The following is a 72,089-nucleotide window of genomic DNA, read 5'->3' as shown; positions in this document are numbered from 1 at the left end:
CACAGAGAACATTAAATTCCCATCTGTAGATCAGAGCACAATCTTCCCCAGCCTCAGTGTCAGACTTCACAGAATTATTGAACCTTGGAGCCAGAAAGAACTGCAGAAGCCTCTTGTTCAAGTCATTTTTGAGTGAGAAGCTCCATTCCAACATGCCCAATATATGACTACACAGTCTCTACTTGAAGACATCAATTGACAGGGAACTCACTACCTCCAGAAGTAGACAATTCTACTTTGAATTATTGGAATTATTTTCTTCTTCCTTCCTTGCTTTCTTGCTTCCTTGCTTCCTTGCTTCCTTCCTTCCTTCCTTCCTTCCTTCCTTCCTTCCTTCCTTCCTTCCTTCCTTCCTTCCTTCCCTTCTTCTCCTTCTCCTCCTTCTCCTTCTCTTCTTCTTCTTCTTCTTCTTCTTCTTCTTCTTCTTCTTCTTCTTCTTCTTCTTCTTCTGCCTTCCAGACTCTGAGACTAATTCTCCAATCCCAATGCCATGATGCTTTTTGCTACCTTTTTAGAGGTAGGAAACCTGGGACTCACAAAGCATCTGGGGCAAGTGATAGGATTGGAATCAGAACCCAGACTTTCTGACTCAAAATCTGGTTTTGTTTCCATGACACCACAGATTCAATGCCTGCTTTTGAAGGACATTGTAGACAGGATTTGTGTTCAGGTCTAGTTTGACTAAATGCCTTTTGAGGTTCCTTCTGACTCTGAAATTCTCTGATTTGTGATGTGCAAACACAGAACCCTGACATCTTGGTAACATTAAGAAAAGGGAATCAGCGGGAGGAGAAAGACCCTGGGTCAGATGTGGAGATGCTTGGGTCCTGGTTCCACCTCCCTGTCTCATCGCTTCTGCCTCTCCCTGTTGTAATTTGAAGACAAAGGAAGGAGGAGGATTCTGGTCTCCAGGCACATTCCAAGCAACCATCCTCATTGTAATGTGATATTTCTTCAATATGCCTTCTTGTACATCATTTGAAAGACAAAAACAAAACAAAAACCTTTGGCCTTCTTCTATTACGAAGAAAAATGTGATGTGTAAGGATTTCATAGGGCAGTAAGTCATATAGCTACTTTGTAGCCGAAATCCCTAATTTAGAATCAGGATTATGATATACATATATACATATACATATATCTATATCTATATGTAGATATAGATATAGATATATAGATATATAATCCAAGAGGATCTTTAGACAAGCCATCAATACAACTTTTTTTTTTCATTTTATAAGTTAGGAAACTGAGGTTCAAGGAAATTGAGAGATTCAGGGAGATAGAGGAAGAGAAGGGACTAGAACTTGTTTCTTGACTTCCAGTCCAGTGATAATTCATTCATCATTTCATTCACTCATTCATACAATAAATAATTATTGGATATTTTAATTTATTCTTTCATTCATACAGCAAATAATGAAGATGGTGTCATTAATTCATTCACTAATTCATATTATTGAATGTTCTAATTTATTTTTTCACTATTCATACAGAAAATAACTATTAGATGCTTTCATTCATTCATAATACAACAATCAATTACTGATTTTATTTAGTCACATGACTTTTTTCCAATTTTTAACATTTTTATTCAAAGTTTTGAGTTCCAAATTCTATCCCTTCTGCCTTTCTCTCCCTCCTCCCTTAGACAGTAAGCAATCAGATATAGGTTGTACGTGTCCAATTACATAAAACATTTCCATGTCAGTGATTCTGTATAAGAAGACTTAAATAAAAGAAAAAAATATAAGAAGAAAACTGAAAAATAGCATGCTACATTCTGTATTCAATCAATATCATTTCTTTCTTGGGAGGCAGATAATATTCTTCATCATGAGTCCTTTGGGATTCTCTTGGATCATTCCATTGCTGAGAATAGCTAAGTCATTCACAGTTCTTCATAGGACAATATTGCTGTTCCTGAGCTCCTGGTCATGTTCACTTTACTCAGCATCAGTCCATGTAAGTCTTTCCAGGTTTTTATGAAATCATTATTTCTGAAATCTATAATATGCCATTATAATCATATACCACAGCTTGGTTAGCCATTTCCTAATTGATGGGCATGCCTTTGATTTCCAATTCTTAGCTATCACAAAAAAGAGCTACTATAATAATTTTTGTACAAATAGGTCCTTTCCTCTTGTTTTTTTAATGTTTTGGGGATATAGACTTAGCAGTCATATTGCTGGGTCAAAGGGCATTTACAATTTGGGTATAGTTTCAAACTGTTCTCCAGAAAAGTTGGTTCATTTCACAACTCCACCAACAATGCGTTAGTGTCAATTACTGGATATTTTCATTCAAGCATTTCTCCATCCATCAATCCATCCATCAATACATCAGATATTTATTAGATGCTTTCATTGTCATTACTCATCCCTACAATAAGCACATTGAATGTGATCATTCATTCCCTCACTCCTACAATAATTATTGGATGTTTTCATTCATTTATTTATTCATACACTCACTCAAAATGTCACACTGGGAACAATGGTTACAGGAGGGGGAAACATAGGGAAAAGAGCTCTGGGTTTGGAATCTGGCTCTGAAGTCACTAACGATGTGTCCCTGGCCAATCCAATTAAAACCAGTCCAGCTGAGCAAGCAAGCGCTTTTGAAATGCTTTTTGGTATAGACACTGGTTCTCAGTGTAAGCAATAGGACACAACGAGCCTAACAAATTTGCTCTGAAGTATCTGACATCATCCTGGGAAGATCCGTGTGAACATGGTCATCTGAGGAGGGAGGAGGGAGTGCAAGCCTCTCTACACATTAATTTCTTCATTTATAAAATGGATATCATAACATTTCCATTGTAGAGGCAACCTTTGACCTGGAGTCCCGACAACATACTGAATTCATTCTCATGCCATTGATACTATTCATATGATCTTCTTTAAGTCACTTCACTCCCTACAGCCTCAGTTTCTTCATCCACAAAATGGAGTGGTTGAACCACATGCCCTGGAAGGATGTTTCCAGCTTTCGAGACTTGTAGTCTCATGATCTCATCATCTGTAACTTGCTTCCTTGGGCTGTTATGAGAAGAACCTATTCTGTGTTTTGAAATTGGAGAGAAATGGGAATAGGAATCATTTATAAGATTCAGGTATTACTGTCGAGGAGTTTATGGCCTGGTTGTCTCTAGTAAAAATTGCCAGTCTCTCTGCCAACTCGGAAATTTCGTCTGTGTTTTACGATTTGCTAATCCCCATGGGTAACACCTTAGCTTGACTTGAGTAGATTCAGCACTTTCAGCTCAGCAGGGCCACAAACAGAAGGTGGCTATTTAGGGCCAGGAGCAACTGTACTTTCATGAATATACATGCATATTATACAGCTTGATTGTCAAGCCATCACTTGATGTGTGGGTCTTAAACAAAGGTGCCTCCTGATTCCTTCCAGCCGCTGATTTCCCCCTTACAAACATTTCCACTATGCCATTTGTGAAAGCACTCTAATTTCCTAATAAGGAAAAATCCCCGAAATCTAAAAAAGGACAGCATTTCCCACCACTCTGGGCTGGACGTTGAGGGTATAATCACTGGTACATTGAGCTAATGGACCATCCTGGTTTCCATTATACACTATGGTTTGTAACTCAAGTCAGAAAAATACACAGAAGGATGGAAGTTGGCTTCTGAGGTTTGAGGAGGGGAGTTAATTTAGTTTCATATTTATACAAAACTTAAGAACAGTGTTTACAATTTGCAGCTATTGGAATGTAGAATGTAGGGGAAATTCCAAGTTGCCCTCAGATAATATATGGTTATGTTGGAGTAACCTTTCATGGTCCATTCCAACTCATCTTACCCCTCCCGCCCCATCTAGTCCCATATCATGCCATACCATCATGTCACACCCCAACCCATGTTGTCTTGTTTTATCTCATCCTGTCCTGTTTCATCCTTTTCCTTCTTGTTCTTTTGTCTCTCTCCCTGTAGCATCCTGTCCTGGCTTTTACAACTCATTATTATCTTATCCCTTCCTACCTCATCCTAACCTACCCCATCCCATCCTATTCCACCTCATCCCATCCTATCTCATCCCATCCCATCTCATCTCATCTCATCTTATCCCATTTTCTTCTATTCTGTCCCATCTCATTCTACATACACACACACAAACACACACACACACACACACACACACACATCCCAACTCATCTAACTATTTCATCCCATCCTATTCTCCCCATTGATTGCAATCCCATCCTATTAAATTATATTCTATATTTTCCTACCCCAGTTTATCCAGTCATACCCTGATACATTCCAACTCATGTAATTCCATCCCATCCCATCTCATTCTGTCCTGTTCCATTTTACCTCACTTCTTCTTGTCTTTAATCTTATACCATTTCATTTTGTCTTATCCTAGACTCTGAAATTCTTGTTCTATAGTGTTCCATCCCATTGCATTCAACGTCAACCTGTCCCTTTAAATTTTGTCCAATTCCACTAAATGATACAGTGGAAAGGAGAGATTTATTTCTGAATCCTGTTTCAGTCAGCTGAATGATGCTGGACAAGGCATGTGCCCTCTATGAATCTCAGTTTACTAACCTGTGAAATGGGAATGCAATCATAGGTAGTGATGAAGGTCAGATTCGATCATGCAGGACCTGAGGGCTGTATGGTAAAGGCTTTTAGTGAGGGCCAGAAGAGATCATTGAGACAGGTAAGTGATATGATGGATAGAGTGTTAGCCTTGGGAGATACGAATAGGAATGCTTTGTCATACTCTTAGTAGATGGATGACTCTACACTAAATTGCCTAACTTTTCTCAGCCTTAATTTCCTCATTTGTAAAATGGGAAAAAATAACATCTACCCCATAGGGGTGTTGGGGCATCAAATAAGAAAATATATAAAGTACTTTGCAAACCTTAGAATGCATACAAATACGATCTTTAATAATTATTTTAGTGTAAAGTGCTGCATAAAGGTCTATTATTACTAACTCTCAATCCTGTTACCACCTCCAAAACTTTGTTCCCATAGTTTCTTGTGTTTGCTATGGAAACCAGTTGCATGATTACATCTGAGACTCCTCAGCGCTGTCAAAGCCCCTGGTATGGCACAGGGGAGGTGAAGGAGCTTCTTCTCAGCATGACAAGGGACAGACTCCAGGCAAAGTGTGCTCTTAGTGGGGAACAGTGATGCATTGTGCAGCCCCTGGTGAGGGCTGAGCCCTTTGTCTGCCTATACTTCAATATCCGTCTCCTTAGCTAATGAGGTCAACCTAACCTTGAGGTCATCTCATTAGCTCTGAGAAGAACATAATGATGAGCTTACCCAAAGAGACACCCAGATCCATTGGAAAGGTCATTGAATGAATGCAAAGTTAGAAAAATCTGGGTTCCAATCCCAGCTCCATCACTTATGAGCTGCATGGTCATGGGCAAGTTACTTCCTCTATAAATCACCATCTGTATGGAATCAATAGAATGAGTTTAGTGAGTCCTTTTCCACTGCCCCTTCATCTCAAGGAGCTGAAATGGCTTCCAAGTGGTAGATGGGACAAGTGATCACCCAGGGCAGTCTCCAGGCACATGGGAGCCCGAACAGCATTTTCTCTAGCATGAATAAGAATGACAGGGAATATGCATGTAGTTGGTGTTAAGAACTTTTTACTAAGACTATTTCAACTGGTTAGCACAACAACCCTGCAAGGTTCAGCTACCTCTGAGCTAGGATCACAGAATTTAGAGCTGCAAACAGCTGAGAAGTCATACAAGCCAACCCTCTCACTTTATAGTGAGGAAACCAAGACCACAACAGGGAAATTGACTTGCCTATGGTCATACATGTAATAGGCGGCAAAGCTGGGATTCACACCAGGTCCTTTCCCATAAGGAACCTTTGGAATCAAATCAGGTCAGGTTATCTGTATGATCCTTTTCCTTCCTAGGTTCCCATCATATTCCAGATGTGACCTTAGGCTCTTGAAGCACCCATGTCACAGCTAGGAGGATTTTAGGGACATCTTAAGTCTGAGGTGGCCTTGGGTTTTAAGCATTGGGATAGACATATACAGGATGGTGAGGTCAGATTGTGGAATCTGGGGTGCTATAACTTTTGCTCTGGGTTTGGTGTTTCTTTTTTGAGGTGTATCCCCAAAGAAACTATACTCTGTTTCCCAAGAAATCACCTCAGTGGAATGAATTGAGAAAGGACAAAAAGGAAGGAAAGTGGGAGAGAGAAAAGGAAGGAAAGAGGGAAGGAAGGTGGAAAAGAAGGAATGGGGGAAGGAAAGGAAGAAAAGAAGGAAGGAAGGAAGGGGAGGGGGAAAGAAGGAAAGAGAGAGGGTGTAAGGAAGGCAAGCATAAGTCATGTGCAAACCATGGGGGTTTGTTGTACCTGCTTCTAGAAGCATGTGATGATATGAGCTGTTGTACAAAGGATGACTCCTCAGGTACCAGCAGGACCAGATGTTCTTGGAGGAGCCTTTCAACTGACATTTTCTGATTTTCCAAAGTGATTCCTAGGCTGGGTAGCCATTAACACACAGGTAAATGGTAATGGAGCTGTCATCCTTCTCATCTACATAACAATATTCTCCTGTCTTTTCCATCTCTAACGTTGAAAAATGAGAGCTTTTGACAGTCATTCTTCCCTGATTAAATGTCTGCTCAGCATCTCCCTCAGACAGAAAGTAGCTGTATCTCTGTGTTTTACAAACAGAAATATAGTTGTCAAGATCTGAATGTAGAGTCAATCTCCTCTCCCCACCCCCACTCCTTTTCTTTTCTTTTTTAGTCTGATGTGACACACAGGTGGGGAGCAGAAGAGTGGGGCTGGAACTGAGCATCATTGCAATGGCACCCAGGAGCTAGTGAGGGGGACAAGGGGAAAGCCAAGGATTGTCCAGGCCTTCTCACTCCATGGTCACGGATTGTTCTTTTTGCACCATGGCGGGTGACATTGCCATCAACTTAAAAAATCAAAATTGGTCAAATAAATTTATTATATAATAATTATTATTATTAATTATTCTAAAATAATGATAGTAACAGAGAATGTGTATCTAGATCATTGGTTTAAATCTTTAATCAGGGACCTTAGAGGTAATTTGTTCAACCCCCTTATTTATGGATGAGGAAACTGAGGCCCAGAAAGGGGTATCTTGGTACAGTGGAAAGAATACCAGATGTGGAGTCAGTAGAGACTTAGGTTTGAACTCTTCTGTCTTAGAATTTCCGCTATTGCCACTGGCAAATCATCTTTCTGGGCCTTACTTTCCCTAACTGTATGATAGACATAATAATACTTGGAATTTCTATTTTGCATTTTTTTTGATACAATGAGAAATGCTAAGTTATATTAAGTATTTTGCAAGCCTGAAGATTTACCTGCCCCATGGATTCATCTGGTACTTCTCCATGGTAAGGAGGAGGGCCTGGGTGCTCAATGGCTAGACAATTGGGAAACACACTCTAGCAGGTCTTACTGAGCTGGAAAGCCTTCAAGTCTGGACTGGAGACAGATTGGCCATTGTCCTGGGACCAGCCAGGCAAAGGTTGTGGCATTTTCCTGGCCAGATTGCAGGAGCAGGTTTGGAGGGTCATGGTGTCTCTGAACTCATAGAATGTTTCTTTCCCTGATCATCCAGGATCAGTTGCCATAGGACATGGGTAGAATGAGTGCACTTATTGCTGAAATCACAGATCCTTGAAGTAGTATAGACATTTGGAAATGACAGATCCTTGAAGTAGTGTAGACATTTGGGTTCATAAAGCCTTATTAGACCCATGTGTGCATCAGAGTGCAAGAATCACCAGCCACATTTACACACTAAGAAACTAAAGCTCCAAGAAGGTGTGACTTATCCAGGGTCACACAACGAGAAACTGTTGGTACAGAGGATGTGAACCCAAGACTTGTGTTCACTCTCTGATGCCTAAACCAAGTTCTTTCCAAAGTCTTATCTCATTTGATCCTCAGGAAAAAAACTTGTAAGGTTAGGGAGAAATGGCATGGTTAGTTGAGAATAAGGAAGGTCAAAGTTACACAACTTACCTCAGGACACACAGTGAGGAAAATGGGAGACCCAGATGGACCCAAGTCCCCAGATTCACCTTTCAGCACTCTTTCTACCATGTCTCCTGCTGCCAAGCAGAAGGTGGTATCATTATTTCACCATAAGACCCCTAGAAGATTTCAGATTATGGGGCCCACAAGGATGAAATGTAAAGGTAGCTTCTCCTCCTCCTCCTCCTCCTTCTTCTTCTCCTCTTCTCCTCCTCCTCCTCCTCCTTCTTCTCCTCTCCTCCTCCTCCTTCTTCTTCTCCTCTTCTCCTCCTCCTCCTTCTTCTCCTCTTCTCCTCCTCCTCCTCCTCCTTCATCTTTCTCCTTCTCCTTCTTCTCCTCCTCCTCCTCCTCCTTCTTCTTTCTCCTTCTCCTTCTTCTCCTTCTCCTCCTCCTCCTCCTCCTTCTTCTCCTCTTCTCCTCCTCCTCCTCCTCCTTCTTCTCCTCTTCTCCTCCTGCTCCTCCTCCTCCTTCTTCTTCTTCTTCCTCTCCTTCTCCTTCTTCTTCTCCTTCTTCCTCTTCTTCTTCTTTCTTCTTCTTCTTCTTCCTCTCCTTCTCCTTCTTCTTCTTCTTCTTCCTCTTCTTCTTCTTTCTTCTTCTCCTTCTTCTCCTTCTTCTCCTTCTTCTTCTTCTTCTTCTTCTTCTTCTTCTTCTTCCTCTTCTTCTTTCTTCTTCTCCTTCTTCTCCTTCTTCTTCTTCTTCTTCTTCTTCTTCTTCTTCTTCTTCTTCTTCTTCCTCTTCTTCTTTCTTCTTCTCCTCCTCCTCCTCCTCCTTCATCTTTCTCCTTCTCCTTCTTCTCCTCCTCCTCCTCCTCCTTCTTCTTTCTCCTTCTCCTTCTTCTCCTTCTCCTCCTCCTCCTCCTCCTTCTTCTCCTCTTCTCCTCCTCCTCCTCCTCCTTCTTCTCCTCTTCTCCTCCTGCTCCTCCTCCTCCTTCTTCTTCTTCTTCCTCTCCTTCTCCTTCTTCTTCTCCTTCTTCTTCTTCTTCTCCTTCTTCTTCTTCTTCTTCCTCTCCTTCTCCTTCTTCTTCTTCTTCTTCTTCCTCTTCTTCTTCTTTCTTCTTCTCCTTCTTCTCCTTCTTCTCCTTCTTCTTCTTCTTCTTCTTCCTCTTCTTCTTTCTTCTTCTCCTTCTTCTCCTTCTTCTTCTTCTTCTTCTTCTTCTTCTTCTCCTTCTCCTTCTCCTTCTCCTTCTCCTCCTTCTCCTTCTCTTTCTTCTTCCTTAATTATACTAATTGATATTCCTAAATCTAGTGAGCATCTTGAAAGTATTTAGAGTAATTATGTCAAGCAACATATTAAATTTGTCACGTCAAGTACAACAATTAGTAACAATCCACGAAAGGATGTCATTATAATGGAGGTATTTATAAGATATAATTATGTCAAATGTGCTGAGCCTGAGTGATCATGATCCCTCCAGAGCATTCCTGCCCATGTTCAGAAAGTTGGAGGCCTCGGCCATTTTCAGTTGTGGATGCCTTGGAGAGAGGAGGGTGGTATGACCCCCACTACATGGGGGATTCTGATATCAGGAAAATGTTTCCTGAAATCCTTTGAATCCTTTCAATTTCTTCTATTCCAAAGGTAGCTGGTGGTACGGTGGATGGAGTGCTGAGCCTGAGAAGAGAAAGGCTTGAGTTCAAATTCGTCTCAGACATTTCCTAGTGGTGTGACCCTGGACAGGTCACTTAACCTCTGTACACCTGAGTCATCTCTGAGTCATTGTGAGGACCCAAAAGGATTTCTTATTCATACACACTTTGAAAACCTTAAAATGCTACATAAATACGAGTTATTATTTTTGATACTGTCTTCTAAAAGAAGAACATTTTTTTCAGTCGAATTGGTTGTTACTGTTGAGTTGTTTTTCAGTCATGTATAACTCTTCCTAATCCCATTTCAGATTTTCTTGGCAAAGACATTGGAGGGGTCTGCCATTTCCTTCTCCAGCTCATTTTATAGATTAGGAAACTGAGGCAAGCAGGGTTAAGGCAATGATGGGGGTAAGTGCCTGACAGAGTTGTGCTGCTACCCAGGCACAGGCAGGGGCAGGAGTTGGAGTATTAAGAGCAACAATGAGTGGTGAAGATTAGGTGAAATGCAAAGTCTATGGAAGGCACACTCCGAAACATCTGGGAAGCTCAGAGCCATATTGTACAGATTATTAAACAGCAAAAGAATAGTTTTTGTTTTATCCTTGGTGTAATATGGAGCCACTGAAGCTTCTTGAAGAAAGGAGGTAACACAGGCAAACCTGGGCTGTAGGGACATCACTTTGGCAGCTGTTTGGAGGGTGGGTTGGAAGGAGAGAGACTGGACACAGAAAGATGAAATGAGGTTACTGCCATACTCCAGGTGAGAAGTAATGAGAGCCTGGCTCTTCTGTTGAAATGGAAGGTCCTCGAGAGCAGGGATTACTTTTTTCTTTGTACTGATGGTACCTCTAGTGTCTAGCACATAGTGCCTGACACATAGTAGGTGCTTAGTAAATGTTGTCTGGCAACATGCAGCAGTGTCAGGGTTTGAACCTAGTCCTCTGTGCCCTCAGAAGAAATGGAGAAGTTAATAAGAGGGCTGGGTTTAGGGACAAAGAGACAGATGGGGGGGGGGGGGCAGGGAGAGGGACAGGGAGAGAGAGTGTTTTGAATATATTGAGCTTGAAAGATGGCTCTGGGAAACCCAGTTTGAAATGTTCATACAGACCTGAGCTCATGGGAGAAACTGAAGTTGGATGTAGTCACTTCTACATAGAGATGACAGTTAAACTGATGGTGAATCATTTTCTATTTTGCATTCTAAAATCCCTCCTGGATCGGACATTCTGAGATTCCTATCAACTTTGACCTTCTCTATATTCTAAGGTCCCTGACACTATGTTCTCAGTTCAAGGGTTCCTTCACACTTTAAAACTCTTAGTGATATGAGGTTCTAGGGTATTTCTTAGGTTCTCTAATTTATAAGACACACCTAGTGGTAGTGAAGCTGCCTCTTTGCAGGACCTCATGGCTCAATGGGAGTTGTCACAGTGCCTGCTTGTGACTGTTCATTTGGGGAAGGACCTCAGTGCCTTCCTCATTATCCTGGGACCCCAAGGGCAGGATATGAATGTGCAGTAAAGCATTGTATAGAAACTGTTTCCATCCTACAAACAGATGGCTTATCCTATTTCCCAAGGTCAGGCCGCAGTAAGAGGGAGGAGAGATTGAAGGACCTCAGGGCCTTACAGCTGGGTGTGGACAGGGTTAAGCCTTTAAGGACATTCAGAAAAGCTCAAGGGTGTGGCACCTAATCATTGGGCAACCTTGGGCCAGTCCTTTCACCTTTTATAGTCTAAATGGATACTCCTCTTCAAGCTCCTCTGCCCCTCACAAGGCTGTGGTAAGGGAAATGCTAATTCCCTTTAAATGTTATAAACAATGCCCAAGAAAGGGAGGGAGGACTCCAGAGGGCCATTGGGCTTGAGCCTCTGGACCTTGTCATTTCTCATGGCTGGGAACAGCTACATCTTCAGGGTCCAGGTCTGTATCCATCCAGCTGCAATTAGGAACCACACCTCCATCCTCCCTCCCATCCTTTCCAAACCCTTTCCAAGGATGGAAAACACATAATCCTCCAGCGCCCTTGCACACTTGTGGTTCCTCATTTGCACCAGGACAGATTCAGACAATCTATGTTGGAGTGAAGTCACTATAAAGAATCAGCCTTGACAATACTCCATGGTTCTCCGTCAGTGGCCAGTTTATTGAGACCCCACAAAATGCACACTAGACGTTGGAAGGAAAGCATGTGGGATCCGGGGCAGCTTTCCCACGGCTGTCACAGATAGAAATTTAGGAGTGCCTTGGACGTACTCTTGTGTCTCTCAGTCATTATTCACTTTGCTAGTCTGAATCGACTTGCTTTCTATAAATGTCTCTGAATATTGTTAGAATGTCATGGGAATAAATAGCATGATTTAGTGCAAAGGGTTCTGGATCTGGAATCAAAGGACACGGGTCTATCATTTGCTACCTGTGTGACTTTAATCAAGTCACAACTACTTTTTGCCTCAGTTTCCCATTCAAAGAGATTGCATTCAAATCTCTGGGGCATTATAGCTCTAAATCTATGACAATAATGTTTTAGTATGCCTAGGGTTAGTGATAGGAAGTGGACCTGTGATTTTACTGGGATAGGGAACTCTCAGGTGAGGAAAATCATCCTACTGATGCAAGTGGCCACTTTCTCTTCAGCTTAGTATAGAGTCACCTAGAGCACTGAGAGGTTAAATCAATGACTCAGGGTCATATGTGATGTCTCCATCACATTTGGATCTAGGTTTTCCCTTCTTCACTGTGCTAGTCTGCTTCTCATAGCTCAGGACAAGTGTTACAAACTAGTCAATAATAATAACCCACATTTCTATCCCTTCTGAGGCACCTATGTGACTCTAGACAGATCCATTAACCTCTCTGGCTTAGTTTCTCAAACTGTAAAATAAGGATAATGAGATTGGGTATTTCACAAAATTGTTTGGAGACTCAAATAAATGTAAAGTAGTAAAAATTTTAGAAGACTTAAAAGTGTTGGTATAAATGCCAGCAGCTGGGATCATGATGGTGATGATGATAATGGCTTTACTGAGAGAATTTCTTACAACATTCTAACAAGGTGGGTGGGACAAATGTTATAAAGGCTTGGAATTGGGTAGAGATTCGCCAGAGTCACAGAATGAGCCAGTGACTGAAGTCAGACTTCTTACTCCTTTCTGCATCAACCCTCAGAAGTTCCACTCTTTATTCCACATGAGAGAGAAATGAACAGAAACAAAACCGAACTTGAGATCATGTACATTTCATGGCTAATGGCCAAAGGTGAATTTTACCAACCTGGTTTGACAAAATGCAGGTAAGTTTTGGTGATTTGGGAATGGGGAAGCCAAGATCCATGTACTCTCTTAGACTTGCTATTATGCATATTATAATGGTGTCAGTGACCTCTTTCTAAGCCCAAATAATTACTGAATGTTCTCTGTTTCAACTTATCAGAGTAAGGATTTGCAGATCAATATCTGAAGTAGCCACAATTTGGTTGCTGCTACTCAACCACTTAGTAATGTCCTTCATGACTTCATGGACCATAGCATATGTGGTCCTTTCATCCTCCACTCTCTCCCAGAAGTCTATCCAAGCTCATGTTTGTTGCTTCCATGACACTATCTATTCATCTCATCCTCTGCTGTCCCCTTTCTCTTTTGCCTCCAATCTTTCCTAATATTTGGGTCTTTTCCAAAGAGTCTTGTCTTCTCATTATGTAACTAAAGTATTTAAGTTTCAGCTTCAATGTTTGTTCTTCCAATGAATAGTCTGAATTGATGTGGCTACAATTTGGACCGGAGTCCTAATATCTACATTCCAGCTTTATGCTATCAATGTCCAATACTTCAAGGAGTTACAACATCATGGGGCAGGGGGAAAGTGTAGTTTAGTGGAAAGAAGCTTGAATTTGACATCAAATGATCTGAATTTGAGCTCCAACTCCAAAATCTTCAGTAGTATGACCCTAGGGAAGGATTTTTTTATTTTGTTTTCTCCGGTTGAGGCTCAGTTTTCTCATTCATAAAATGAAGTCATTGATTATAAGTCCATCACATATTCTATGCCCTTCCCACTGGATGGGACATACCAGGTTTTGTGGTTCACTTGGATAGCCTGTGAGAACTCAAGATCATCTCTACCCCTTGAAGCAGCTTTAGGGAAAGAGGCCACTGGAAGCCTTTGATAGGAACTTTCTGTTAAATGTGAGGTTACAGTACTGGGGTTTCTTTTGTCCTTTTGCTTCTGGAAGCTGTTTGATAGATTCATTTTTGCAGGAAATGGTGATCAATATGGTCAATATCTTTGTTTTTTTCTCCTTTTGCAATTTTTCGTCATCGATAACCTGTACAATTAGGTCTGGTTGAAGTTGTCTTTGAGTACAGTGTCTTCCTCATATCACTGTCCTTTCCATAATCCTCATGACTTTGATCTGATGGATCATGCAACTGCTGATACAGGTATTAAATATTCAGTCATTAGTCAGTGCTTTTTCTCTTAAGAGGGCCAGTTCCATTTTGCATGTGCCGTGATTTTCAACATTGTAATGTCTAGTATCCTTTGAACTAGTTCGTTGGAGAAAAGTATCTGTGAAATGTAGGTGTGTCTTCTGCACAGTCTGCAAACATTTAGTCTTTTGTCTTTTTTTCTTCATTCTAAACCACATTTTCTAAGATTTTTTGGCATCCTTTCATTTACCCGCCATCTCATTGAAGTCAACACGTATCAAAATATTTTTTGATTAAATTTTAATGCGGTTTATTGTGTTCATTAGTAGACTTTATCTAACTCAATTCTCTGTAATAGATTTTGGCACATAAACTAAAGTTGTTTTCATGGTCATCTTGTGGTGCAGTAGATAGAGCACCAGTGCAGGAGTCAAGAGGACCTGAGTTCAAATGTCACCTCAGACACTTGACACTCACTAGCTGTGTGACCTTGGGCAAGTCACTTAACCCCAATTGCCTTATCCTGGGTCATCTCCAGTCATCCTGATGAATATCTGGTCACTGAATTCAGATGGCTCTGAAAGAGAAGTGAGGCTGGTGACCTGCACAGCCCTCCCTCACTCAAAAACAAAGTCAAGTACAAGTCATGTCATTATTTCTCTGACGGCATGGTCTTCGGCAACGAAGGACAAATGAAGGACATCATGAAGATGGAAATGTCAGAAGACCAAGTGCCTCAAGAAATCCTATTTCTTGTTGCTTTTGGAGCATGTTAAAGCTAATTTTTCCAATTTTTTTATTTGCCTCTTCAAGGAGGGCATGCTCCTGATAATTACCCAACTCTTCAAATGGATCTAGGTCTTATTGAGTTGGGATTTCCTTCCAACATACCCCAAACTGGTTTGACCCTGCTAGGTAACTCTTTTCTTTGATCTCCTATAATTTCCACCCAGCATGCTAGATGCTTCTTATAAGCCTTTTCCTGGTAGAATGAGTGGATGAGAACAATTTGTTCCACTGGCTATGAATGTGACTGAAGCAAGCTTCATGGAGGATTTAGAACTTGATCAGCCTTCAAAGACACCAAGGTCATCCATCATATTGTAGGCTATTACCTGTTGTCTTGACTTCAGTCTTTCCCCTGGACTTTGATGACTCTGGAAGAGAGAGTAAAGCTGACAGCTTTGTGCATTTTATATGTGAGTCACGATATCACCCCATGATATCGCTGGTCTTCTTCCATAATGAAAGATGACCAACAACAGATGCTTCCTTCATTTTATCTTGGCATTGAGGCTGTTACTGGAGCACTCTGCCTGTTCACTTGGCATCCCTCTCATTGGGTGACCAGCCCATCTTCACCTTTGCATACTTTCTCCCCTTTGAAACTCCCTGTTGGTTATAGCCTGCTCATATCCATCATGTGCCTCTCCATTTCTTGTCTTCTGTGTGATAGGGAGGGGGATAAGGACTGGACCTGGAATAGGTTTGTGGAGGGAATTTGGAGTTATACAAAGTCCCTGTGCCATTGCAACTTCTCACCTTCTTGTCAACTTAAAGAGAGTTTCATAGAACACAAGAAGTTGAGTGACTTGTGCAGGGTCACACTGATAATATGACAACAACAGGATAAAAAAGCAAACAACAAGAGCCCAGGACTTTCTGCCTTCAAACCCCTGACTCTATCTACTATATCATACTTCTACTAACACTGATGAATGTTGATATTAAAAAGATAGGCTTTGACTTTCATGGGAAATTCTGGGACCTGTAGAGACACTTTTCAATCTCCCCACAACAAACTAGCCTGTTATCCTCTTCCTGGTCAAATATGAACCCAACTCATTCTCTATATGTATTGTCTGTCGCAGACATACATATTGTTGGATAAGCTCTATAGTACTGATGTTCAGATGCATGATGACAGTGATGATGATGATGATAATGAATGAACACTTATATGTGCTTACTATGTATGCAATACTGTGCTAAGTTCTTTACAAATCTCCCATCTGACTCTTCTAACAACACTGGTAGATAGGTGCTATTATTATATTCATTTTACAAATGAAGAAAATGAGGCAAACAGAGGTTGAGTTGCCCAGAGTGGCACAATAAATATCAGAAGGGAGATTTGATTTCAGATCTTCCTGACTCTGGCCCTTGTGGTCTACCCACTGTGCCAGCTGGCCATTGAAATCTGAGTAGCAGACATTCTTCATCTACCTGGTCTTTCCTGTGTGAATGGGAAATGCAGACTCTTATTGAATGCTTCCAGATCTCTTCCAGGAGGCTCAGTAGTATCATGGTATTTGAGGCAACAAGAGCAAGGTTATCTGCAGCCAGGAATACATGGGGCCCTCACTATCCCCAGGGAATCCCTCTTGGACTTAGATGCTATTACAGACCTCCTGCATCACAGTAGTGAACACATATCTTCCTGCTTTAAACCTCACCTGAGCTTTTTTTTATCAGGGGTTCATTGCCCAAGGTTGTTGCTTTTTTCCCTTCTGTTGTTGCAACATACAAGGAATCTTAAATGGCCTTGATGTATATATGGCAGACGCTGTGCTGTGAAAGAACCCATAAAGAGGTGGTTTGTTCTACTGAGTCAGTCTTTTTTCCTTTTTTTAAAATTTTATTGACGTGTTTTGTTTTTACATTATAAACATTTACAGATTTACTCCCACTTCATAGGATGTATATTGTAACAAAATGAAGCAGTTAAGGAAAATTGGCAATTCTATGACCTCAACCTCCATGATCAACTTGCACTTAACATTCTGGATTCTTACTCTGTAAGCATCTTTCAGTTCACTGGGTTAGGTTAATAATGGACTTCCTACAATTAATGGAACTGACAATAACAAGATTCTTAAAAGCTTTCTGAAGTCTTCATCCCATGATTTGTTCTATCTTCCCACTTCTCTTCTGCGCCCCCTCCCGTGTTTGACATATTGGAGAACCAAGACATGAAAGGTTGTAAGCAGCTCCCCCAGAGTCAAACAGATGTCAGTGACAGAGCTGAGGCTAGAACCCAGTCTCCTGCCTCCCAGGCTCCCAACCCTCACTTCTGTTTTCTTTCCATAACACCTGCTGTTGTCCACATGCCATGTATCCCAAAGAAAGTTATGTCTTCATTGTTCTGGAATGTTTGATTCTCATCTACATGGGTGGTCTTAGTGTAAGGCTACAAGTATTCAGGAATAGACTGAAGGGGATGAGGCAAAATCGCAATTATTCAGGCCAAAATGGCAGCTTTGATAAGATTTACTTATTGAGTGGGAGGAAATAAATTATCTTGAAGACAACAGACGACTCAGAGAAAGGCAAAGAACTCAGAACTTGAAAGTCAACGACCTGGATTCCCAGAATCACTTATAACACCGCAGTGGCCATTCACTCTGGAAAGTTCACTTGGGAAGCTTAGCTTTTGGCTGGCTGGCTTTATGATGCCAAGGTAGGAGCACTTCAGTACCATCCGTGATGTGAGACATCATGGTATGATGGAAACAAGAAAGAATTTAGAGGTTGTGGATTGAAATCCCAAAGTGCTACTTATTAGTGTGTGATCTTGAGCATCACCAAACTTCTTTGGGTGTCAATTCCCTTATAAGTAAATTGAGGAGGTTGGTCTTAAAGGGACCCTAAGGTGCCTTCTTCCTCTAAATCCAGGATCCTGTGATGGCTACCCTTGTTCATTGACATGAATGAAAGGCAAGTGGGTGGTGTGGTAGACAGAGAGCTGGGTCTGGAGTCAGAAAGATCTGAGTTCAAATCTGGCCTCAGACATACTTATGTGTGGGGTAACCCTGAGCAAGTCATTTAACCTCTGTCTGCTTTAGGTTCCTCATCTATAAAATTTTAAAATTACATTTAGGTTAATATATATATGTGCATGCATATTGTATATGTATGTATGTGTATGTGCATATGAAGATAATGATAATCCCTACTTCCCAGGGTCATTATGAGGATAAAGTGAGAATATCTATAGAGTACTTCTGCAAACCTTAAAGTGCTATACAAGTGCTCATTATAAATTTTATTATTGCCTATACAGACCTCCATCATGGTTCACTATAAACATCTAGTTCACACACAAAGTGACAGGTATTATTGAGGAAATTGTGGAGGAGAGAGATGCTGTGACTTCCCCAGAGTCACACAGCTAGTCAAATGTCAAAACCAGGATTTGAACCCAGGCCTCCTGCTGCAAGTCCAGGATTCTTCCCATCACACTCCACTGACCCTTCTAGCTGGGTTGGACATGCAGGGTGTCCAAGCTGGGTTTTGTCTAATCACCTGGGGATCCGTCCCTGAGTTCTGGGTACAGCCATTATGAACAGAGCATGTGAGCACTGCAAACAGGTCCTCCTTGGTGGTCCCTCCCTCCTGCATATGGCACGCTGTGGGGCCTGATGTCAGCCTCAATTGTTTATTTAGCTCTTTGGTGGGCTTGCTCTTTAGGGATCTGCTTTCATTTCTCTGAGCAGTGTCTCCTTGGGGCTATCCTTTCTCTCCCTAGCATGCCTCCTACACAGGATGGAATGCCTTTCCCATTCAGCAGGACCACAGAGAGCTCCCATCAACATGGCCAGAGGCTTGGGACACAGGGGAGGGTTTATTCTGCCTTGTAGCTGACTGCCTGGAATCATAAGCCATGTTATAACAAGATTGGACTGAAATGGTGAATGATTTAGAACTGGAACCAATTCTGGTGTGAAGACACATCAGGCTTAAAGAATAAGGCCCATGGCTCACAGCTCTCTAAGTCCCTCAGGTCTATAGACTGCCCTCCCCCAGCACGCCTTTGGGGCCTTGTCTTTCACTGAGAATTAGACAGAGGCTCAGGAAGTTCAGCACGCAAGTGTCTAACCCACACTTCAGACTTCTCGATACTGAGCTACTGAAGGGAATGGGGGTAGACTTCCCTGTCAACTTCCCCTCTGGGTTCCTCTGCTTCAGAGGCAGGAGCTCGTCTAGAGAAGCCCCACCACCAGAGGCCAAAATGGAGAGGAAAAATTGCTAGAGGTCAATGGTATGGCAGGACATGTCTTTAATTTGAGGACATTGTAGTCATGGACCAGAGGAGAGGAGGGGAAGGAGAGTTAGGAGAGCCAGTTTCTCTGCCTAATTTTACCACTAACTAGTTGTGTATCTGTGGGTACCCAACCTCTCTTTTGTGGACCTCATTCTCTTTATCTGTAAAATAAGGTTAGACCAGATGTTGCACTAGTTCCCTTTAAGCTTTAACATTTTATGTTCTAGGTTCTAGGTTCATTGAGCCATCTAATGCACAGCTCCCCCATCAACCCAAAACTTATACTGGCAAATTAGGATAGAAGGAGACCACTTACTCAGGTACAAAGTGTTATGTGAGTATTTCTTCCCAAACCTAGAGCTCATGAGCCCCCAGCAGTGTGTTTCCCTGGACACTAGGCTTTGAGAGGGCACAAATTGTGTCAGAGGAATAGTAGACACACGTAGAGTTCACAAGCAGAGGGTCATAAAGATAAAGGACATATGTGGCCAAAGCATGTGGGAAGAGGGCCAGTCATGCTAACTACGCCGCAGGGTTACAGGGTCACTGAAGGTCTCTCCTTGCTGTGACAGCATCCTGTAGAGCTTCAGAGACCAAGATATTGGAAACAATGAAAGGCCTGCTATGTTCTTGCAGAAAGATCCAGAGTCTTATATTCCAGAATCTTATATTCCAGAATAACATTTATACAGAAACTACTATGTGCCAGAAACTGTGCTAAATGCTTCATACATATTATCTTGTCTTATTCTCACAACAATCCTGGGAGGCAAATATCATTATTCTCATTTTCAGATGAGGGAATTGAGGTTAAATGACTTGCCCAGGGTCACACAACTAACTAGTGTCTAAGATTACATTTGAACTAAGATCTTCCTGCCTCCAGGCCCAGGGCTTTATCTACTATGTGACCAATTGCCAAGTTAAAATTGTTAATGAATATGCCAAATTTGTGGATCGTCAGGGAAATTAGCAACTTTATAGAACCAAAATAGAACTTTATCAGGAATGGTTCCACAATAATAAAAGTGGAATCATTTTAGAACAATCTGAAACCTTAAATTATAAATTTTTTCTCATTTAGAGAGTAATCAAGAATTCCTTCTACAAGGTCCTGGGGTGGCACCTGGACATTGGGATTTGTGGACGTTACCACTCCTAGAATAGAGAGAAAGAAGGAAAGGGGGCAGCTAGGAGGCACAGTGGATAAAGCACTGGCCCTGGGGTCAGGAGGACCTGAGTTCAAATGTAGCCTCAAACACTTGACACTTGCTAGCTGTGTGACCTTGGGAGAGTCACTTAACCCTGATGAGAGAGAGAGAGAGAGAGAGAGAGAGAGAGAGAGAGAGAGAGAGAGAGAGAGAGAGAGAGAGAGAAAGAAAGAAAGAAAGAAAGAAAGAAAGAAAGAAAGAAAGAAAGAAAGAAAGAAAGAAAGAAAGAAAGAAAGAAAGAAAGAGAGAAAGAGAGGAAAAGGCTGCTAACCTGGGTCTTTACTTCTTGGTCTGGAAGATACTTCAAGGAAAGCTGTGTATCTTCTATCAAGGACTCCATGCTATCCCAAAGGTGAAATTGCAATGACGAAACAGTCATCTCTGGAACAATCTGCTGAGAAAGGTCTGGGATGAGGAGACTGTGGTCACCATTCAATAATCAGAAAGCTTTCTTCACCAATCCAGTTCACAGTCGCAGAATGCAGTTGTTTCAAGAGTGAATCGCTCCTTTTGGCAACGGAAAAGGGCCCCCACAATCCACTGATCCACATGGGTCCCTTGCTTGTGCTCCTAGTAACTAAGCAGGGAAGTCTTTTCCTTCCTTTGAGTCTCCATTCAAATCACAGCTTTTCCAAAAAGACTTTTCTGATCCCCCAAGTGCCGGTTGCCTTTCCTGTGAGAGTATCTCCTCTTTGGGCCATATATGTCTCCTCTGTCGGTGAGGATAACAGCAAAGGCCTTCCAAGGTTGCTATGAGGATCAGATGAGATAACAATTGGAAAGCTCTTAGCACAGGGCCTGGCAAATAGTGAACACTTTGCAAATGTTTCTACTCATTATTGTCATGTAGCTGCTAACCTGTTGTCTCCCATATGGTGCAACTAGTCCTTTACAAGCAGGGGCCGTCTTTTGCCTTTCTTTTTCTCTCCATCACTTATGAGAGTTCCTGGCACATGGTAAGCCTTTGAAAAATATTTAACTGACTTTATTTGACTTGCCAAGCAATGAGTTAAATCAAAAGAAAGGAAAAAAATGATTCTCACCCTCAAGGAGGGTACTTTTAATGGGAGGAGCTATATGTATTGTGTTGGTCCTTCATTGTTGAAGAAGACCACGCCATCAGAGAAATGATGACATGACTTGCACTTGACTTTGTTTTGAATGAGGGAGTGCTGTGCAGGTCACCAGCCTCACTTCTCCTGCAGAGCCATCTGAACCCAGTGACCAGACATTCATCACGATGACTGGAGGTGACCAGGATGCACTGGGAGACCTTGGGCCCTTCAGGCCAAGGTCTTTGCAGAGACTCACTTAGGGTGAGGCAACGCTTATTCATTGAATAGGCCTGTTAAAGCAGTAGCCAGGGCATAGCCCCTTTAATGAGGTCAAGAAAAAGAAAGACAGCAGGCTGGGAGAGAAACAGTAGCAGTTACTATTGATAATCAGTCTAAAGCTAGGAGGGGCAAGAGGAGCCCTTAGGCAGGGGTCTATTGGTGTCCCACCTTCAGAGCGAAGTAGGCTTAAGGTTTTGGGAAAGGAAAATACAGGGAAAGAAGGGAAGGGAAGGGAGAAGGAAAGGGAAGGAGCCAGTAAAATCCAAGTAAACTAGGCATCTTTTGGCCATCCAAATTTACCTTCCTTTGGAGAGAAGGAAGGGGAGGAGGAGGCAGACAGGAAGGGAGGAGTTGAGTTACCCAGCTAGCTGGGTCCCCATTCAGTGAGCTGCATCTACTCACAGGATTGCCGTCCTTTGTTACTGAAGAAGACTATGCCTGATATTGGATGGAAGAGCCACTGAACAGAGGAGAAGAAATGAAGGTATGAAGGTAAACATGGGCCCTTTCCCACCTTTCCCCAAAAGACAGTCACATAGCCTTAATTCCAATGCCATGGATTCAACCAGCCCTTCAATTTCCTTAAGCTGTATGAAATATGAAAGCCACTTGCATCTCTGGGGATTTCAAGCTCTGAATGCCCTTGATGAGATGCACCTTCCAGGTGGAAAGACAAAAGGCTTTCTACAAAGGTCATGGAATTCGCTGATATCAACAAGCTGTCAATGAATCAGGTGCAGATGGGCGGCATTTCTTGGCATCTATTCTAGGGTCTAAAAGTCAAAAGAAAATGCCAGGAAAAGCACACTCAGGGCTTTGAAGAGGAAAAAAAATGGTTATAATGTCTTGTTGACCCAAAAGTCCCAATAAGTTTGCTCATGATGATTTAATTTGTTCAACTCCACAGGACCTGGGCTAAGCAGCCTTCCAGATTGTCACTGGTGGGTTCAGGCGATCCGGGTGCATCCCATGGAGTTCTTTTTCTTTGAGCTCCCTTAGAAATGGGAGAGAGGAAGGGGGGGATGGCTTCATATGGGTGAGGTAGATTTAAGGAAATAATGCCCAGATGAGATTCTGAAAAATGGTCACAAGTCTGGGAAGTAAAACAGCAAAAAGTGAAAATTAACGATATAACTCACAAGGGGGTTACTTGGAGGTGAGACTTTCCTCCCAAACCCTGTTATCAGAGAGAGATGGAAGGGATCCTGGCCCTGATCTGGTCCATCCTCTACGTCATAGAGGTCTGGCAGTCATGGAAGTAGTCATTGGCAGTGATAAGAAGAACCCTGGGGTCACAAACTGGACTGCTCTCAAGAGGAGCCCAGCACAGGCAGAAAAGTCTCAAGTAGGAGGGCCAGGGTTCTAATCCCTCCTTGGGTATTTGCTGGCTGTGTCATCTTGGGCAAGTCATTGGATTCATAACTAAGTCCACATTCATTCAGGGCAGACTATGTTGTGAACACAGTGCCTGGCACATAATAAGAATTTAATAAATCCTTGTTAATTAGTTAGTTGGTACTAGGGTACAGGGGCTAAACAGGGAATAGACAAGAAAAAAGAAATTAAGCAAATAAACAACCCCTGCCCATAAAGAGGATATATTATACTGGGGGCACATGGCATAATAACAACAACAAAAATAGTAACTAGCATTTTTACAACACTTTGAGGATGTGAAAAATTGTGTATTATTTCACCTGGTGAGAAGTTTACACAGAAGTGAATGCAACACATATAAAAAGTCATTTCAATGCAGATGAACATATTCAAATGTCTAGTAGGAGGAATGCGTGCTTGAGCTGTAGTTTGGAGGAAACTGGATTTGAAGAGGTGAGAGGGTGCACTTTGTACATCGAAGATGACCCATGCGAAGGTTTGGAGGTGGGAAATGTATTTTCTTGTATAGGATTTTTCAACTGGAATGATGAGTCTATGGAAAGGAATAATGGGAAGTAAGATGGCAAAGATATGTGGGAACAAGGTGGCAGAGGGCTCCTAAAGCCAGGCTGTTATAAAATGAAATAATTGTACTAGATGTTGCCCGAGCTCCCTTTAAGTTCCTATATTCTAGGAAACAAAGGGGTCTGGATATTGGCCTTCAAAAAGTGAAAGTCCTCAAATGAGATAACGTTGGTAAAGCACTTTGCCAGCTTTAAAGTGGTATTCAGATAAGACGTATTGTTAGTGATGACCCAGGACCATCCTGGGTCATCTCCAGTCATCCTGATGAATATCTGGTCACTGGATTCAGAAGGCTCTGGAGGAGAAGTGAGGCTGGTGACCTGCACAGCCCTCCCTCACTCAAAAAAATAAAATCAAGTGCAAATCATGTCATGGTGGCATGGTCTTCTTCGGCAACGAAGGACGAACACACATTGTTAGTGATACGGTTCTTGTTAATACTGATGATCCTAAGTAAGGGGAGAGATTGATCATACCAGAATAGCCTCTGAGGTGCTTTCGAGTTCTGCACAGAGGGAAGAGGGATGGTCTACATGTGATCTGGTGAATGCCTAATTGACCTCCAATTAGTATCAGGTGTGGGTAACTTGGTGTGGGAAGATGCTTCTGTGTAAGTAGAGGAGCCAGTCTTGGTGAAGGAGAGAGTCTGGGGGCAGGATAGTGGTGCCCTTGGGAATGGCCTGGGGAATCCTCCCCTTGGGGCATCACTGTGACCCTGTGGGGAATGCAGAGAGTTCTTGCTGGCCAGAGTCAGCATCTACAGAAGCAGGATCCACCACGGTGGCGGACAGAGGAGCGGTGAGATCCAGCCTCAGTGAATCCGCTTTCAGGTGAGAAGCCAGTTTGAACAATGGGTTTCCTTCACATCAGACCTTTTCCATTCTGATTCAAGGGCATTTCTGTTACATCCTTATCACTCTCCAGGTAATCAAAAATCTCCAAATATTCCAGCTGTTACAAAGTTTCTTTGTTAAAGCTGTACAAGTCTTCCTTGGAGCCTCTCGCAATACCTTATAAGCTTATTTTACATGCAATGTTAACCAGCTTGGTTACTGGTTCCCCAGCTCATTTCAGTTTAGAAGGAGGAGGAGACCTTGTTAGAAGCAAACACACAGCCTGAGAATGGAGGGGGAAGGGATTAAAACCCAGCCCAGAAGAATCCCCCAGTCAGGACAGGACAGTGATGGTGACCCTGTTAACAAGGAAAGCTTAAAATTATTGTCCGTGCCCCTTTTAAAGGTTGCCCTCTCCCAGGATTTGGTGCTCACACCTTAATTTTCTGGTTTAGGTACCTCTTGTCCCACAGCTCATTCTCAACAGACAGGATGAATAAGGCTCTGACAGGATTCCAGCCTTCCTGATACCTTACTCCCCACACCCATCCTTCTGTTTTTTATGGATATCTCAGCAATTTAGGCCTTCAAAGGGCAGCATTTTCCCTTTCTGCCATCCCTCCCCCACTCACTTGCATATGACTTTGCTTTTCATAGGCTAATAGGATCAAAGGACTAGAAATTTAGAGCTGGAGAGGACTTTAGAAACCTTATGGTAAAACCCAGTCATTTAACAGTTGAGGATACTGTGGCTCTGAGAAGTTAGGTAACTTTCTCTGAGTCAAACAGCAAGAAAATGTCTGAAGTCAAATTTGAACCCAGTCTTGCTGACCCCAAGTCCAGGGTTCTCTCGATACTTTTAGCATTGGGGTCCTCTGTGAATCCAAGTCCCTCTGGGTCAGACCTCTTTAAGGACTGGCATGGGAAGGACCTGTACCTGGCCACTCCCACTTTCTCTTCCTGGGTGCAGCTTTTCCTGACTGAGAGGAGAGGCCTTTCTTCTCAGTTATCGCTCCTGGGCCAGAGCAGTGGGCTGAGTTGCGTTCTCCGGGATGAGAATTCTCATCAGTGACCATCTCTCCTAATAATGCAAGCACTAAGTCTGACCTGCAGTTGCCTGCCAAGGGCACTATCCTTGTGCTGCAAGCAGGGGTTTTCTGGTCCATGAGATCCTATGTGGGTCTGGATTGTATCTTCAAAGAGCTTTATGTAAGGTAATCCACATAAGGTAACCCGAAGTAGGCAACCTGAGCCACATGGCTGACCTCAGAGAAGGCCCTAATGCATTGATTCCAACAGAGGGAGCCCAATACCTTCCCATTACAATGGGAAGAGATTGGTTTTGCAGTCAGAAGACCTGGGTTCAAATCTCACCTGGTATTTGTTACCAATGTGATGTCAGACAGGTAGACATTGCTTGACCTCAGTTTCCTTTTCTGAGAAATGAGTGGATTAGGCCATATGGCCCTGAGAGTCATTCTAGCTCCAGATCTAGGAACAAAGGCCAGATAAACCCAAGCACCCCAGCTTCAGGGATAAAAATTCAGTGTTTGACAAAAACTGCCTGGAAAACTGAAAAATCATGTGGCAGAAACTGGGTATAGACAACCACCTGACACTGTACAAAAGAATAAAGTCCAAATGGGTACACAATCTAGGTGTGAAGGCTGGTACTATAAACAAATTAGGAGAGCGAGGAATAGTGTGTTTGTCAGATTTATGGAGAATGGAGGGATTTATGACCAAACAAGAGATAAAGAACACTATGAAATGCAAAATGGATAATTTTGATTACATTCAATTGAAAAAATTTTTTGCACAAACAAAGCCAATGCAACCAAGATTAGAAAGGAAATGGAAAACTGGGAAAGAATTTTTGCAACCAGTGTCTGTGATAAAGGACTCATTTCTAAAATATAGAGAGAACTGAGTTAAATGGACAAGAATACAAGTCATTGTCCAAATGATCAAAGGATATGAACAGGCAGTTTTCAGAGGAAGAAATTAAAGCTATCTATAGTCATATAAAAATGCTCTAAATCACTATTGATTAGAGACATGAAAATCAAAACAACTCGGAAGTACCACATCACACCTATCAGATTGGTTAACATAACGGAACAGGAAAGTGATAAATGTTGGAGAAGATGTGGGAAAGTTGGAATACCAATTCATTGTTGGGAGAGCTGTGAGTTGATCTAACCATTCTGGAGAGCAATTTGGAACTATGTTCAAAGGGATATAAAAATGTGCATACCCTTTCATCCAGCCATACTGCTTCTAGGGTTGTACCCCAAAGAGATTGTAAAAAATGAGAAAAAGACCCACGTGTACAAAATATTTATAACAGCTCTCTTTATGGTAGCCAAAAACTGGAAATTGAGGGGATGTCCATCAATTGGGGAAGTGCTAAACAAGTTGTGGTATATGAATGTAATGGAATACTATTGTGCTATAAGAAATGATGAATAGGAGGACTTCAGAAAAAGACATATGAACTAATGCTGAGTGAAGCAAACAGAACTGGGAGAACATTATACACAGTAAAAGCTACTGTGTGTGAAGACTGTTTTGAAAGACTTAGCCCTTCTCAACAATGCAAGGACCTAAAACATTTCCAAAGGACTCAAGATGCAAAATGTCATCTATATCCAGAGAAAAAACTAGAGTCAGAATTCAGAAAGAAGCAGATGATTTTCTCTTTTGCTATGCTTTGCTTTGTTTTTCTCATGGTTTCTCCTATTTATTTTAATTCTTCTATGCAACATGACTAATGTGAAAATGTGTTTCACTGGAATGTATGTGTATACATACATATAGAGCCCATATAAATTGCATGACATCTTAGGGAGGGAGGGGGAGAAAATTTAAAACTTATGGAAGTGAATATTGAAAACTAAAAACAAATAAATTAATAGATTTTGGAAAAAAAGAAAGTTGGATCTACTGGCCATATTTACAGGGTAAAGGGAGTTTTTGGTGTAAAGTTTCAGGCCTGACCATGGACCCCCCCATTTTCCTTCTTTGTGGACCATTTGCCTCATCTATAAAACAAAGGGGGTGGAATAAATGATCACTGTTTCCTTTCAACAGCAGTCACTGAAGACATTAATATAGGATCAGAGATCTAGAGTGGGGAGAACCTTAGAGAACATCCAGTCCATCTCCCCCTCCCATTTCACAGATGAGGAAACTGAGGCCTAGGAAAGTGATGTCACATAGGGAGTAAGCAGCCAATCTGAGATCTGAACTCAAGTGCTGAGACTACAAATCTATCACTCTTCCCATGGTGCTCTACTGAGGAATAGATATTCTTTGACCAGGATTTTCCTTCTTAGAACATTTTGGTCCTTGCAAATTCAGGGAAAAAAAGTAAGAAGAAAGTCTCAAGGTATAGGGGGTAGGATATTACACTCAGATTCAGCTACCAATCAGTAAGACATTTATTAAACACCAATTATGAGTACTGCTAGGTATTGGTGATACAAAGACAAAAATTGAACAGCCTAGTCCTGCACTCAAGGGCATTATTTCCATTAGGGGAAATAATACATATCTAAATGGAGATAAAAACATAAAAAATATGTGTAAGGAAATTTGTTGGGGAGAGTCCCTAGTACCTGGGAAATTCAGGAAAGGCTTCATTTAGAAGGCTGAGCCCTGAATGAAACTAGAAATTTCAATTGTCCCAATTGATGGACATCCCCTCGATTTCCAGGGGCAAACTCCTCCTCATGGATGATGGGCATTCTGGACAAGAGAAGATTGCCTTCTCAGTCTTGCCTCTGACACTCACTATGTGACCAACCATGGGATCTGTCATCATGATACTATATGCAGATCACTCCCTTTCTATGAGGGGAAGAAAGTGAGGTTGGAGTCCTCACTCACTCAAAACAAAGTCAACTGCAAGTCATATCATCTTGATGTCATGGTCCTCTTCAAGAAGGAAGGACAAATACAACCTGTGAGTGAGCAGCAGCTCCTCCTCTCCCCTCCCCTCCTCTCCTCTAGTGTTCTGCCCAGAGGAAAGTAAATTGCATGGCCAAAAGCTCCTTTTTTCCCCTTGGATTTACTGGCTACATTTCTTGCTCAAAGATCAAGCCTCAAACCCAATTCACTCTGGAGCTCATAGACTGGATGACAAGTCCCCACCCAACTAGCAAAGAGTGAATGTAGTAACTATACAGTAATTTTTTCTCTTTTACCTAGGAACCTTGAGGGTTTGATTTTTTTTTATTAAAGAGGCCATCCCTTGAGTAACTACAAGAAGTCTATTCATTGAATGAGTGGATCTCACATAAAACTTCATAGATGAACCCTCACAGCAAGCACTGGCATCTAATAGACCATGTGATTGTAAGGAGAAGAGACAGACAAGATGTGAGAGTGAAAAAGGCAATGTGTGGTGCAGAGTACTGGACTGATCATAGACTTATCCTTTCCAAGCTAAATATTCAAATTCATCAAAAGTGCTGCCCCTAAGGCAAAATGACTACCAGAAAAATCAATGTCAACAAACTAGAGCTCTTCTCTGAGCGTGAACAGTTTGTTGCTAACTTGGAGGATAAGTTGAGCCAACACACAATTGGCAACAGTGGAGCAGAAAAGGAGTAGGCAGTTCTCAGAGATTTGGTGTACAGCACTGCATTTGCTCATCTGGGTCAGAACACTCACAGACACCACGGCTGGTTTGATGAAAATGATGGGGAAATTCAAAAGCTGCCAAATGAAAAGCAAGAACTCCACAGGATTTATCAGCAGGATAGTTCATCCACCTCTAAGAAGGCAGTATTTAATTCCATCTAAAGCAAAGTACAAGCAAAGCTTAGAGAGATGCAGTATTCCTGGCTCAGTAAGAAGGCAGATGAAATTTAGTTTTATGCTGATAGTAACAATCCAAAGCACTTTTATGATTTCCTGAAAGCTATTTATGAACAAAAAACTTATGATGCATCATAGCTACTCAGTCCTGATGGAGCCACATTGATTAGTGATAAGGACATGATCCTAGAGAGATGGATTGAACACTTCCATAGTATTCTCAACAGACCATCATCAATCCATACTGAGGCCATTGGCCACTTACCTCAGGTTGAAGTCAATCCCTCCTTAACTGAACTTCTAACTGAAGGAAGAGGTTTTGAGGACTGTTAGTCTCCTTTCATGTGGCAAAGCACCTGGTGCTGATTCTATTCCAGCTAAGATTTACAAGGTAGGGGAACCATTACTCATACAAAAACTGACTGAAATTTTCCAGGTTATATGGTAAGAAGAAACTATATCCCAGGACTTCAAGGATGCTTCCATTGTCCATCTCTATAAAGGTAAAGGGAATAGATTGTCCTGTAACAATCACAGGGAGGTCTCTCTCCTAATCATTGCTGGCAAAATTCTTGCTAGAGTTTTCCTTAATAGGTTGATCCTTCATCTGGAAGACGGTCATACACCTGAGAGCCAATGTGGCTTCAGAAAGGGCTGAGGAACAGTCAATATGGTGTTTGCTGCTCAACAACTGCAGGAAAAATGCCAGGAGCAGAATAGAGATCTGTATACACATTTGCAGATCTGACCAAGGCCTTTGTCATTGTTAGTCGTGAGGGCTTATGGAAAATTATGTCAACATTTGACTGCCCAGAGAAGTTAATCAGTATTGTATGTCACTTTCATGATGGCATGTTTGCCTGGGTTTTGGATGATGGACAATGCTCTCATGGCTTCCTAGTCGCTGATGGAGTGAAGCAGGGCTGTGGGCTTGCTCCCATGCTTTTTACCATGCTATTTTCATCCATGTTGTCAAATGCTTTCAATTAGGATGAACATGGCATCAAGGTCAACTACAGGTAATGGGGTATAAAAATACATCTTGCCCTACAAGAAAAGAGAGAAGATAGGGATAATGGAAGGGAGGGCAGGATAAGAGTAGACTGGGGGAAGGGGTAATCAGAATGCATGGTGTTTGGGGGCAGGGGGAAGGGAGAGATGGGGAGAAATTTTGAAACTCAAAATCTTGTGGAAATGAATACTGAAAATTAAAAATAAATAAATAAATTGCAAAAAAAAAAAGAAAACACAGGTGCTCCATCAGCCACCACCATACTATCTGTATGTGGAACCATCAGTTACAACAAATGGAGAAGCTTTGAATGTTGTGGATAAGTTCACTTACCTTGGTAGTATACTTTCCAGGGATGTACATATTGACAATGAGGTTGATGCACGCATTGCCAGAGCTAGTTCAGTGTTTGGGAGGCTCTGAAGAAAAGTTTATGAGAGAAGAGGTATTAGACTGACTACCAAAGTGAAGGTCTACAGAGCCGTTGTGCTGACCTCATTGTTGTATGCCTGTGAAACATGAACAGTCTACCAGCACCATGCCATGAAACTGAATTGCTTCCGTTTGAACTGTCTTAGGAAGATTCTGAAGATCACCTGGCAGGACAAGGTACCAGACACTGAAGTCCTTGCTCGAGCTGAACTGCCAAGCATTCAAATTATGTTTGGATAGTGCAACTCCAATAGACTGGCCACGTTGTTTGAATGCAAAATGTACACTTGCCAAAAAGACTATTTCATGAAGAACTCACATGGGACATGGTGGTCAGAAGAAGCGATACAAGGATACTTTCAAGATCTTTCCCAAGAACTTTGGATTTGACTATGCAACATGGGAGACACTGGCACAGGACTGCTCAGCATGGCATGCCCACATCAGAAAAGGTGCTGCGTTCTATAAGCAAAGCAGAATTGAGACATCACAAAGTAAATGTAGGATGTACAAATTTGGGGTATCCACCCCAAATAATCACACTGACCATCTGTGCCCAACCTGTGGCAGAGCAATCTGAGCTCGTATTGGTCTGATCAGCCATAGTCAGACACACTGAAAATTCACTTTTTCGTGATGATGCCATTTTGGTCCTCTTCAAAGATGAAGGACAACAACCATAACCATGTATCTCACTCAAAGTGAGAATGTGATAAGACCTTAGCCTGAAAGGGCCAAGTCTCCCATTGTATCCTGGGCCATCTCCAGTCTTCCTACTGAAAGTCAGGCCACTGGACCCAGTTGGCTCAGGAGAAGAAAGTGAGGTTGATGACCTTGCACAGCCCTTCCTCACTCAAATCAGTCAACTGTAAGTCATATCATCATCCTGATGTCACGGTCTTCTTCCAGAACAAAGGACAAACAGTAACAATCCTTTCTATATGGCTCATTTCTCATCAAATGGGACTATCCCATCATAGGTCTATATCCACAAGGGACTTCCAAGGCTGTTGAGTCGGACCCTCTTATGTTAGATATTTGAAAATTGGGCTCCAAGTTCCACCCCAGTCTAAGCTCCTGACTCTCCAGCTTCCTTTACCTTCTCCCTTTGGGGGTACCCTCTTCTTCTCCCTCTTTAATGTGTTGTTTTCCCCCCATTAGACTGAAAATTCTACAAAAAGCAATTTTTTCCTGCTTGCTTTCATTCATATTCGGGGAGCTGAATACAGAGCCTGACATTTAGTCAGCACCAAATAGATATTTGTTTACTTGACACCGTGACTAAGTTGACCAAGTGCGATTTGAACTCGGGGTTTCTGAATTGTTACCCAGAGACCTTACCACCCTACCAAGGGGCATTTGTTCCATGAAATTTGGATTCTAAGAACTGCACTTAAGGATACAGAGGGCTGCTTGTGGCCTCAAGGTCACAGGTTCTCCACCCTTGGAACTCTAACAGATTCAAGAACCAAGAGAGAAGGGAGGACATTAATGAACAGCTGACCCTATAGTCAAGACTGAGTGGAAACGAGAGTGGGGCTGGAAAGACAGGCCAGACTGGGAGAATAGGTAGGAGTGAAGGGCACACCCCTGGGCTCAGTATACCTGATAGGTATGGATGAAGGCCTCACTCGTTCTCCTGGGCCTGACCTCCCTGGGCTATTTCGTTGTTGATTCAATAACACCAGCCCTAGAAGCAGGCTGAGTCACCTCAAGCAAGCTAAGTGGCCTCTGTGGAGCCCAGCCTCCTCTTCTTCCCAATGGTGACAATGGCACTTGCAGGCCCCACCTTTCCAGATCACCAGGAGGGTCAATGGCTCAGGGTGATGGCCAACGTGTATTTCTGTGAAAACTTTGAAGTGTTGATTGTTTTCTCTCTCTTTCGGTCATGTAAAGAGCTCCTGGGGTAGAAACTCTCTCTACCAATGGATTTCAGCAGCTCTTCCATAATTCATAGTCTCAAAAAGTTGTCTGGGGCATTCAGAGAATAAGGGACATGTCACGTAGTCAGTATGTGTCAGAACGTTGATTTGACCCCAGACCTGCCCACCTCCAAGGCCTGCCCTCCAACCGCTAGGTTTGCCTTCTTCCAGCAGTTAGGAATACCATTTATTATGACATTTAGTCCCGTACAGAAAATCCCTGGCTTCCGGAGTGGCAGCAGCAACAAGGCCCGCTACCTTGAGACCCTGGGCAAGTTTTCTTTTCTAAGGGAAGATGTGGAAGGAAATCAAAGAAAACATGTCTGTGGGACCTTCCCCTCACTCCAGAGGAGCCAGAAGCCCTTAAACCAAATAGATGGTTGGTTTACACCTCGGGCAACGGCTGGATCCCGAGCCGGCGCCTCCTGCTCCGACAGAGCTCAGGCTATGTTTATTTTGCTGAGAGTTTTCCTCGAGAAAGGAAGAGGGGAAAGCATTCAGAGGAGCCACCGAGAAGCAGTCTGGGTACCGCTGTCCTGGTGCTGGCCATGGCCCTCCAGCCTAGAGTGTCTATCTCCACTGGGTTCAGAGGCCGGCCCTTCCGCTGGTAAGGAGTGGGGAGGCCCAGGAATGGGCCCTGAAGCTGCCCTGTTTGCCTCCTGAAAGTTAACTGTACTGCCCTGAACCCCCCATGAGCAGAAGGTGGGGGGTTTGCTAATGGGCCCATGGGCAAAGTGCCATGGAAAGCCCTTCCCTGTCTGGCCCCAGCACAGTCTGTCTCTTCAGGCTTACAAGATCCACATTCTTGCCAAAGGGCTGTGTTCACTCTTCTCCAGTTATGTCCCATCTTCCCCTTTCTTGCCTTTGGACAACCTGTCCCTAATGTCTGGAGAGCTCTTTCCTTATCACCACCTTTGACAATCTTTAGCTCCCTAGGCGCCCAGCTCGTAAGCATTTCCTCCCCAAGGCCCACCCACTCCCACCCACCCTTGTGATGGTACAATTAATCTCCTGTCACTCTGTATTTTATTCTTATTCACTTTTCTGTCTACACCTCATTTTCCCCCAGTAAAGTATAAACTCCATGGAGTAGGCCCTGCTTCAAAGGATCAGAAGGTCATAGATTCAGAGCTTCAAGTGTCCCTAGGAATAATGCTGGCCACCATCCTCTTTTAGATGATCCTACTAACAATGACTGTGTAACAACAGCACCTGCTTAGGACTTAAATGTTTGGGAAACACTTCACATAAATCATCTCATTTGATACAGTCATTTATGAGGCAGATGCTATTTTGTCCCATCTTATAGATGGGGAAACTGGGTCCGAGAGGTTGTGACTTCCCTTGGATTACATAACTAGTAAGTGACCAAGACAGGATTTACATTCAGGTCTTTTGGGTTCTAAGTCCAGCACTGTGTCCTATGAGTGGTTTTGCATCCCCAGCACCCACTGAATTCCTGGCACAAAGTCAATGTTTGCTAAATGTCTATTAAATTGAATTAAATTTGTAATCTAGTCCAAACCCTTTCATGTTAAACCAGATTGGTCCTGGAAGGTGTTACTGTAGCCTCAGAAAAAAACAGCCTCATGTGAAGATCACCCAGAGGTCCATGAATAGTCACATAGTGGGTGTGATCTCACTGTAATATGTTACCAATGACAGATTCGGTACCAGCGTAGTGGCTGCCATCAGAGAAAGCTAGGGTTCAGAGCTACCAGTCCCTTGGTGAGAATGAGGAATAATCAGTGGACAGACAGGATGGTTCGTTGCTTTCCATGAAACACCAGAAGATCTCAAGGAAGAGATGGAGCATGGGGAGTGGCCTCTCCTTTGATGTATCATTGTTGGGAATCTAAGTCATTTAGCTCTACATATCCACCAGAGTATGCAAAGATTATTCCTTGAATAATAATAAAACACACACACACACACACATACACACACACATACACACACACACACACGAGCCAGTACTCAAAGCATTTCTAGTTTGGAAGGACTCCCAGAGCTTGTCTCCCAAGGACCTAGCCTCAGACCACCTTGGGGTTCACTGGATTAAAGAGGAAGTCCCAGAGGAAGGTTTTTAATGCAGGAACAAACTTTAAATTTAGAAAAATAGAACATTAAGGTTGAAGTGGTAACAATGTGATTAATTTCCAGATGTTTTCAAATAGAAGGATGGATGGAGGGCAGATAGATAAATGGATAATAGCAGACAGATAGACAGACACATACAGAGAGAGAGAGAGAGAGAGAGAGAGGTGATGGATAGCAAATACTGTCTGGCCTCATTCTCAATCTTAAACTCTGGAAGATGAGTCTTCCTGACTCCAGGTCCAGCACTTCAGCTACTGAGCTACCTAGCTATACCTTGTTATTATAAGTAGTTGCAATTATTATTAACAATAATTGTAGAAATAGTCATTATTAGTAGTGGAGGCACTGATCCCAAGGGTAGTCTTACTTCTTAACAATGTTGGTTATAATCTATCATCATTTTTGTAATCTGTAATTACTGTTGTAGATCCTAGGAATTTCTGGAGGAAAATTGTGGCTCTGATTTTTGGCAGCAGAGCTAATGAAGGTTTCTCTCTTCTCCCATATTGGGTGCCTCCCTCCCTCCATGTGGCCCAGTTATGGGTGGTCAATTGGCGAAACTGTGGCTCTGATTTATATCACTATCACTAGGAAATGCTGCCTCTCCTGATCTACTCAAACTTGGGGGGAGGGGGCACAAGGGAAGGGAGGCACCAGGAAGGAAAATCCCATCTACCTCAGGCCCACTGCAGCCCCAAAGAGACCCACAAATCAATTTAGAGCAGACCCAAGAAATTTCATCGATGCCTTTCCCCAACATTTCCCCAATTAACACCTGCAAGGCCTTTGATTCCTGCTAGTTGAAAAACACATCATAAACCCTGAATTTCTCCCTCACTCCCCATAGAAATGCCAGCAAAGCAGAAATTCTAACTTCTTGGCCCTGAGACCAGCAACAAAGCCAGTCATTCACTTCCCTGTGGTCAGGGCCTCCTTAACAAGAGGGTTCCTTTCTGCCCCTCCCCACGTTCCCCTCCACCTCCACCAAGGTCTTTGTAGGATTTCCTGGGGGGCCCTGCTTCTCCTCACCCAGCAGCCTCAGGAGTAGGAACTGGTCAGGAGTACTTTTGGATTAGGAGTCAGAGAGTTAGGGCTCCTTAAAGGAGAGTCCACAACATGCTTTTTGGTCTTGGGCCTAGAGGATTTCCCATAGTTCTTTGAAGCTGTCATGGGTCATTTGACAAATTGTCCTTGCTGTCACCTGTCTACTGCCTGTGTTTGTACAGTCTCCTGGGTCTACAAGGTAGCTTTTCCATACCCCTTGAACTCTGTCATTTTTAGTTACATTCCATTCATCTATCAAAAGTGATTTCTTACACCTTTTCTTCCAGAAAATCCTAGTGATTAGAGAGTAGGATTTTTTTGTGTGTGTGTTAGGCTTCAAGAAAGACACAAATTAGCTGGACAGGATCTGGAAAAGGGCATCAGGATGGCAAAGGGCCTTGAGACTGTGAAATACAAAGATTAGTTAAGGAATTCGGCAGAGGTCACAGAGCAGCCATCGTCAAATCTGAAAAACTGTCACTTGGAGAAGAGATTGGCCTTGTTTTCTTTGGCTGTCAAGGGTGGAATCAGGAGAAATAGGCAGAATCTGAAGAGGATAACTTCGTCTTGACAACTTTAAGACTCTCCTAGCCACAAGAACCGCCCCAAAGTGGAAGGGACTGCTTTGCCAGATGGTGAGTGAGCTTCCCATTTGGGGAGGTCTTCAGTGAGGATGGTCACTGGCTAACATTGCTGTCGAGTGGATTCCTTTCTTATGTAGATTGGACCACATGATTCCTGACACCTCATTCACTTCTCAGATTCTGAGATTTTCTGTTCCTTGGATTTGCAGTCAAAGGCATCATAGCTTATTTGAAAGAATAAGGAATCTGTCATGAGGGATTTGAGGCATATAAATTGCTAAGTCTGAACTGTACCACGTGCGTGACACCAATAAGCAATGTCATCCAAGGAGCATCTCTCTTGGCCTCTGCTTTCTATTTTAAAATGAGGAGGTCAAGCTACAAGTTCTCTAAGGTCTCTCTTACCTCTAAATCTAGGAAATTGTGGCCTGACTAAATCCTGGCTCCACAATTTACTGTCTCTCTCCAGTCTTCTGTTCCTTTGGGTGCCATATTTTAGGAAGGATGTTAATAATCTGGAAAGTATCCAGAGAAGGTCCTTGAGCTAGTGCTTTACGTGATACAACAGAAAGAGCCTCAGCTGTGGAGTTGGAAAACCTGGGTTTGAATCCTGCCTGTCACTTACAACCTATGGGGCCTTAGGAAATTTATTTCAGTTCAATGGGTCTCAGTCCCCTCTTCTGGAAAATTAGGGAGCTAGATTAGACAGCCTCTAAGATCTCATTCCTTTCTAAATGTTGGAATCTATACATTCACCTTGAAGGCAATATGGAGCAGTAAAAAGGAGGTGATTCTGGGTTTCAAAGGACCTAGTTTCAAATCCATACTTACAACCTGGGTATCCTTTGTCAAACCAAATCCAGCAATTACCATGTGCCAGTCGATACAATACGCACCAGGGTACAAGTATAAGCAGAAAGATAAGTCAGATTGGCAAAGCATATAATGCCTTTTTTGGTAGGCTTCCTCCGTGGGGGAACAAGGAAGCTGGAAGTCAACCTTTAAAGCTCCGTTATAGCTCTGAATCCATGATCCTGTAATGAGAATGAGAATTGGTTGGAGAAAACGGTGACCTTCAAGCTAGAGAAGATCTGCTGTGGAGGAGGTGGGGTGAGGGGAATCAAAGCTGTCTTCTCTAGGGAGCTAGCATAGGGAGGAGAGATTAGACGTTTCTCCTCTGGTTACACAAAGCAGAATAAGTAGAAATAAGCAGGAAAAGAAAAGAAATGACTGCCACTTCATGGCAGGAAGAAGTAGTCCTAAAATGAGAGCAGTCCAAACTGGAATGGGTTCCCTGTGGATCTGGTGAGCTCTCCCTCCTTGAAAGTCTTTAAGGAAAGGTGTCTGACCTCGTTTGAGGCATCTCACAAGAGCGGGGACCATCTCCGGTCATCCTGATCCATGTCTGGCCATTGGACTCAGATGGCTCTTGAGGAGAAAGTGAGGCTGGTGACCTTGCACCACCCTGCCTCACTTAAATCCAATTCACCTGGAAATCACAGCGTCAGCTCTCTGACATCATAGTCCTCTTGGAGAATGAAGGAAAAGCAACAACACAGGGGGATTATTGTTGGAGCAGCCAGTGGACCAGATGCCCTCTGAGGTCCCTCCCAGCTTCAGAAATCTGAGAAATCACCAAGAGGTTCCAACAACATGGCTTTGTGGAGGAAGGCCTGAAGCTGGTAAGATTCCTCAGTTCTTAAGGTGATGTTAATGTTATATTGTATTATAGCGCAGTAGAAGAACATGACAGAAATCTAAATAAATGCAGTACAGAGTAGTACATGAGAATTCACTTCAACAAGCTTGTATGACTTGCTTGCTACGTGCCAGGCACTGTGCCAAATGCCTGGGAGAGGTATCCAAAGGTAAAAAAAAATAGGTGGAATACTATGGGTACTTTAACCTCTGATTTAAAGAAGAAACCGAAGCCCACAGAATGAAGGTCACTCAGTTGGCACTGGAGGGAGAGATCCCTACTTAGCAGTGGGTTCAGCATAGACTTCCTGCAGGAAGGAACATTTGGCATAGTCATTCCCTGTGCCAGATGTGATCAAGCTTACCATGTGTATTGTCTATCTGTGGTGCAGGGCTTGGTATGTAGTAAGTGTTTAATAAATGTATGTTCATTGATTCATCCCAGCGTATGATTCAGGAAGTCCCTCAAGCCTCCCTGCCATGACACTAAGCTAAGTCTTCCAGTTCCTGGATTTTACAAGGCTGGGCTCCTGAAAGACTTGAGACCAGTGAAATATCTCACAATCCATAAATTAATGCGTGATTAAAATTGCACTAAGGCAAACAGAGAGCTGTAAATCTGAATGCCGCGTGATTAGCTCCAGCCCCAGCCAGCGGGCGTACACCAATAATTGGCCTTTGCTGCTCGTTAGTCAGTTTTATTACAAATAATATATTTGTGTGATGTTTGTAAATTCATGCACCAATGAGGAGACTTGATGACAGCATCTCAAAGACAGTCAGAGCTGTCACTGAAAGCACATTGAATGATCACAAAGCTTGCTCCCTTCTGATCACCCAAGTGGGCTTTAGTCCTTGATTGGAACACCTGAACAGAGAGCGAAGGAATGTCATGTTGTGGACAGAGCACTGTTTGGAGATGCTCTACCTTGGAGGTACCATGGGACCTTGAGAAAGTCTCTTCCCTTCTCTGAATGTTAAATCACTTCATTTTCCTTGGTTGTCCTAAGGTTCATTCTGTGAAGTCCTTCCCAGTTCTCAATCTAAACTTTCTCATGCTTTGAGGAGGGTCCATGATCCTAGAATACTGTCTGGCTTTGAAGGATGGGTACTGTGCCAATAACTAATACTTTCAGAAAACCTTGAAGGCTTAGTCATCTCACTGGGGTGGACACCCTTCTCAGAGACGCACATTGTTTTCTCTTCATACTCTACTTGGTGGCCTTCATCAGTCAGTTTGGTTCTTCATGGGATCATAGCATTCTAAATTCAGAAATAGTTCAATCCTTTCATTTTACAGATGAGGAAACTGAGGACCAGGCTGCTGAAATGCCTTCTCTGAGATGTCATACAAGTTCATAAGATCTAGAGATAGATGAACCACTCTTTCATTTTACTGATGAGGAAACCAAAGCCCATGGAGGTTAAGGAGCTTGCCCAAGGTCACATAGGTAGTAAGTGTCAAAGAAGGATTTGAATTCCTGTCATCTGATTCCAGATGAAGTCAGTTCCTAGCACCTAACAAAGTACCTGGCACATATAAAGCATTTGAAAAATACTTGTTGATTATGATTACGGTTTAACAAGCAAAGGAAGTAGGAGGCCTGGGTTCAAGTCCTAGCTGTGACGTTTCCTCACTGCAGGACTTTGGTAAGTCACTTTCTCCCTCAAACCTCACTTTCCTCATTTATAAAATGGTGATAAAATGTTTTCATCACCTACTTCAGTCTTTTTAAGGACTTCAAGTGCCACAAAAAGTGTTCTTTGATATGATCCTCTACAATCATGGACAGAATCTTCCCATGCAACTAGCTGGTTGCCAGCTATGGGTATTCTAAAGTTCATAGCTCATAAGATCTATTTGGAAGGAACTAGGAATGTCATAGGCTTCGCTGGAATAAGATGATATTTGGAGAGGAGAAATTACTATCTCAAGGTCATATGGATCACAGGATCATAAGATTATAGATTTCAAACTGAGTGGCCTTAATGATGAGCTAATCCAATTCCTCATTTTACAGATGAAGAAGGTGGGGTTCACAGAAGCAAAGAAAACATGTGTAAGGTTCATTTATTCAAAAATGATAGAGCTGAGTTTCAAACCCAGGTCCTCTGACTCCAAATTAAAAGTTCTTTGTAACACACAGATGCAACACTTTGGGATTCTTAGTCTGAACTCTTCTGAAATGAATAAGGAATTAATGAATCACATTGAAAGTCTTTTTGTACCCTGTGCCCTAACCCAGCTGAATTAGCTGGGTCATAGTCATATTCCCAGCTCAGTATGGTCAGAGTGCCCTTGAGTTGGGCAAAATCAAGAGGCCTCCAGGAAGGACTACCTCTCCTGCACCAAGACTCTTGAATTCCTCTAATTTCAAACAGGGAGCCCTTCCCTACCTCCCCAGGCTCATAGTAAGGATGTGCATGACGGCTGACAGTAGGAGTCTTGGAGATACAGGTTAGTTTCTCTGGGCTCATTGCCAGAATCCTGTGAACAATTTAGTACCCAGAAAAGATGGCTTTACTCTGGTTTCTAGCATCATCCATTATAACTTTCCCACTGATGACTCTCAGCTTCTAGCACACTGAACATATCTTGACTTTTTTTTTTCTTTCAAAGCAACCCATGTGGTTTTCTTCAATGTCTTGGTGCCTTTTCCCTCTTTTTCTTTGTTTTTTTGAAACCCAGCTGAGGGGACCTTTGATACAGTCCTCCTCTGATATCTCATTTGGGTGTAGAATTGACCCAAGGTTAACGAAGGCTTTGCCCTCAAAGCACGCTCCTTGGTTTGTTATGCCAAGATGTGAGTACGGACCCAGGGATAGAGTATGGGGCCTACTGTTGAAGGGCAAGTCTAGCTAAGTTTAGAGGGAAGGAACTTCAGAGACCATCTAGTGCAACTTTCTCATTTTCAGGTGAGTAAATAGAGGCCCAGAGAGGGACCACGGTCACAAAGCCAGTAAGAGGCAGAGGTAGAATTTGAAGGCCCATGCTCTGATTCCATGGTTGATGATCTTTCCATGGTGACGCAGATTGGATGGATGCTCACTTCAAATGTGTTGAAAGGATTTTTAACCATACAGCCTCCTGAGGCTTCCTACTGAAGGTGTGTGTAGGAGGTATATGAGGAAGGGGGGTGGCCACAGCCTTCACTGGTGATCTCAGATTTTCCAAGCGTTGAGCCAAAGAGCAGAAGAAATGATTTCATTCCTTTGGTTTTCTATGACACAAGAAAAGATGTTTGGCCCTAGAATCAAATGGCCTAGGTTCAAATGTCATTTTTAACATTTACCTCTGTGAGTTTAAACAAGGCCCTTTAACTCCCTGGGTCTCAGTTTCCTCCTGTGTAAAGAGGGCTGGACAAGAGGGCCTCTGAGGGACCTCACATAGCCAAAACACAGTCAGTGGAAATCTACCTGAATCTGGTCTTATGTCCTTCATCCCCAGGTTCTATCAGGTGAAAGGCATTGGGGCCCAAAGAAAAGGGGACTGGACTTGGATCCAGAGGATGTGACTTTAAATGTTGGCATTTTAGTGGATTGAGAACTCAATACATGCAAACGGTAGCAATAACTTTTCCCCAAGCTGCCCTCACCTTTGCCGAAAATAAATAAACTAACCTCTAATCCTGTCCCAATGTCTTAGACTACATTTGAGAGTGAAAAAGGACCTAATTTTCCATCTAATCCAAATTATACTTCTAAAAAATCCTCAGGATAGCAAATATAAGAGGTCATCTAATCCTACAAGATTGATGGTGGAGAGGGATTATAGACAGGAGAAAGGGCAGTGGGTCAGGTCTGGGTCCAAGTTCTGTTGCTGATTTACTATAGAATGTTAGTCATGTCACCTTACATCTCTGAGACTCTATTTCCTCTTGAGGCAAACACAGGGTTTAAATGGTATGGTACTGTGGGGCAAAAAGCACAGGCTTTTGTGTCAGAGGAGCCAGACTAGAATCCTTCTTCTGTCAGGTACTATCTGTGTGGACTGGAGAAATCATTTCCTAAGTCTTGGCCTCGGTTTCCTCATCTGTAAAGTGAGAGAATTGAACCATATCATTTTTCCATAGTACTTCACCCATTTCACACTACTTAAATTCCATGGTTTGGTTAATTATAATAATTGGGCCATCATCATTGGCCATCAATTCTTAATGTTGTCCTCAATTCCTTAAGAAAAGGGTGTTGCTTAAAGAATTGATTATGGACTAGAGGGCGTGCCCTGGTGGAATGTCTAAGGGTTCTTAGTGCCTCTGGTTCTCTTTCATCCATCACTTTAAAAATGACTTCCACAAAGGTTTCTATGGCATACTTAATCAAATCTGAGGGTGAGTCAAGGAGTCAAGCAACAAGTGTTTATTAATCACCTCTTTGTGCCAAACACTGTGTCAGTCACTAGGAATACAAAGAGTGGCCAAAAAATGAAAGAAAAGAAGGAAGGAAGGAAGGAAGGAAGGAAGGAAGGAAGGAAGGAAGGAAGGAAGGAAGGAAGGAAGGAAGGAAGGAAAAGAAATAAAAAAGGAGAGAAAGAAAAAGGAAAGAAAGAAAGGAAAGAAGAAAAAAGGTAAAGAAAGTAAGAGAAAGGAGGAAGGGAGGAAGTCAAAAAGGAAAAGAAAAGAAAAGAGGGAGGGAAGAAACAAGGAAGAGAGAGAGGGAAGGAAAAAGAAAGGAAGGAAAGGTGGAAGGAATGAGGAAAAGGAAGATGGAACAAGGGAAGGACGGAGGAAGGGAAAGAGGAAGAAGTCCCTGTCTTTAAAGGGTTTATAGTTTATTGAGCAAAACAACATGTGCATATACATATATATATATACATATATATGCACAAAATTAATATACAGAAAAAAATGCCAAACGCCTAAAATAGCTGTTGGGGGGAGGGAGACCACTGGCCATTGGAGAGATCAGGAAAAGCTCCTTGAAGACAGGGCTTGAAGTGGGTCTTGACACAGAGAGGGCTCTTGTGAGTCAGGGAAAGCATTACAGCCATTGGGCCAGCCACTGCAAACATATGATACAAACCTGGGAGGGGTCATTTACATATTGGATGGCTAAATAGCCACCTGGACATACAGAAATAGTGGAATAAGTAGAATAAAACAAAATTTGTGTCGAGATAAATACAATTTAAGGCTGCAAAAGTCCATCTGAAAAATGTATGATGGGAGTTATACAGCGATTCCGGCAAGAAAGATTTAGGGACTATAGTGAACCACAAGCTCAGCACGAGACAACCATGTATGGGGCATGGATTTAAGAAGATTTGGGGATGTATAAACACATTCAGTTTCCAGAAAATGGGAGACGATCATCTTACCCCAAGCAGCTTTGCTCAGACAACAGCTAGAGAGCCATGTCCATCTCTTGGTGTATATTTTAGTCAGCTGGTTTTTCAGTCAATAAGCATTTATTAGGCACTTAGAATCTGGAAGTCATTCTTGACAGTGATGGTGAAGGAGCTTGATTGAGATCATAAGGGGGACTTTCATTTTGCATATTTCCATCCTCAGGCCCTACTATAGCTCTGGTCACATAGCAGGCACTTCATAATATGCCCATTGATTGATTGATCAAATTAAATGAGGAAGAGTTGATAGAACAAGGGGCAAATAGATCAGGGAAGAAAGGACTTCTGGGGATAGAATACAACAGCTATCGTCAGTATCTGAGGAGCGCTAAGGAAATCAGAGGAGCCTAATTCTGACTGACAATGCACATGTCCGGGATGGTTCTGGGGGAACAAATCTTAACTCTTGGCAAGGAACTCTCTACCAGTGACAGCTGTCCAGTGGCAGAAGTGGTGACTTAAGAAATCTCCTCAGGTTCCTGTGCAGGTGAAGATTCATATCCCATTCCTCACGTTGATCTTGTCCTTGAGAGGCATTATGGTGTAGTGGATGGAATGATAGATTTGGAATAGAAAAGATGGATTCAGGTCTTGCCTGTGGTTCATACTAGCTGTGTGACCTTGGAAGAGTTACTGCTGTCTTTGCTTAGGAGCTGGATTCCATTATTTCTAAGTTCCTTTCCAGATTGAAATCTATGCTCCCAGAATCCTTTGAGAATGAATGAACTCCTCACCACTGCAAATGTTAAAGCAGAGATTGCTTGTGATCTGGAGAGGATCTGGAAGATAATTCTTGCCTGAATTAACTGGCTGGACTAGATCTTCTCCAAAGGCCTCTCCATTTGGATCCAGCTTTTGGCTTGAATGAGTCAGAGGCCAAAGGGGAAAAAAAGAATCTATATAAATATGTAAAGAATGCAGACAATTCAGAACACCCCCATTGGAGCATGAGCCATTTTAAAGAAAGTATTTGTTATATTTTCTGAAAGGCTGAAAATAGAAAACATTGTGAGGGCGAAAAACCATCCTCCCATCACCGGGCTGAATGGGACCACATTACAGGCACTGTAAGCCAAGGCTATGGAAGAGGCAGTGAATAATTGGTAGGCTGAAGGAGACAACCAAAATAAGTACTGAGGAGGAGAAGTATTGCCAACCTTGAGTGTCCTTTGACCTCGTGACCCTCTGCTGCCATTCTACCCCTGGATGGCACAGGTTTCCACTGGATGGTACAATTGCTTAGAGCCAATGTTGAGTGAATGAATTACAGGCAGGAGGGAGAAGAATTTAATTACAAAGTTCTCAAATGTTTGTGTCCTCAAAGGTGGTTAAAACAACATTTATTTCTGAAGGACCTCAAGATCTGGGAAGCTGGTTATTGCTGTTTTCAAAATTCTAAGAGGAGACATGGTTAAAACAATAACAATGAAAAACAAACAAGAAACCCCTTTCTTGGAGGTTAAAATGAAGGCTGTGTGACCACTTGTCTGGTGGCTTACGGATAGAGTTCTTGGCCAGATAGGAAGTAGGTGAGATGCCACAGAAGTTCCTTCCACCTCTGAGACTGCATGAGGTATGATTCCCTTTCCTCATTGTAAAGATGAGAAAACTGATCTTCATAGAGATTGTAATTTGTCCATGGTCACATGACCAAGTGATTAATCAAATGAACAATATGCATTTATTTTGTGCCCACTGTATGGAAGGCACCACTCTTGAAGTAAATGGCAGAACCATTCTACCAACCTAAACCTTTGGATACCATGATCAGGGAAGGTCCCATTCCTAAGTGCTTCTCAAGAGAACATTTTTGGCTGGTAAGATGGAGACTAGGGCTGACCTTACCACCGATATTCAATACACTTCTATTTAGCAAGCTTTTACCAACTGCTTACTATGTGACCATCATTATACAAAGGCTGAAATAAGATGGCCCTGTCCTTATCAAGCTTATGTCCTAATAAGAGAGAAAAACATGTACTCATCTACCTAATGACATTATCTATTTATATGTGTATACTCAAAAGTGATATAGAAAAGGTGGATTGGAGATGATCTCAAAGAGGTGTTGGCCTGAAGGAGGATTGGGAAAGGCTTCTTGTAGAAGGGGTGGTTTTAGCTGAGACTTGAAGGAGATTAGGAAAAGTAGGAGGTAGAAAGGGTAAAGGAGAGAGTTCCAGGCATGGGAGACATCCAGGAAAGGTGTGGAGGCTCCAGGAGGAGTGTCTGACTCAAGGGCAGCAAAGTGAGCCATATCGCTGGATCTCAAAGCTACTGAGAAGTGTAAGTGAAAAGACTAGAGAGATGGGAAGGGATCACGTTATGGAGGGATTCAAGACCAAGCGGGGGGTTAGTATGCATGTAACATGCTTGGAGAATCCAGGAGAGAGCAATGCTTGAAGTCACTAGGAGAATAGGTGAATTATTCTCTCAGAAACGTTCCTGGCCAATACAAAGAGCAAATCAAGGCCCAGTGAAGGAAAAGAAAACTTGTTTGTGACCATGCAAGTCATCAACAGAGTGGCTGACACTGAAAACCAGTCATCACGTCAGAAAGACAGGGAAGGATCCACCTGAAGTCCTCGCTGCTTCTCCATTCTCCCAAGCAGTTGGGCACCTGGAAAATGCCAGCATGGGAAGAGTTAAGGAAGCAAGCGCCTTGAGATTTGGCCTCAGGATGCCCCTGCCAAGAATCCCTCGTTAGAGGCAACATTTCGAAGGCAAAATTGCTCTATGTTAGAAAGGAAAGGGGGCAAATTGCTGGTGATCTCATCAAAGTAATAAGCGCTAATGAACTTGGGCCTCAAGTGGGTTGTTTGATGCTGCCTTGACAGGAACAGTGGATTTGTTTTCTGTGAATCTATTTGGATCTTTTACAAGGCATGCTCTGAGTTGTACCAGCAGAGTCCTACAAAGAGAAGGGAATGATGGATCAAAGCCACCAGTGAATAATCCAGCTCGGGCTGACAGAGGGGCCAGTGTACTTTCCAGGGCTGAGATTTGAACAGCATTTTTGAAAGCAGACACAAGCAACATTTTCAAAGGAGTGTGCTTCCCCGGGAAAATAGTAATAATTGTAACACATTTATTTCCCATTGTAATTTCTAAGAAAAAGCACCATTAACTCAGAGGGTAGATTTCTGCATTGTACAATTGGTCAGAATCCTGCCTAGGATGTTAAACTATAGGAAATAGAAGATCAGTGGTGGTAGGGTTCAGAGAACCTACAATACAGATTGGCTTAGTTGGGAGAGACCTCAGAGCATGGAATATTGGAGCTAGAAAGAACCTTTGATTAAAGAACCTGGGATGTCCATGCTGGGGAGGACTACAGAGCACAGAATATAGAAGACTTGAACTGGGCAATGCTCCAGAATATCAAATGCCCCAGTTAGGAGAGACTATAGAACATTGAAAGTTACAGGCAGGAGGGGAATGTAAACAGAATGTCAGAGCAGAAAGGAGCCTCAGAACGTGGAATGTCAGGGTGAGCAGGGATTTTAGAACATCATCCAAATTGGGAAAGAGTCCTTAGAACATACAACATCAGAGCTAGGGGAGACCTTAGAACACAGATTATAGAATGTGGCAGACAATTAAAAATGAGAGCAGAAAAGTCAACTGACTGTCCCTGTGTTCTGACAGCAGCATCACTTCTAGGCACACACATTGAAGAGGTCAGTGATGACAGGAAGAAGAGGGGCTCAATGAAAGTGCGAGTCAGAGGTAAACATCAAAATATTTGTAAAAATTCTACCTCCATATATATATATATGTATATGTGTATGTGTATATATGTGTGTGTACATATATGTATATGTGTATACACATATATACACATATATGCATATATATTTACACACATACACATATATACCTACATGCATATACACATATATGCATACATACATACAGAGAGAAAGAGAGAGAGAAAGACAAGAAATGACCTGGTTTCATCTCCTCATTTTACAGAGAAGGTAACTGAAGTACCCCAGGGTGGGAGTTGGGGTGGAGGAGAAGGATGATCTTTTTAAGTCCATATAGAGCAGTCAGGAGTCTAAACTCTAAGTCTCTAGATCTTAGAACTTTAGCTGAAAAGGCCCTTAGGGGCCACCTCCTCTAAACTTCACTTTTCATGATTAAGAAAAATTGAGGCCCAGAGAGCTGAACTTGCTTGGTCAACATCCAGAATTACTTAAGTATAAAAACGGATTTGAACCCAGAGTTTCTGCATCCCAATTCATTCCTTTTTGTCACCCTCAAACCCAAAGCAAGGAAGCGAAGATGGATGGGGGTAGGGGCTCTTGGGGCGTATTTAGCAGTTCTTTTTTTAAACACTGATTTGAGTTGCAAGGGAATAAATGTTAATGCCTTCTTTGTCTACACATTCAGGAAACACAGTTTTTAGATCCCTGTATGATGGAAGAGAACAGTTATCTCATAAGTTTAAAAACTAAAACAAAAAGTCAGGACTCCACTGTCTTTCCAAAACAAATGTGTATTTTGGCATCAAGTTCAACAAAATATGCATCCAACGTATTCAGTTTCCCCAAAGCTGAATCTGAAAACGAGACTTCAGTGAGTGTGAGGAAGTAACATCAGGGTGGGCCAGGCTGCCCAGTCGAGAATCAGCCCCACACATCCTGAGTGAAGCTAGTTAAACAGCACCATGATTCACCCTCAGCCCTCCTGAGGGAAATGTCTGATGAGGAGGAGGGCCTCAAGAATCACATCCCCTGCCACCCAGTGTACCCCAGAGCCCCAAAAAGGAACAGTGGAGACGATCACCAAGGAGACAGGAACATGGACTGGCTCCAGGCAGGATTCCAGGCATGACTGTTTCCAATCATCCCATACACTTTGGCTCCGAGTTGGTGAAGAAAGACAAGTGAGAATGTTGCTTGTGGGGTCCCGAAACCCAAAGGCACTTCCTGAGCCTAGGATGGAGAGAGAGAGCAAAGGGACCTCAGCCATCATGTAGCCCCGAATCCTCCCTTCAACTCCCCCACCCTGTGATTGAAAAAAGAGGCCAGAGAGGGGAGGTGGGTCCCTCAGCATCCCCCATGTGGTAAGTGGTAAAGTGAGAAGCCCAGCTTGGGTAGTAGGGATCCAGCTGCCCAACTGGAAACAATGGGGAGGGTATCTTTGTGTTTGGTTGGAAGGTTTTCATTTGTACATGCTAACCATCATATTAGGCCGTGAGCTCCTTTAGGGTAGAAACTGTTTGGGCCTTTATGTTTTCAGGGCTCAGTACAGTGCTGGTGCATAGTAATAACTTCTCCAATGTCTGCTTATTGATTTCCCAAGGTCCCGCAGCTAACAAGTGGCTGGGGTAGTATATGATTGTAGGTCCCCTGACCCCAGGAACCGCAAGCCGCTCTTTTTCTCTCAGTATATCATACAGCCAGCTTTACAGGCTTGGAGAAAGAATATTCTGACCACCAAAAAGAATGAAAATAAGAAACAAATAAGAAAAGACATAAAGCTTTAATGACTCCAAAGAGCCACAGCTTCAGCCTGTGCTCTGTCCCTCCACCTACACAAAACCATAATGCCGGGAGCCCAAGAAAGATCCTACCGCCCCAAAATCATTTTGTGACCCCTGAACATCATTGTAAACTAGTCAAGCTTCTCAAAATTATTTTTCTATCTGACTGCTGATCTTTGAGCAACAAATAATGCAGCCCTTCTTGGAACAACTTTTCGGTCTGTAAGAATATAGAATATCAGAGCTCCAGAGAGTAGATGCCACAGTACAAAGTTATATCTGAGGGGTGAACAGGTTCTTAAAACATGGAAAGTTCAAACTAAGAGAGGCCTTAGGAACTAGAACACTGAATGTTAGAGCTCATGGGAGGCTTAGAATGTAAATCATCCAAGCAAGGAGGCATCTTAGAACACAGAGTTCTAGATCTAGAAAGAATATTAGAATGGAAAAAAGATAATATGAGAGTTTGGAAGAACCTTAAAACACAGAACAGGAAATATAAATGTTGAGAGGGAACTTAGAACAAAGAACAAAAAATTTCAAAGTTTAAAGAGACCACTGAACCAAAGAGTCAGATCAGTGAGGGACATTGGAACAGACCACAAATGATCAAAAATTATCGGAGTGAGCAGATACAGAAACGTTCTGTTCCGCCTTCTCAAGTTCCTCGCAGTTCGGATATTGTCAGTTTTATGTTCTAAGCCATGAGCTGCCCTTTTGTGCGTCTAAACTATGGCACTATTAAAGACATTTCCAAAAAGGATGGAACAAAATGAAGGAAATTGAAAGAATGAGGATGGAAGCCAAAGGCAAACTATTTATGGAAGAAAAGAAAGGTCAGTTGTAATTCAAAAAAATAACTAACTTCATTTGGGGAAATTAAAAAAAAAACAGACAATCTAAAGCAGTTGCCTTTTGAGAGAAGAGCCTGCTCCAGAAAAGGGCTGGGAGATCATGGTTTCTGGAAGGTCAGAAGGCTCAGAACCTCACAGATTCTATTTAGGACACAATCTTTCCCTGTCATGATACTGATGAGGATACCCAAGACCTTCTCAATTCCTGTCTTTCTTAAAAAATGATTTTTAATGTAATAGTCCATTGGTGTAATAAGGGCATTGGGCCAGGTATTCAAGAATACTGGAAGCATATTTCTTCCTTATATATTAAAATATCCTGAGTGTAAAGGCAACCTCTACTCTATCATTCTGTGCCTGTCTCTACAAGTAGTTCTGTGGTTACCCTGCCCACACTCTCCTACTCCTCCCAATCCTCCCCTCCTCCATAAAGCTGCCAATATTGTCTTAGATATAGAGTAGGTTGCATCCCATGTAGCATGTGATGGAGAGGGCTTGAGTGCTGGGCATGTGAGCTACATGTGCTCTGGACCCTTGCCAAAGGACATGTGTGATAAGTGACTCATGGACGGGTCACTAGTTCCACTGATGAGAAAGGAGGAGTACCTGACATATTGGTGAATGAGCAAAGAAAAGCCATTGGTTGTATGGGACATTAAGAGCCAAGAGCCAGGGCTTCTGACCTCTTTCCCACTAGCCTCTTTGATGAGACACAGACAAGGTCTACTCCCCCTTGGAATGGTCATGCCACCCTTTGCTCAGGAACCTTCTGTAGATCCCTAGAGACTCATGTGGGCCTTTCAGTGCTTCAGTCTCCAGGATCTAGCGCCATGCTCTCTCTCCTGTCTAGCTCAGGCTGCTGTCTTTGGTGTGCTTCAGGCCCCTACCACCCCACTCCAATACGCACTGCACTCTCTCACCTCTTCACATATAATCACCAGTCTAGAGCTGGAAAGGACCTTGAAAGGCCTCTCATTCGATACAAATGAGGACAGGATGGGCGTTCCAATGATAGGCAGGATTTGACCCAGGGTCTCTGTACTTTGTTACAAACCAGTGTCCTTTCCACCCAGTTCCTTCCTCCATGACTTATAATGTTCAAATGCCTGAAATTCCCCCACCCCCAATTTTGCCTCTTACATTTCTGTGTGTCCTTAAACCTCAGATTGAATACCACCTTCAGAAAGCCTTCCATGGTTGCTTTTCCCACTCAGACTTCAAAAAGTCTATAGCTTTGCCCCTCCTTCTCATGGGATGTTGCTCAACATAGGCACCAGAATTGGTGTCTGATTATGTAAGGGAGGGCAGTGGTCCATTCCCTGCTGGGGTATTGGGATGGGTTAGGTCTTCCAGCAAAGGCTCAGTGATCTTCAATTATATATGATATGGAGGCATTCTGGAGCAGTCATAGAGTTGGTTTGAAGGACCACTATAATCTCTCCAGGTCTGAGATTCTGTGATTCTACTGAAACCAAACTGATCTTTTGACTATTCAGCACTCATGACATTCCATCACCTGTCTCTGAGTCTTTGCTTTGGCTGTGCCCTACGCCTAGAATGCTTTCCCTTACCTCTACCTCTGAAAATCCTTTCTTTCCTCTAAACTCAAGTTCAAATGCAACCTCTAACATGATGACTTTCTTGATCCCTCCCAATGCCTGGAATCCTCTCACCATCCCCAATTCCTATTACTATGTATTTATTTATGTGTGTATGTGTGTGTTGTTTCCCCTGAAAATATATGTTCCTAGAATTCAGGAGATGTTTACTTCTTGCCTTTATATCCCCTATATCTAGCACAGAGTGTTGCACATAGTAGGTGCTTTAAAAATATTTTTCTATTGAATGATTGCCACTATATCTTATGACCTTGAGATTTTATGATTCTACCTTAACCTCTGATTTCCCATTTAGCTTCAAAGCAAGCCCATGACAGATTTGTTGGAGGAGGTAAGAGCTGGTCTGGATGTTTTTCAGTCTGAGTTCCCTTGCCCCTGAATCTACCCACTACTTCAGACAGGATACTGGACTAATCCAGGGCCCAGGTGAATTCCTGGTACATATCCCATAAAACCAGTTGGGATGGACAACAAAGATATAACTAAGGCAGGCAATCAGGGCTTTGTTCTAGGGTGCCAAATTTACACAACATTCTAATAACTTATACTCCATCTGTAGGCTAGATGCAACTAAATTTGGTGCCTAGTTAGGAAGAACAATTATTTACAAGAGAAAGATACAAGAGGTCTTACGGTTCTTCACCTGTGAAGGTATCCTGTCCCTGTGTCCTCTACCCCTATCCCCTATCCCTTCCTGTTTAAGCAGCTTCACTTAATTCTAAGTCTTCCTTCTCTAGTTGAATTATCCAGACTTAAAGTTCTTCAGCCTTAAAATGTTCATTTAAGTCTGGTTTTCATGTTTATTGCCTCAGGCCTAAAAAACATAACATTTAAGCTTTTACTAGGACAGTATGTTTAGAGGAGTGTTGGACTTGCCTTAGAGGTTTTTTTTCATAGTTTTAAGTCTTTGCCCTTCTACTGACTACTTATATAGTTGTAAACTAGTCACTTACCCTCTATGGTCCTCATCTGTGAAATGGATTAAAGTATGACAGATTTAGAGCTGGAAAGGATTTTAGAGAGCATCTAGTCCAAGTTCCTCATGTTACAGATGAGGAAACTGAGGCCTACAGATGTTAAGTGATATGTTCAAGATTGCAGAGATATCTAGCAGTGGAGCTGGGGTGAGAAGAAAGACCCCATGACTCCAAGTTATACATTCTATCTACTGAACTTACACATAGGGCTGATCTGGTGAGGAAGGGGGCAGTTTCTTGTACCCTGGACAGCACCAAAGACCTGGAAGTCTATTGCAGAGCAGAGCTGCTTGGGGCTGAGTCAACAGCTAACTTGACCTCTCCCAAAGACTTCCATACTTCCCCAGGGCCTCCAGCAGTGTTTACAGAGCCCTGGCTTGGTTTATGGGACTCACAAGTCTAGATGACTCTGGGGACACCTTGATAGTTCCCCATTTCCATCCTGTTTACTTAGTTAATTGCTCTAAATTACCCTGCCTCAACCTCTGTACAAACCAGACTCAGCATGCTTACTTAGCTGAAAGCTCTCGGTCATTTCCACTCTTTCTCTTCTCCTCCCCCAAACTCTCTCTCAAGGGACTTCCCTATGGCAAATCCAGGGCTAGCCTTCCCAAGCACCCTAAAGGGGACAGCCTTGCCTCAGTGTTAGACTGGATTAGGGCCAGCAGCTTGCTGGGAAATCAAAGTTTTCCAACTTTAGAAGCCACAGAAAGAAACCTGTATTGGAATCCCAACCCTGACACCTAGTCAGTGCTCTTTGGCAAGTCATTTTCCCTCTAGAAGTCTCAGTTTCATCATCTACAAAATGGGAACAATAATTCCTGTAGGACTGAAGAACTTATTTGCCTAATGCAGCTCCCTCACATGGAGAAGCTGGCAATCCTGTTTCTGAAGAATAGTAAATATCATTCAAGGAAATTTCGTTGGCAAGACATTGGAACATGTGTTGACATTCTGGAACTAGTTCTCATAGGCTACACACATGCTTAAGAGGAAGCTCTTTGATTGATTATGAAAGCATTCAAAACATCCTGTCAGTTCCAGCCACTTGCTTTTTCCTTCATTAACTTCTGGGGGAATCTCAGTGACTCCTTCATTCTTAGAAACCAGGTAAACCATGCTTAAAGAGGAGAATCGATCACTAAACATTTTTAAGCACTGACCATGTACCAGGCACTATGACAAATACTGGGAATACACAGAGACAAAAAGCAGTTCCCCCCTCAAGGAGCTAAGGATCTGGTTTGGTTGTCTTTTGTTTTTGGAGAGGACCAATGACATCATGACATAATGTTTTGACTAGTGTCTAGATTGGACTTCAGTGAGGCAGAGTTGCACAGTATCTTCAGCCTCGTTCTCTCTTCCACAGTCATCTAAGTGCGATGGCAGGACAAAGTCAGAACCACGGGTAGTGCCTGGATGTGGTGGACGATTTCGGCATTGTCTATGTCTATTGTCTAAGCACTCCACAGCACCTGCTTTGTTTGAGGTTTGTCAGTTACCCTCAACCTGTCTTAGCCCATCTACCACTATGGTTGACTGAGATGTGGCCACTGTGCAGGCTTTGACTTTTTGGAACCACAAATGACAGTTGGGTGAAGTTGGACACCAAAGGTGGATGAGCAGCCCTGAAATGAGCTTAGCAAATCTTCACACCAGAGATGCCAATCCTCCTTGAACATCTCCTGCACCATAACAGGGGAAGATAATATGTAACCAAATACATATGATGCAAATTGACAGGATAAATAGGAAATAATAAATGAGATTAGAATTAGAAGGGGTTAAAGAAAGGCATCCTGTAGAAAATTTTAGTTGAGACTTAAAGGAAACCAAAAAAGTTAGTAGGCAGAGTTGAGGAAGGAGGGCATTCCCAGCACGGGGCACAACCAAAGAAAATGCCTGGAGTTGAGACATGATGTGTCTTATTAGACATTATTGATATTAATGTATATTATACTGCTCATATATTTTAAGGCTCTATGTATCAAAGTGAGCCTTGTTTTTCCTAGGATCATTGGGACCAAATATGGAGTGGCTGATGATTTGAGAAAAAATTATTATTGGCTATGGTAGTACATGAAACAAACCAAGATATGAAATTGTCCTGTGTGGGCTCCCTTCTGCCTTGGCAGAGGCTGTAACAGAACAGAGAATAGAGGGACAGCAGGTGCTAAAATTGATAAAAATTTTAGATGATCTAAACCCATAAACTTTATTCTTCTAATTCTGATTATGAGATTCTAAATATCCGGTGATCAGCTATACCACTGGAACAAGTCAATCTTCTAAAATCTGACATTCTTACTTTGAATGAATTGAAAAGATAAAAGAAATAAGGAGGTGCCTGGAAGTGCAGCTCACATCACCTACAATCTTGCAGAAGGAAATGGAAGTTGGTATGAATGGGCATCCAAACGCTGCAAAGAATCAACATTTAACTTTTTCAAGGCTATGATAAACTTCTGCCAAAAGACTAGTGTGAAGAGAGCTCCCAGATAAGAAGATTCACCAATGTGTGCTGGATTTTATATGCAATTTATCGTCTACAAAGTTGCCTGCTACACTAAGAAGCTAACTGATATCCCCAGGATCACAAAGCCAGTCAGAGGCAAGACTTGAACCTAGGTCTTCTGGATCTGAAGCTGGCTCTCTATCCATTACACTAATGTTATTTACAAAAACCTATCTTTCCCCTTCTATTTTCATCAAGGAAGCCCCTGAAACGTATCATAAAGATTTTGTAGAGGTAGTGAGGAATTTTTGATATTTTCTTAACTTTGTTTTTGATTTTGGGATATTGCCAAGCTTTTGATACACTTCCCTCCCTCCCCACCCCCACTAGTCACCAACTCACACCTCCTCAGACTAGATTGGAGCCAGTCTAACTTTGCTTCCCATCTTTGTTTTCATTACTGTCATTTCACTTCCTATGGAACCTATCGGAGGTTACGATGCTATTGTCTAAATGTGATGGCACTACTTTCTTTGATGGAAAGAAAAATAATTTGCTCTGATCATTTTGTCTTTTTGCTCTCCATAACTCATGTATTATTGCTTTCCTTCCAGTTTCATCTCTCCGTGCCTTCAGGATTGTGTCACTCAGATAAGTATCTTTTGTGCATATTTTGTGTTGTGAAAACTACAAGATTCCTGGAAATATGAGGCATCATGGGTAACCTTTATTTAACAACCTTCTGATTAGTAGCAGTAGCCAGCAAATCATAAACTAAGGAGATGTATGTTTGCTGAAAACATTTTGGCATGGAAAATGATGAACGCAGACTCCAAATAAAAGAGGAATTGCTTCTTGGTGGTGATATGCTCGCTGTGCTTCCACCTGTGGATGACCTTGTGTTGATTCCATCATACTTTGAAACAGTGCGTAGTCTTCTGAAACCCAGAATCTCTAAAGAGAATTTGGGGGAGAAACAACATGGATGACTAATGCATATTGTTCAGGCCACGAAGGTCACTTGAAGTTGAGCTGGTCTATCAGTATACTTATCTTGTGTGGCTTCTATGGATGGCACAAGAATTGAGTCCAGAATTAAACAGGAAGACTGCACTGATCTGCATTTCTTTTGGAAAATAGCACAGTTTTCTTAACAATATCAAACAATGGCTCCTACATTTCATATCAAAACTCTTCTGGGGATGTTATATGACTGATAGCAAGTGGAATACCAGTCTCTATGAACTGAAATGATGAGTTCTTCAAAGGCAAATAGGGAAGCATATAGCAGGCAAAGGTAGGCTACATCCTGGCTATGTGACCCTGGCCAAGTCATTTTACACTTTACTGCTCTAGGCAACTCTTGACTATAAATTCCAGAGGAGACACCGACCTGCTTTAATAGAAGTTTACTAACCTATACATATGAAACCACATGTAAAGTCCGTATTTCCTATCCCCTGACCTGACAGGTGGGAAAAGTTTTTTGAGAAGTGATATAGATAAATGGATCAATAGCCAGAGATATATGTATAGATATAGACATATAAACATACACACCCACACCCACAGCTCCCATATATATATATATATATATATATATATATATATATATATATAAAATCTTTTTCAGTTAGCTCTCTCACTCAAAATTTCTTTATTTCTACATTATGTATTTTTGTGATATTTATTATGAAATTACTATATGCCAGGCCCTGTGTTAGGAATACAAAGAAAGTTCCAAAATGCTGACAAATGGGAAAATGACAAAAGAAAGATAGAGATAGAGTAGATGGAAGTATGCTTTTCATGGGGGATAGGAATAGAGGGAGTAGGAAAGACCTACCATAGAAGGTAAGTTGGAACTGAGTGCTAAAATGAGATCCAGAAAATAAGGGGGCAGAGATGAGGAGGGAGAGAATTCCAGGCAAGGGAGACAACCAGGAAAGAGCACAGAGAAGGAAAATAGAGCATCTAGTGAGAGGAGCAACCAGAGGCCACCATCAGTGGATCATAGAGCATAGGTGAGGACTACAGTGCAAGAAGACTGGAAAGGAAAGAGGGAGACCAGACTCCAAAGGACTTCAAAACTGCGCAGAGGATTTTCTCTTTGATCCCAGAGGTAAGAGGGGACCAAGTTATCAGAAGCACTGCTGAGTAGAGCCAGAATTCAAGTTCTGTTCCTCTAACCTGAGAGCCAGTGATTTTTTTCCCCCATCATATCTCACTGGTTAAAAGCTAGCCCCAAAGACTCTCAATGGCGGCTGCCACGTTCTGCCTGCCAGCCTCCCTCCTGCTCCTTGGCAGCCACACAGACTTGACTCTCAGACTGAATGAGCTGGCGTGGACATAGACAGAGCTTGTCCCCTGACTGGAACCAGGTGTTCTTTGTCATTAAGGGAGTAGGTCACCTTGAATGTTTCCCTCCCTATGCCCAAGGTCCTCCTGACCATGATTAGATACAGAAACCCTAATAAGTGAGCAGGGAGAATTTCTGTCTCTGTGCATTTCTGGTTTTATTCCTATTTTTGGGGGGGTAGGGAATATTCACACAAACAAACAAATAAAAATCAGAAAAGAGAAGCCTCAGTCACAAGTCTGTTCCATTGGGATTTCTAGCTTGTTTCACAAAAGCGATGGGGGGAGGGTAATAGTGAAAAAGACTCTGGTACAGGAAAATCAGCAGACCTATATTGATGTCCTGACTTCCATCAACATACTGAGTGATCTTAAAAAAGTTTATTTCTGTTTTTGAGCCTTTGTTTACTCATTTGCAAAATGAGGAGTTCAGACTAGATAATTCCTAAGGCCCTATCCAATTCCAAATTATAGGGTCAGATTTGCCATTCAAAGGGATATTAGAAAGCTTTTCTTCTAATCTCCTAATCATTGTAAAAATAATACTAATAGGTCACATTTCACATTTTAAAATTTGAAAAACATATTACAGTGTGTGTGTGTGTGTGTGTGTGTGTGTGTGTGTGTGCAGGTGTGTATTGGTAGAGGAGCAAGAAATATATCTGTAGGGTCTCCTCTCCCCCCTTCTCCAAGGGACTTTGAAGTCTGTCAGGAGGGGAAGTAGGAGCTCAGGAGCAGAAGCCACCATTCTGTTCTCCTCAGAGGGAGGGAGTACTGTGCTACAATTGTATCTATCTGCTTTCTTAAATGTTATTAATTTAGGGATATAAATTTTAGGCTGAAGTTAAATTCCTGATGACTATTTATTAGTGAGAAAAAGAGAGATTCTGAGTTTTATATACAACGCTTGACATCCTTCCCATTAAAAAAAAAACAGTTCTGCAATAAACACATACCAGCAACAAAGAACAAAGAAATCCATTTCTCCATGTGATAAAAGTTCAGTTGCTACATGCACCAACATTGGCTGAAAACCAGTGCAATGGAGTTCAGAGGACATTAGATGGAAGTTGGGAAAATGCTATGGCCAATGAAGATGCTTCTTTTTAAAGGTATGTTTAAGAAAAGAAGACAAAAAACTGAGCATTTAGATCACGGATTTTTAGTGGAGAGCTTAATGTTTGACTTGTTTTTCAGGAGAGCATATTAACTGTGAAAGAAAAGAGTAAAATGGCTGAGAAAGAATTGGCCCCCAAGATTTTCAAGGACAGATTTTACCATAAATTTGAATGAATTCAAATTCCCTATCCTAAATGAGTGTCCCAAACAATGGATAGATAAGATCCAAGAATCCCTGCTGGTGATCTATGTAAAAATTCAAGGGAAACAGAGGTGCTGAAAGAATAGAAGTGATCCAGTGTACTCTTTCTTGACTTTACAAAAAAGGAAAAGAAATACAGATTCTGGAAACTATAGTCCTGCAAACCTGACATAGGGGAGAAGTATGGAGTGGGAGATAGGAGAGCTAGATAGTATAGCTTAGGTAAAGAAAGAGTTCATTAACAATGGATGTCAACATGGTGAAAGGTCTTCCAGTGGATTACTTCAGATCTCTGTCCTTGGTCCTGCCATGTTCAATATTGACTTGAATGGCAGCATACAGGGTATAATTATAAATTTTTCAGAACATAGAGTTTATCATAAAAGCTAGCATATTTGGTGATGGAATAAACATCCCCCAAATTTCAGTAATCTAACCAAGGAGCTCGATCTAATCATCACCATCACTGGATACTTATAACAAGCAACTTTACATAATGACAAGTTTTGAAAAGTACTTCATGTATTTGACTCTCTGAGTGTGGGGAAGGGTGTCTGACCATCTCAGACCTTATCCTCAGTGCTAAAAGGATGATAATCCCTCTGGAAACAGAAATCTGTTGTTGTTCTGCTTGTCCTTCATTCTCAAAGAGGATCACGACACCAGGGAGGTGACACTGGTCTACATCTTGCCACCGGAGAAAGAGAAATTGACACTGATTGCAAAGCCAAAACTAAAACTCAAGTCAACTGGCTTGAAATTCCTTCCCCTTTCCAAGTCACTTTCTTAATCATCTTGTGGCCAGAGGAAGAAGAGGGGTTTTTACTTGGCAGGGAGGAAGAGGCACTGATTGCCTTGGAAAATTAACTAGGAAGTTAGGAACCAGGAATTCCAGAGGACCTGGGAAGGAGCAGTGCCCATTCTTAATGATTGCCAGAATGTGAAAGGGTTTTATTTTTGTTTGTTTGTTTTTGTTTCTTAAAGCTCAAGAACTTGAGAGGAAATTTTCAAGGCTCTCCATGGAAAAGCAATTTGTGTGAGCTAGTCTCACAATGCTTGCTGTCCAAGTGGCATTATTATCATCTTGTTTTTCATTAATGTAAAGGCCAGTGAGTGAGATAGGCAGTGTGGTGTAATCGGGAAAAAGAGAGACTTGTAATTCCAAGACTCAGTTCCAGGTCCATGCTTTTCACCCTTACTGGCTGTGTAACCTCCTTGAGCCTCTACCATACTATTGGTAATAACCTGTGGTGATTATGATGATGATATAATAGTGTATATTTCTATAAACCTATAAGGTTTGTAAAGCCTTTGATCTTCACAAAAAACATGGTGAAGTAGGTATTTTTATTGTGCCCATTTTACAGATAAGGAAATGATTATCCTGCTCCCTCACTAGTTTTCTTCAAAGCTCAAATCAAGTATCATCTTCTTCATGAAATATTTCCTGATTTCCTGCTAATGATAGTGTCTCCCTCACAAAAAAAAATCTTCATGTATCTATATTGAATCTGTTCTGTAAGACAGGTCTGGCATAGTGAACACAGAGACAGTTATGTTTTCCTGGCCAGTGCTGGCCCCAGAGCAAGGGAAACCTTGGTGCAAGTTTGGCTTCTGACATATCCTGGCTGCGTAATCCTTGGCAAGTTATTTAATCTCTAAGTGCTCCAGAACTATGACTACATGTTTAGGGGAAGGTGCCAACCTGCATTGAGAAAGGGAGTTTCCTCACCCATGAGTTGCCTCCACCAATGAAATCCTTGTACAGCTACCTTCTTTTATATAGAGACAAAATAATAATAACAATAACTAATACTTAGTACTTTAAAATTCAGAAACCACTTCAATTCAATCAACAATGATTAGATACTTACTATGTGCCAGGCCACTAGGGAGTTAACTATCCAATGGCAGAAGGGAACACAAAAAAGGAAGCTCGAAAGGGGAAAAGGAGGAGAAGGTGTTAGGTACAAGGGCATGGTGGATTCCAATCCAATGAATGTAGGTGGTGGGAAATGAATGTGAGCCCTCTTTAAATGTAGGCTTTAGGAATACTTTTTTGCACCTTTCTCCAGCCCTCCACTCAGAAAGGCAAAGGGCACTGAAGGTAGTGATGAGGTGTGAGTAACAAATATGATACATTCTCTGTGCTAATGAGTTTCCTGGTGACGAATTTCCTGGGACCGGGATCATGGTAGAGTCCAAACCAAGGAGTGCAGCAGGCGGAGAATGCATATGCTCATCTCCTTTGAGCCTCATAACAATTCTGGAAGGTAGGTGTTCATTTTAGTCCCATTCTGGTTCAAGAATCCAAGCCAGACAGAACTGAGGTCACATGGCTAGGAAGCGTTTGAGGTAATATTGACTTTAGTCACCTTTCTCCAAGTCAAAGGGTCTATCCACTATGATACCTATCCTAGAACTGCTGTCAGAGTCAGGAAGCTTTGGACATATGTCTTGCTTCTGTGAAACATCCTGTCTGTGTAACCTTGGACAGTTCTTAACCTCTCACACTGACCCAGGCAACTGTCTAAGGCAGTGAATTGCAGAATAGTTGCTCATCTGCAATGAGAGAGGGAATTTCCATTTTGGGGGATCCTATGCCAATGGAATTGCATCGGATAAAAAATTGAGTAAACATGTAACTAGGTATCTGGGAGGGCTGGAGGTGTTCTTGTTGTTACTTTGTTTTGTTTTATTTGGTTTTTAACGTAAGGTGAACACTACAAAAGAAAGGTCATTATTAAACTACTCTTGGAAATGGAGAGGGTGCTCACTCTCTGCTCTGGCCCCTGCCTTGGAATATAGTCATCGCCAGGCCTTTTCAGTTACTTCCTTTTCCACCAAGCAGTTCTGACCTGGTAGTCACAGTCTGTAAGAGTGACGTCTCTACAAATAGATGACACGGCTAAACAGCGTACATCTCCAAGGCCCCCACCCCCTACCAGAATACCAGCACCTGTTTTTAGCTTTTATAGCATGTGAGATGTGTCCAGGTTTGCCAAGTTTGGGAAATTTTTAAAGAATGGAAATTTCATGTCAATAAGAGGTTTTTCATTTACCTTAGGAGCCCCCAGTTGGGAATAGGTAAGGAGAGTTGCAAGGTCCTTCCTCTTTTTCCCTTTCTGAATCCTTCATTCTTCCCACCTTTCCTATTACTATTGAGACACCATACCTTCCCAGTCAATCAGGCTTATAATTTCAATATCATCTTCAACTCCTCATCCATACTCCCTCTGCATAGCTAATTCATTGCCAAAGTTTGTCCTTTCTGCCTTTCCAATATCTCTCATATATATTCCCTTTTCTCCATTCATAAAGCCCCCTTCCAGGTACAGGGCCCCCACCCTGATACAAGTCCTTATCACCTCTCACCTGAGCTATTGAAATACAATTGCCTTACAATTGTTCTCTCTTTCTTAACCCTATCTCCACTCCTCTCTACATTTCCAAAGTAATTTTCCTGAGATGAAAATCTGTCCATTTTGCCACCTCTCCCTCACACTCAACAACATTCCATAAGTCCTTTTTACCTTCAGATCCATAAAATATTGTTTGACATTTGAAGCTCTTCATGACTACTGGCAATATTCATAGCACTGGTGGTGACTATGAAGATGCCAGCGTAGTTCTCAATCACAAAGTATAACAGACTCTCCATATAGAAGGCAGAAGAAAACCATTTATTCAGAGACCAGAAAGCCAAATCCCAAAACCAGAAAGCCAAATTAGTCATAGTAGCCAAGAAATCAATACATATTATCACTTCAGGGAACAGGCATTTCCAAGTCTTCCCAGCCCTGCTAGGAATTTCCCACAAACAAACAAACACTCAGGAGCCTAGTTGTCCGTTTGCCTACCTCCTTCCCAGCTCTGACTATGGTGACCAACTTCCTTCCAGCTCTGTTCCACCCTTCCTGTTCCCCCATTCAGCAAGCTACTCCCATCACATGTGACTTAGACTTCCATGGGATTTAAACAGGTCACATGAGCCCATTAATGAATGGAAAAGATCTTCCCATTTAAATTATCATTACAGTGACCTGGTCCCTTCTTACTTTTCCAGTATTCTTACATTTTAATACCCACTTCACAGACTCTATGATCCAGCGGCACTGGCCTGCTTCTGTCTCCTGATTCCATGCATTTGCACTCTCCATGGTTCATGCCTGTGTGCTCCCCAGTGCACAGGTTCTGGATTTATTCTCACTTACAGTAGCTAGCAGGGGACTCAGAAGTGGTTACTTCATATCTCTTTCAGGTTTTATCTATAGAAGATTTTTTTCTCCAAATTATTACAGCTCATAAATCCATTCTTGGATTCTCTCCCCGTCCCCCCATCATTTTCAATTGATCTGTTAGTCCAGGATTGGGGAACCTTCAGTCTGCAGGTTTCATATGTCCCTCTAAGTCCTCAAGTCTGGCCTTTGGAGGACCTAGAGCACCACATGTGCCCTGAATGCTGAACGTTTCCCACCCCTGTGTTGGTCAGTGAGAATTAGTCAGCTTTGAGTTTGGGGTAATGACTAAGAACAGCTTCCCTTTGTAGCATGAAGTCATTCCAGCCCATAGATGTCAAGAGCTTCTACATGGATCAGAGACATTTTGCACTTGGGACAAAGCCTATGGTGAATTGATTGATTCGGTAGAAATGTCTAGGCTTTGTTCACACCTAGTTCATACCTCTTGGTGATGTTTCTTACTCAACACAAACATCTGAGCACAGCGTCTTACAGTTTATGTTATGTGGGGCAGGATTCTTTGTAGTTAACTGATCTAATTCTTCAGTGTGGAAAGTGACTCTCTTTGCCTCTGTCTCTTGGATTCCCCGGAATCCTTCAAGATTCATTTCAAGCTCTCCGTTCTGCAAGTGATCTTTCTACCCTCCCTTCCCACACCCAGCTCCCTGAGTTTAACTTTCATTTGCACATTGTTTTCTCCATTAGTCTGTAACCTCCCTGAAGCTAGGGACTCTATCATCTATCAATTTATCTATCTTATCTATCTCTCTTTTGGTCAGTCTATCTATTCATTCATTTTCATCCTTCCATCTCCATTCATTTTTCTATTTATCAATCATCTATCTTTCCATTCAATTTCTATCCATTCATCTATCTCTATTTCTTCATTTTTTCTATTTAATTATATGGCATTTATTTGTATCCTTCCCATTTAGCACAGCCCTGATACATGGTAAACGCTTAATGCATATTTATTGATGAATCTGAATGACCCACCCCCACCCTGATAACTCACAACCTTACAACCTCCTCTCTCCTTTCTCTCTCTCTCTCTCTCTCTCTCTCTCTCTCTCTCTCTCTCTCTCTCTCTCTCTCTGTCATTCTTTGCCAGTTGTTTTTCCTTTTTCCTTTTTAAAAACTCTCTCTTCACAAATACCAAAAGTACTTCAACCAGAGAAGTTATGATCACTTAGATTTTTTATCAATTTAGACAGTCCAGTTTATGCCTTGGTATTAATTAAACAGAACATGTAAACAAACTTTGAAGAACAGGAAACATCTCAGTGTAAGCATCTGCCCTATGAAGTAATAAGAGGCAGGAGAGGAAGACAGCTACTTCCCTTTTCATACCTCACCTCTCCCAGAGTTCAGATATGCATTCCTCAATGCCCGCAACTGGCACACCTGGCTCATGAAGATGGGAGTTGGTAGTGCCTGGAGCTCATGCCTCCTTCTCCAATGGCTCAGAGCTCAGCAGGGATGCTTTACTATTCCTAGCCTCCCAGGATGACATCTGGTAGATATCTGAGGTAGGATTCCAACCCAGGTTTCCCTAAGAAGTTAGATGACTTTATGGAAACGTTTTATGTGATTGTACTTTTATAACTTATATCTGATTGCTTACAATCTCGGAGAGAGGAGGGAAGGGAGGGATAGAATTTGGAAGTTAAAACTTTAAAAAAGCCGAATGTTAAAAATTGTTTTAACAAATAACTGGAGAAAAAAATAAATATCACATCACACACACACACACACACACACAGACACACACACACACAGACACACACACACACACATACATACACACACACACACAGACACACACACACATACACACACACACACAGACACACACACACACACACACACATACACACACACACAGACACACACACACACACACACACACACACTAAAGCTAGATGACTTGCCTAGGGTCACATAGAAAATAAAGAGTCCTCTGACTGGATTTGAACATAGGTCTTTGTGACTCAAAGTCTAGCACCTTACCTACTATACCATGACACCTGGATCACCTTAGGACTGTCCCTGCAGCTGCCTGGCCTCAGTTTCCTCATCTTTCAAACAAGGGTTCTAGACCATGATAATGTCTTCAAGTTCTCAGTCTCTGCTAGGTGGCTCAGTAGATAGAGTACTAGATTAGGAATCAGGAAGATCTCAGTTCTGATCCTGCCTCAGACATTTCCTAGCTGTGTGACCCTGACCAAGTCACTTTACTTCTCTAGGTTTCCTCATCTTTAAAATGAAGATAACAATGGCCTGCATTTCCCAAGATTTTTGTGAGGATCACATAAAATAATATGCATATGTGTGAGCGCTTTGTAGACCTTAACATGCAGTAGAAACATCAGTCCTCATTGTTAAAATATACCGTTGCTCATCTCACTTTCCAGTCCAAGCACCAACAATGACTTTTTCTTACCAAACCACCATTTAGAAACCTCTAGTCTCAGCTTTTCAGACTCTCTGGAATGCATCCCCAGAATTCCCCCAGACCACATGCAGACCACTTGGTGAGGGTCCCCAGAGCATGCCACATTTATTCCCATGTCTGAGCCCTTGTTCCTGCTTTCCACACATACCTGAAATTCCCTTTCTTCTCTTCTGCTATCTAGATCATATGCAGGTTACTAGACCCTCCTCATTCAGGAAGCTTTCCTGAGTACATCCATACTCCACTACCACACCCAGTTTGGAGTTCTGCCTAAGCCTCCAGCTGGGCACCTAACTGTTCCTTGCTTCTTTCCCTGGAGAGTATATGTCCCCTGGAGGCTGGAGTATTACAGATGTTGGAGGAAGAAGACTTAAGTACAATTCCTGGCTCAGCTTCTGCCTAGCCCTGGGTAAGTTATTCTACCTCACTGAGGCTGTTTCCTCCTCTTGAGAATGCCCCACACCATCCCAAGGCACTGTCCACTACTCCATGGTGCTGCTTCTCCATTACCACAAGGTTTTTAACCACCACCCCACCCCCACTTACGCTAATAGACCTATTTGTGGTAGTTATTTAGAACAACCAGGGCTCATTTTTTTATAGCAACTTAGGATTCATTAAACACTTTCTTCAAACAACCTCCAGGTAGGGAGTAAATATATAATTGATTCGACTGGACAAAGAAGGAAATTGAGGCTCAAAGGGGTGGAATGACTTTTTCCAACTCACACAGCTAAGTCCATTTCCTAATTGGGACTTGAGATGAGGCCATCTTGGCTATGCTCCCCTCCCCAAGACCAGAGTTCTGGCCTGTGTCACATTGACCTGCCACCACTGAAAGAAAGAGAATGGGGCAAGGGGTTGTCAAGGGCCTTCTTAGTCCCTCTGCAGTCCAGCAGATGTGAATCACCAGGTGACAGAGAAGCTATCAGGACCAACTGTAGCTCTGGAAGGAATCTTAGGGTCTACTCTGCTTCCTTCAAAGCTCAATTCTGCCTGAGGCCCACCTCCTACAAGAGGCCCTTCCTCTTGTGAGAAGTAGTAGTAGTTAGCAGTAATAGTAGTTGTAGTATTCATAAAAATACTAACAATAAGTAACATTTACACAGCGCTTACTGTGTGCCAGGCAGTGTGCACTTTTACAGTTATCTCATTTAATCCTCCCAACAGCCCTGCGAGAGAGGTGCTTTTATTATCCCCATTTGACAGATGAGAAAACTGAGGCATAGGGTAAGTGACTTGCTCAGGGTCACACAAGCTAGCAAGTATACGAAGCTGAATTTGAATTCAGGTCTTCCAGACTCCAAGTCTGGTTCTCTACACACTGCACCAGTAACCAGTGCCCCGCTCCCCAAACACATAGTCTAAGTATTTTGTATTGAATTTACTGTGTGCATTTGGATATTGTCTACTCCCAGTAGAATGAACTCCTTGACAACAGTTACTTCACTTTTTGCCTTTATTTCTCTCTACTTGGTATTTTATTTCTAGTGCCTTCCTTCTGTTAATTATTTCCTATGAGTTCTTTCTATCCTTGTTGGCATGTATGTGTTTACATATTGTCTCCTCCTCAGATGGTGAGCTCCTTGAGGATAGAGCCTGCCTTTTTTCTCTTTTTTCCAATGCCTGGAACACAGTAGGAGTTTAATAAATGTTGATTGAAAGCACAGTGACTGAACACAATTAGTGCTTGATAAAAGCTTGCCAAGTGGATGCATAGGAGGAAGGTGAAAGGGCGTGGCCCAGAGTCCCCCAGTCAGTGAGTGGCAGAGCTGGGTTCCGTGTCCTGACTCTCCTCTATCCTAATCTCCTAAAGAAGTCCCCATGTGTCTCCAGGAATGACAGATTTCATTGAATGTGACAGATTCAACTGAACAGCCTCTGATGAAATCACACCCGTCTCACACATCCTGGCTGATTCTCCTTTTCCTGCGAGACTTTATTCAGAAGAAAATGTTTGTTCTTGCATACTGCAGGCCCCTTTTTCCAGGGGTGTGACTCAGTCTGTGTGAGTGTGTGTGTGTGTGTGTGTGTGTGTGTGTGTGTGTGTGTGTGTGAGTGACTGAGTGCACACATGCTTGTTTTTCCCTCCTCAACCTTCTCAGAAGAAAATTCAAACTCGGGAAGCCGAGAGGCCCTGTCTGCAGCGGTTTCCCTATTTTCTCTCTTTTCTCTTTAACTATACTGTCTTTTGACAAGAGGTCTGTTTGTACTGACTTCAGTCTGATGCGATGAGTCATTGGAGAGATGTAATATGCTGATTACAGCACCAGGCTGGGTGTCTTATTTTTTTTTCCCTTCTCTGTGACTCATGCTGCTGAAAATCTCTGAATTATGATAAAAGTTGGTAAGATACAAGTACAGAAAATGTTTTTAATGGCCTGACTGATTATCTTGGAACCAGTTGTGTCTGGTTTAACTTTTGGGGGTGAATTATACAATTGTTTCTTTTTTAAAACCTCAATACCTGGGGGTGATAAAAGCACCAAGCCCCAGACAGCATGGGCGCACTTGGTACGGGAGAATAATGTGAAGGTGCTTGAGAAGAAAACTGGTCTCCACTTCAAAATGCATTTGCAAACAATTGGAAGAGAAAGTATTCCACTAGGTCTCATTCCCTCCCTCAAAGTCCCTGGGTTGGTGCATTTAAAAGCCTAAGAAACAACATGGGAGGACTTTGATTCCATACTGGTACACACATAGTAATCACACTGACCATCCTTGCACCTGTCAAGATCATCAATCCTCTGGCATTTCACAATGACAAATCTGCAGGTCATCTGCAAAGCAGGGCTATGTGACGCCCCTCCTCCTCCTCCTCCTTCTGCTGCTTCTGTTTCTTTCTAATCTTTTAAGAGTACTCTATGTATCTCTATAGGCATCTAACCATTTATCTATGTATCAGTGCATCCATCCATCCATCCATCCATCCATCCATCCATCCATCCATCTATCTATCGATCTATCTATCTATCTATCTATCTATCTATCTATCTATCTATCTGTCTATCTATCCATCCTTACTATGAGTCTGTATCTATCTATTCATCTTCTATTTTATTTTTCCTTTTTCTTCTCCTTTAATTTCTTTTCTTGTTGTTGTTACCATAATAACCATTAACTGTTTGTGCTTGGAAAAGTTATTTAACATCTCTCTCCTTTCTTAGCTTCCTCATCTACCCACTGAATGTTTTGAACTAGACAATCATTAGAGAATCCAAGAATTTCAAAACTGAAAAGGACCTCAGTGACCATCGAGTCCAGAATATACCGAAAGAGGAATCATAATGAAAACCTACCCAGTAAATGATCATTTAGATTTAGTTTGAAGATATACAGAAAAGGGTCATTCACTACCTTCTGAGGAAGGCATTCCATTTCACAAAACCCAGATCTGTTAGTGATTTCTCTCTGGCTGCCTTCATTCTTAACTCACAACCACAGCAACTTCTGATCAATGCATCTAGTTCTGCACTTCAAGGTCCAGCAGAAAATGTCTCATTCTCCTCTAAGCCACCTTCCTACTCTAAGTTCTATGATCCTAAGATCATGTAAATTCAAATGACCTCCAAATGATACGTTTCTGGTCTTTCCCATTGGACCTTCTGCTTGACCATACCTCCCCAGTCTCTACTGTTAAATTTGATGTTTTGAAGCCCAGATCCAATCTTCCCTGATAAAATCCACTATATTCCTCCTTCTGTATGTAACAAAGTGCATTGAGAAGGGATGAACAGAGTATGGAAATTGTCCCATTCCTGACTTAGCCTTAACAATAACATGTATATCTTAAACTATCAAAAAGAAAGTGTCTATATCCCAAGAACAATGAAGATTATGCCACAAATAATATTTTATCTAGCAAATATCACTGGTCCTAGCTTTTTCCCTTGCCCTCTCTATCAACTGCTTCAACTTTCTCTTGACAGTCTTAGAATGGATTCACATGATAAAGATGTGACTAAAACCAAGATAACAAGTCTCAGTTCAGTGCAGAGCAGACTTAAGATCTATGTTTCCAAAATGGAACCCATTGTCTCTCTCTCAGAGCCCTCCCCTCTTCCCAGATTCCCTGTTATATCCAGTCTACTAGGTTTACCATCCCTCAACTCCCACTTGCATATGTTGTCAAATCTTGTCATTACTACCTTCTTATTATCTCTCACAATATTCCTTTCTCCATTCAAACCATGATGCAGTCCCTCATTACTTCACATTGAGGTTATTTGTAGTGGGTTTTCCAGCCTTAAATCTATTCTCATGCCAGTCCATCTTTTATTCAACTTCTAAAAAGTACAGGTCTGACCATGTTATTTTGCTGTTCAGCAAATCTACTAGTCTGCATTATGTCTAAGAGCAAGTGTTCTCTTTGGCTTTTAAAGCCCTTCACAACCTTGATCCTGCTGAACTTTCCAGTCGTTTTATACTTTACTTCCTTCCACATACTCTGTGATCATGTTCTACTGGCTTACGTTTAGGTTCTCTAATACCACATCACATTTCCCAGATCTGTTTCAGGTAGCATCCTTCATCTCTAGTCCTTTGTAATCATGGTTGATTATTGTTGTTGATTAGAGTTCCTGAGTCTTTCAGAATTGATCATGCTTGTGATATTGATCTTATAGCATAAATGGTTCTCACTCTCATCACTTCACTCTACATCGTTTCATACAATTCTTCCCAGGCTTCTCTGAAAGCATATCTTTCATCTTTTCTTATTTCATGCTATCATTCCATCACTTTCATGTACCATCATCTGTTTCCTAATTGCTATGAATATCCTTAATTTCCAGTTATCTGTCACTACAAAAAGATCTGTTATAGATAGTTTGTGCACGTGAGTCCTTTGCTTCTTCCTTTGGCTTGACCATGTGATTTAGCAGAGAGAATCAGAAAGCTGACATGGCCAAAGATCTCATCCCCTCGTTTCGTTGACTTCATTGACAATCTGGGGATGAACATCTCTGAAAGTAGTTAGCTTGATCCTCTTACAACAGATACAGAGTCTATTTCTGGGCCTATCTTAAAGCCTTGGGAGGGTTTACATTCTCTATGTAGAGCACTGTGCATGTCACTGGGAGAAAGACAAAGTGGAGAAGTCACTGTTCCTTTCCCCATGGAAGTCAGCCTATGACAGGAATGAAGCACTAGCATAGCAAAGTATAATAGACAATATTGCATGATAACTACATTAGAGAAGCACAGATCAAGTGTTATGTAATAGCCAATGGAGGGACTTGGGGTGGAGGAATGCTTCTTAGAGGAGTCATTAGGTGAATTTGTCCTCAATATATGAGTAGGAATCCCATATGTGAAGATAGTGAGAGGCCAATCAAGACAAAGGGAATTCTGCAGGCAAAGTCTTATAGTCTTAAAAGTGACAGATGTGTTCCAACAAAGAAACTCAATTTGACTGAAGTATAGATTTTATGTAAGGGAGTAGTATGAGCTAAGACTAGAAACACAAAGGGAACTTTGAATTTCACCTTGTAAGCAAGAAGGGAAACCAGAGAATTTTGAAAACAAGTGACATGGTCAGATTGTATATTAAGGAAAATTAGTTAGCCAGTGTGGAAAGAACAGATTAGAGGCCTGAGAGATTGGAGGCCAGAAGACCTCATAGGAAACTATTACAATAGTCCATACGGGGGTAATATAGCTTTGTATCAGCAAGGTAAACAGTGAAAAGAGAGAGAGGAGAATGACCTTATTTGGGAAATGATGACTATATGAGGTGAAAGTGAGGGTTGAGTCAAAATGAACAAGACTTTTACCATGGGAGAGGAGGGCCAAGGATCAATCAAGCCACAGGCATTTCCTAATAGGTACCAGGTGCTGCGCTAGGCACTAGATAGGGCTGTATTTGTAAATAGTGAAATCAAAAAGTTACAAACTCAGGAGGGGGGATGATCCTTTTGGAACATTGGGTGTTTGACACATCTGTGGGTTATACAGTTGATGGCCTGGAGTCTGTTGGAGAGGTAGAGAGGGAACTTAGGAGACAGAACAAGCTTTCAGCTCTGTCCGCATGATGTTCTGAGCACACAACATACTCCGGAGCCATATCTGTGCCCTTTGCCTCATTGTCAAATTCTTTAAATGGAGCCAGCCTCATTGGATTTCGATAGGGATAGGCTGCTTAGCTGGACAATAGTTTTTCTGGATCCTATATAATCTTCCCTGATGTCAAGATATTGGAGGCATTTTTTTTATGTGAGATTGTAGACTGTGGCTGTCACCTCACCGCTCCTCTCCCAGATCCGTAGTCAAAGCATCAATAAGAGTTTCTATCATGGAATCCGTTGCTAAGCAACTCTCCTTTCTATCAGGGTGCTTCTCATTACAGTTGATGGCATTTCTGATTGCCTCAATGAGAAGCGACTGGCAAGTTTTTCAAACCCATACACCTACAATACTCAGGATACTTTTCTTTTCTAGTAATGTGCTGATTTTCAGTACTTTGGAGAGGGCCCTGGAGGAAAAGGAGAGATGAAAGCTCCTCTTCTGAAATGCACTTCCATCAATGTAAAATTTATTTTTCATATGTCACTGGCTTACTTTCATAGAATGAGGGAACATGTAACACAGAATATTAGTGATAGAAAGGCTTCAGAACGTAGAATATAGAATGTCAGGACTGATTGCATATCAGAACATAGAATATCTTAACTGGTGAGGTTTGTAGAATTCAGAACGTAAATGTTGGAAGAAAGCAAGAACATCCAATGGCAGAGTTTGGACACGTCTTGGGAAAGAGGATTTCCTAGGGAGAAGAGATCTTAGACACCTGACAAATGTCAGGACTTGAAAAGACCTTAGGACTTATGATAGAGAGTAACAGAGCAAGGACTTAAGAACAGAAAACAGAGAATGTCAGAGCAGAAAGGATTTTAGAAACTGAAGATTGCATATTCCA

The 72,089-nt window shown here is 42.1% G+C and overlaps 2 long non-coding RNA genes across 2 annotated transcripts; one reads left to right on the top strand and one right to left on the bottom strand.

Moving 5' to 3' along the window:
* Nucleotides 1–1,505: 1,505 nt before the first annotated feature.
* LOC140526040 (uncharacterized) lies at nucleotides 1,506–6,912 on the bottom strand. The gene is made up of 3 exons (XR_011974232.1): nucleotides 6,372–6,912; nucleotides 4,575–4,640; nucleotides 1,506–3,065 (listed from the first exon to the last, which is right to left on the bottom strand). It is a non-coding gene; the product is annotated as an uncharacterized lncRNA (long non-coding RNA).
* A 14,253-nt stretch (nucleotides 6,913–21,165) lies between these two features.
* Nucleotides 21,166–56,224, top strand: LOC140528844 (uncharacterized). The gene is made up of 3 exons (XR_011975322.1): nucleotides 21,166–21,269; nucleotides 22,052–22,131; nucleotides 55,413–56,224. It is a non-coding gene; the product is annotated as an uncharacterized lncRNA (long non-coding RNA).
* Nucleotides 56,225–72,089: the final 15,865 nt, after the last annotated feature.

This window comes from Notamacropus eugenii, chromosome 1, assembly GCF_028372415.1.
Source record: "Notamacropus eugenii isolate mMacEug1 chromosome 1, mMacEug1.pri_v2, whole genome shotgun sequence".
Lineage (NCBI taxonomy): Eukaryota > Metazoa > Chordata > Mammalia > Diprotodontia > Macropodidae > Notamacropus > Notamacropus eugenii.
Note: the sequence above shows the minus strand (reverse complement) of the source record. Positions and strands in the feature narration are given on the sequence as shown.